Genomic DNA, 54,535 nt, shown 5'->3' with positions numbered 1-54,535 from the left:
ACTTCGCATTTTTTCATAGAAATGAGATTTCATGAAAAACTAATGAATTTTGGTATAGGAGCAGGTATAGCAAAGTTGTAGAGAATTTAATTCTGCATCTCATGGTATGAAAATATACAGGGCGTTGCATTAAAAAAAAATCGAGATTTTTCAATTTTTCAATTGGCAATTTTGACATGATATTTTGGTCACCCTGTATAACGCAGGCCAGTTTTTGGAGCATGATTCGGAAGAGTCATCCTTACTAAACATCTGATAAAAAAATGGGCTTAGTAGCTATTAGTATAACCTGTCAGTATCAGAAAATGTAAGCAGCCAATATCGACTAGAAAAACCTTTCAAGCGAGATATCTCAAAAACTGTGAATATTTTGATAGAACTATTCTACACAAAGTACCCTTTATTTTTGATGTAGAATCCGAAAAAAATATAAAAAATGTGTGTTTCCATTTTAAAAAACAAAATTGGTGTCTGTCCAGGAAAAGTGGAACACCCTGTATAGTTGAATATATTTTTAATTTGTACATTTCGAGAAATGTGGCAACACAGTAAAAAGAAAAATCCATATATTCCTCATTTTAACATAGATATTGGACTTTCCCGCACTAGTGGGACACGCTGTATATCAATGTATTGTGCTGAGCATTTAGTCCATTTGGAAATTTCATTAATTCCAATCGGCACGTATTTTATACCAACCTTTAGAATTTTTCTTCTTCCAAAGGGATTTGGTGAAAAAAATACTCTATCCAATGTTATGGAAGTGCCTCGTTATTTCATCAACTTTTTAAATAAACCTACTGGGCAAATATCTTCCTGTAAAATATTAGGCGTAATCTATTTACTGTCACATAATTTATTGTCACCCCCTTGTCTCGTTTTCGAAAATGGTGGATTATGCTTTATACGTCAAGTTTCTTTTCCATTATTTTCAATTTCATATACGAAATAACTGGTGGTTGCTTCTCCTCCACGCCAAGTTAATTAAAAAATGTGATATAATTTCTTTTGAAGTCGTTCCGGTTCATTTTCGTCATATAATCTGGCCCATGCCATTGCAAATACTTCACATTCATTAAGAACTAATGCCCTGGATTTTCTCTTTTCGGGTTGTGCTTGTAGGATTTTAAATTTAGCATTACGTGCAGCTCGTGATGAATTAAGCTGTACGTCGGTGAAATGGTTAAATACAATATTGAATACTTTATAATATTTACTTTGTAGCATTTAAGCGGTGGTGTTCCAAATTACCGCGTCGTTGTAGTATTTTCCGTCACATTTTCGCATATTAAAAGCCCAATATTGCAGTATTAGATACAATTTCTCGATAGACTCAAATTTATATCTTTTACAATCGCAAAAAGTAGAAAATTGTCGCCAGATTGTTAATTGAGTCGCAACTGCATTAGCAACCTCATAGGTATTAATAATATGACTAATTTCGTTGTTCATAGACTCACCGAATCGACTCATTGTTAGTGTTTAATAAATTGAATATGTTGTTGACAAAAACATCAAACTATTTAGTGATTTAACTTCATCAAATGTGAAGAGATTAATTGAAAAATTCAGAGACTGGATCAATTAGTGATCATAAACACTGTGGCCGTCTGTCAACAAGTCGTTCGCACAAAACATCTAAGCAGTTCGTGAGAGTGTTGCTGAGCCCAGAAGCGTCAATTCAGCACCGTGGTCAAGAATTGGACATTTTGAGAAGCTTTCTACAGCTTATCCTCACGAAAGATTTGCAATTAACTCAAGAACAGGATCCTACTGACCATGCAGAGTGAAGAGAATACCTTGAATAGATTATGGAATAACAAGTGTATGCTGATTTTTCGGACAAAATCATCTTCAGCGATGAGGCTCATTTTCAACATTAGGCCAGTCGTTATAGCTTTTTTTTGGGAAAAAAACACTATTAGAAGTTTCTCTGCGGAATATTGTTCAGAAACGTGTTATAAACAAAATATCAAAAAATCTACTCCAGACTAGTTGGGAAACTTTGTTAAAACAATGGTCAAAATTATGGAAAAGTGGTTTTTTGACTCGCGTAAAAAAACTGTTATTCATAGAAAAAAGGTTTATACAAAAAAGGTAGGTATTAAATAAACCTTTAAAATGAGACAAGTCCGATTAAATTCGGATAATTTGTTTATGCGCAAGAGCTCAAAAATGGTCGAAATTGTCCCCTTTTTTCAATTGCTAATAATTAATGCAATTTTCATCGCAGACACTTGTAATTCAGGAGTTATTTTACACCCTTAATAAGTGATAAAAATTTCAGCCCAAAAGCTTCATTAGCTTGGCGTTGGCGGAATTTGTTATCTAAGAAGATGCTATTTTCAATTCATTTTTCCCAAGCTCACAGGCGTTGTAGAGGTTTCAATCATTAGCTGTTTTTGTACCTAAATAGTTGTATTGACATATGCATTTACTGACAATTTAATTTTTCAAATTAAAAATAACTGAAAAAATGTTAATATTTATTAAATTGTTAAGTGCGCATGCTCCGCCTCGCTCTCCCCACTCGTTCGCTAGACCAAGTAATAGAACGCATCGCCGCTATCTTCTTTTTCGCAATTAAATAGTTGAATTCACCTTAATGTTAATGTAGGACATGCAAATATAGCTCTTAATGTATACTCTCTCCAAATTTCGGCTCTTAATATTAATAATTAAGGTCACTGCGATTAAATAAAAAAAAAAATTATCTCAACTTCTAATCAACTTACAACAACGATTTTTTTTTAAATTCGAAGAAAACTAAAGTATAGAGGTTACTATTTTATTTTATAATAATTACGTATCTTAACAATTTAATAAATATTAACATTTTTTCTGTCATTTTTAAACAAATTAAATTTGAAAAACTAAATTCTCAGTAAATGCATATGTCAATACAACTATTTAGGTACAAAATCATAAAAAATCCCGATTTACAACTGTCTACGATGAAAATTGCACTAATTATTAACAATTGAAAAAAACGGCCATTTTCGACCATTTTTGAGCTCTTGCGCATAAACAAATTATCCGAATTTAATCGGACTTGTCTCATTTTAAAGGTTTATTTAATACCTACCTTTTTTTGTATAAACCTCTTTTCGCTATGAATAATAGTTTTTTTACGCGAGTTAAAAAACCACTTTTCCATAACTTTGACCATTGTTTAAATAAAGTTTCCCAACTAGTCTCGAGTTGATTTTTTGATATTTTATTTATAACACATTTCCGAACAATATTCCGCAGAAAACTTCTAATAGTATTTTTTCCAGAAACAGGCTGTTCCATGTCTATAATGACTGGACTACATGATGGATTCGTTAATCGAGTGATTGGGATATGGTAGACGACATGTGGTTTCAACAAGACGATGCTACATGCCATATAGTCCGAGAAACAATTAATTAATATAATGCATCAGTCATTTCTTGGTCGTGTAATTTCCCGTTTTGGTGATCAGAATTGGCCACCCAGATCATGCGATTTAACGGTGTTTCATATGGATTTTTTGAAGTCCAAGATTTATACTAACAAGTCCATAACCACCCATTTCTCGAAGAAGGAAATTGAGCGCCTGTGTCAACGAAATTCGGTCGCATTTATGCAAAATGGTCATAGAAAATTCCGACAAGAGCCAACAAAGCCGTGAAGGCCATTTACCAGATATGCTACTCCATACATAACCCTATAGTGATAGTGTATACTTCATAAATCAATAAAAAATTTACAATTTTTAATTAAAAACCTGTGTTTTCTATCAAAATTACTTCTAGCGTGTTATACAGGGTGTCCCATAAGCACATGATCAAAAAGGTATTGGTAAGACTCATGTTTTGATGAAGCAACCGCGTCCAGCCGCCTTGGGCAAGTGGTAAATTGATTTTGAGTGTCTTGGTACAGGAATTATCACAACTTTTTTTTTTGGTCACTGGAATCAATTCATTTTTTTTATTGATGCATCAGTCCTTTTTCGAGATTTCCGTGCTCTTGGTAAAATCTTGTATTTACTACTTGCCCAAGGCGGATGGACGCGGTTGCTTCATCAAAACATGAGTCTTACTTAGGAATAAGTCCACGCAAGTTTCATTAAAATCCATAGTAACATTCTCCAGATATTACAAAAAACATGATTTTTTTTCAAGAACTTTGACAATCGATAGCAGAGGAGCCAGACATTTTTTCTTAGTGGAAGTTAGGTCAGATCGTCTTCTTTTGAGCAGTATTTTTTTGATCATGTGCTTATGGGACACCCTGTATGAGTTTGTTATTATAAATTTTGTAACTATTTAATTAGGTATGACAATTTTTATTTTGCGTTTGTCAGTTTTAATAAAACAAACATAACTTGTGGTAATAATTTTATTACATACATAAGATATGTTACAGTAATGTTACATGTTAATAAATAAACAATTTCATAAATTAATATAAATTTCAGATTCATCAAGATATTGCGCTTCCTTTAAATACCTAGTAATTTTTATTGGAATTGAAAAGAATCAGCGGAATTCTGAAACGTTCCCTAAAAGTACCACAAAATAACAAGAAATATAATTGTTTAACATTTAACCAACATTTTCAACAAATAATATAAATATATGTACACGGTAGATTCTTTGAAAGGGGTGAATATTTAAAACATTGGCTTGGGGGTAACTTAAAAGATGTTCTACTATGGTTATTGTACTAATTTCTGACTAGTAGTCTAGATGTAATTAATAGTGATTAATACTCAATAAAAATCATCACACAATAACATATGATTATTGGACAGATTTCCTCATATGACTGAACCGCCTTTCTCATTAATTCATTTCATTACTTTCAAAGTCAAACTGACTAAATGATATAATACAATATCACATAGTTAAGGAGTATTTAACAACTTCAGACTTATTTTAAATATACATATATTGCGTTTTTAATAATATTTGGTCATTATATTTGATTGTGCCTAAAACTTAAAAAGCTAACAAATGACTAGAAACAAACATAAAAAGGTACATATCAAATGATAATCCTGAATATTCTGAAAACCATAATGCCGTTTCACTTACCTGGTGAAAACAAAGTTCATATTTAAAAATCGGGTGATTAATCAAAATAAAAGTATAACACAAACAATCCTTATTTACCTAAGGGGAAAATACCCTTAAACTTCTCAACAATGTCGCTAAAACATTCGCTAAACATTCAGCTTGAGCAGCCAGATGTTCCTCAATGGCTTTCTGAGAACTTCTGTCTATATCTGAGGTTATAAGGTGTCGGAATGCAGCAGTAACATCATGGACTTTTAGAATCAGGTTCCTCGTCTGCAATGGTGCCGTTGTATGGTTTGTCAAGTCCTGGCATAGTTCTGTTAATCTCCTCAATATTGTCAGACAAATTGCTAAGTTTTCCGGTAGATCGGGAAGATTAGGATCAGACATGGCTATCACTAACATCTTACTGGATGTTACAAGTTGAAGGGACTGAGTAGTTAGCTCGTCTTTTGCCGCCTGAAACATAAATAACATACATAAATGTAAAGCAAAATATTCTTGTATTCAACCTACTTGAAACTTCTCCTCACTTATGAATCTACCTCCTCCATGAACCTGAGCGGCACTACACTGAGCGGCAACCTGATCCAATCTGACCAACAAACTGGCCATGGCTACATCAGTTTTCGCCAGTAGATTTTCTCTGTTGGAAGTACATCCATTTCGAATTTGACAGTTGCCAAACACTTGATGTACTTGCTCTCGGTGTGAATTCCTAAATCTGTCGTGGATGGGAGAAGATTCCGGCAGATTTTGAACGTATATAGGTGATCGTGATGTTGGAGATCTCTGTTGGTGATTGTTTGATAGATTGGGAGCACCGGGAGAATCGATTGTGACTGGAACAGCTGTTAGGTGAGCTCCCCTTCCTGTAAATGTATAATGGTGGCCACAAAATCAATGAAATTGAGAAAAACAATACTGACATAGAAAAAATATTTTTTGCCTACATACCTAAGTGAGGGGAAGTCGGTGTACTAACTGCAGTAGCGTGTTTCAGGGACAAACCATTGTCCCCATTTTCAGTTACTTCTAAATCGTTTGAAACATTTCGAGTCCTCTGAAGATGTGGAGAACCAATACTGGCCGTTCTTAAGTCAGGACACGGCTTACCCTGCTGTATATTTTTCTTCTGTCTGAGAACCTCTAAAGGAGGCACTGGAGGCAAAGGAGGCTTCTTGGGGGGTAAAAATAAATGAGCTGGTGCCTGGTGATTGTTTTCACCCCTTGGAGGTAGTTTCGGTGGATACTCAGTACTTGATGCAATGTGTGCATTTGATGTTAAGGATTGCGATCTTTGTCTTTCCTGAGCTACATTTTTGGGTGGTCTTTCTGGTGGTTTTTCATCAGAGCTTCTCCTCGGAAGTGGTTGAATATTCTCATCAATTTTCACAGATTTCTCAGTCTTATTTTTCGCACAACAGGAAAAAGCACCTTTGCGATCGACAGTCGCATATTCTATAATATTTGAATGTACACTACCATTGCTACTTCTTCGTCTAACTCCATTAGAATTTTTGTTAATATCACCATTACTTTCGATAGCCGTCGGCAGGCTCTCAGTACAACGTTCAGCTTCTGACATTACTAGATTTTCTAAACTACCGCGGCTAGGTGGTGGAGGAATAATATATGCCATTATTTCTTCTGGCGTCAGTTCTACAGCTGGAGTTACTTTTTGAGTTGGCGGATGTACTGTTACACTGGCTAGGAATTCTTCAAGGTCTTGGTCCTCATTTAATATATCTAAGGTGTAATATAAAACATGAAAACATAATTATTATTTACAATTAGTTTATAGTTTCTTACCTAATCTGTTCAGTTTATCTACAGAGTCCGCAAAAGACCTGGGTGGCACGTTTATAGGTGTTGGTAAGGCACAGTCTAATTCATCTGGCGTGCTTGGTGGTGGAATCATTGTTAAATCTATAATATCTGGGTCAAAAACGTAAATGTCATTAATGGAGTCCAAATCTGCAGACATATTTTCACCGTTGTTCTTAACATCTCGTAAATGTTGAAGATAAGCTTGGAAGTCTTGTTCCTTATCTGTATTATTATCAGGGCTGCGTAAACCAAAACTTATCCTATTATTTCTACTATCTTCAGTGATTTGTTTATGTTTTGGAGAATTTTGTGGAGTGTAGATGGAATCATTGTCGCTCTCCGAACAAGTAGTTTCTTGACGCAGTAATTCTATAGTTGCATTGCTAAAGGAATGCCGCCTTTCCGAATTATGACCTTTTGTCAAAAGCAACAAAGAATCGCTGTGTTTTAACTGTCCTGGTTCGTCAGAATCACTTTCTATATCTACACTCGTTTCTTGCCACTCTGATAATGCATTTAGCCTCTCTAAATTTTCCTGTTCGGTTAAATACTTTTCCGAATTTTCCACAAGTTGGTGCATTTCGTGAACGCGTCTTAAAACCTAAAAAATAACTATAAGTTTAAGCTTTCACCAAAAAAATATGTACGTACCTCATCATTTTTAGCCTCAATAATCCCATTTTCTAGGATCTCCATAGAAACGACACTCTGAAAGTCAATAGAATTATTATCGAAACTGTTAAACTGATGGTTCCTATTGGACAGTGAGCTATTCATATTACTATCTAAACTGTAGCCAAGCACTAAGGGTGGTTTTGATTGTCGCCCCACTGTATTGTATAAACCATTTGTTTTCTTGTTAATTCCCTTATACATCGGTTGCATCGCAAAGCAAACGTTTTTCATGGAGCTTGGATTAATGTAACTCCATTTCTCTGGTACCACTTTATGTTGTGACAAATACGGTGGCGCTAAATCTTCCATGGGAGGGGCCTCTTCCTGATCTACCGGTAAATTTTGACCTGTTTCAAGTTTAAAGTACCCCCTCAATACCAAAACCAATTCGCTCGCGTCACGTTCCTCTAAAGATATCGAAACAACTTTGTCATTCTGTAGTCGTATTAGCACCGTCCGACTAACTTCGTCCTCACTTCTGACTTCTATCCTACGCATGTCTTCGATATTCGCGATTGGCACCGGCTGAAACTGATAAATTATTTCGTGCATTTGATACAAGACAATTATTTATATTTACCACTGAACTCCTAGTGCCAGTTATTTGGCTAATTCCAAATTTCGGACTAACCAAGATAACCCGTTCCATAGTATCGCCTCGTGGTCCGGCAGAAAAACATTTAGCTCCATAGCTTGGTAGTTGACTTACTATATCTAGATAGTGCAGTTTTGCTTGCAGCGCAGTTAGTTGCTTGCCGGGACCTGCCATGCTGGCGTGTAGTTTCAGAAAGTGACCTACAAGTTTTCGAATTTCTTTCCTCTTCATAGTTTCCAAAAGAGAAGCCGGTACAAATCGTTCCAAACCAAATTCCCGCCTAAAATATATTACATTTATGCCCTGCAATTTGTAAAATATATCGCATGTCTTTAGGAAACCCTAATCGTTTCGTTATTTGAAGATTAATATAAGATTTATGTGATGCTCGCAGTGTAAGTGCTATATAATATTATAAGTAGATCAAACATGGATAAAACATGTCAGCAATGAAACGTCGCGTCATTAAAATTAAGACTAATGACCGTTTCCGGGAAAAAAACATTTGTAAGGAACTTTGTGAACTTCACAGCTTGCAAAATAAAAGACTACACTGTTTACATCTAAGCGTAATAATAAGAAAATATGACAATTTGTAATGTGTGAACGATACTCAATTGTAATCCATCTCTGTTGTTTTTATTGTTTTACAAACTGCTCTCTGGATACTTGTCGATCGGCAGTTGTAATTGAGGTATTGTGTTGTTTCCATAATTATTGTGTCAAGTGATTTTTAATTGTACCATTGGCAAATAGGTAACTTTTTGCGTTGTAGTTTGTTTACATGAAATTACATGTTATTAATTTACACAATTCTTTTGACGCAGGACCTATCTATGATAACCTATAATCAAGTTGACGTTTACCAGACGTTTGATCATTATTTGTTGCATGCACTGGCGGTGTTATTCCTAGTAGACCAGGCAAGTTAGACAATAAATCAGAAAATTTTTTCTGATGAACCAATCGAGTTGCGGTTTTCGGCATTGTCTTCGGAAAAATATCAGGAAAAAAGTCTATCTATTACACTTTGGGGCTGGATCGAAACTGCATTGTGGGTGCATAAACTGCATCTTGGAGTGCATCAATTTTTTCGAATTTTCTAAAAATGATAAAAATTGACTAAAAGTTGTAGAAATTTCTGTGCACAGGTTTTCGGGGTCGGAGATTCCGAATCTGACCCTGAAAAATATATCCGACGACCCTGACCCCCCCCCCCCAGGGGGGCAAGGGGGGCCTTCTGTAAAACACCGAATAGCTGAGCTCGGCCATCTTGGATCCGCCGTCTTGAATTTTGCATAATTGACCTCGGATCCGTGATCAGTGACCCCGAAAACCTCCGTAAACAAATTTGTCGCGAATTTTATTTTTTTTGAAAATTCGTGATGTCTGACCTTAATTAACCCGTTTTTTTTTGGTTAGAAATTGAGCCATCAATTCTGAACGCGGATTCACGTTCGACGGGGTGTTAACCATATAAATGAACATTTTAATATAGAAAAAAAAATGTATTTTTCCTAACACTTTCCATTTTTCTTAGCACTTTTTCGTGAATTTTTGCTATTTTTGACCTGTTTTTGAGGTTAGGAAATTCCTGTGATTGTGATAGCCCAGGGCGTCGGGCATACTTTTCTGTGTCAGAATCGTCCCCAAAAACCCCCGAGTGGGGATTTAGAAGGCAATTACTCAGCTATTCAATGTTTCACAGAAGGCCCCCCCTTGCCCCTCTGGGGGCCCCAGGGCCGTCGGACATATTTTTCAGGGTCAGATTCGGAATCTCCGACCCCGAAAACCCGTGCACAGAAATTTATACAACTTTAGTCAATTTTTACCATTTTTAGAAAATTCGAAAAAATTGATGCACTCCAAGATGCAATTTATGCTCCCGCAATGCAGTTTCGATCCAGCCCCAAAGTGTAATAGATAGACTTTTTTCCTGATATTTTTCCAAAGACAATGCCGAAAACCGCAACTCGATCGGCTCATCAGAAAAAAATTTCCTTATTCTGGATGATTTTGGTCTAACTTGCCTAGACTATAGCCCAGAACGAGGATCACAAAAATAAACTCCTTTGCAGGTAAAGGAGCAGCTACTAGATTTTACTGACGATAACAAGTGCAAAGAGAATTACCAATCAACAAACTAAGCATCAAATTATATTATGTCATGTCCAACGGGCGTAGAAGTTGGCAGAACAGAATTTCCTCATAGAATTCTGCATGAATTTTATTAACAAAACAAAGTCAGACTCACTCTACACACGACAAAATTTTTAATTTACAGAATCCCAATCGCTGATCTGACTATAATCCACAAAAGATTGTGCGGATTAACTTCTAAAAAGGTATGAAATGATTTGGTTGAACAATTTACAGGCTGGTTTTCCGGTGTCGTTGGTTTTTTTGTTTTTGTGAATAATTCATTTCTAGATTTCAGGTAGGTAGTTCTAATCCTTCATTTCGATTGGAATTATCACGATTCCTCTGGACTTTTTTTATCCTCGATATCTTTTGTAGGGGAAGAGAACGATTGATTAAATAAATAGCTATATTAATAGCTTCTACCAAAATAATTGGAGCACTTCATCATCGACCGATGGTTAAAAATTGGAAAACGACGTTTCCATTGTGGTGTTACTAAAGTCTGATTGTTTTCAAGTATAATACTCTGGATGCGTTCAGAATTTGATGTGAAATAGAAATATGCTTATTTTTCTAACATTGACTGGTTGTACTATGTATTTCTAAAATGTATTAGATTTGTTTGACACGTTTTTTCACGAATTTTGGGAATAGTAAATGACGTGGAAGGTCCGATACATCTTGTTCTAATGTGGTTGTTTCTCGTACTGATATAAGTAATCTAAAATTTCTTTAACTTGCGTTCTTTTTCTGTTTAACTCATTTTGGTTAACAACAAATTTCCAACAGCTTATCCATATTTTTTCCAGCATGCTCAAATGTATCATATTACTTATCTTTTTTTTAATAGAATAAAAACTTAAAAAAAACTGATCTTGATAGTAGTGCCGATGTTAGAGATACTTCAACATTCTCCTAGTTAATGCAAACCATTTTTCTCGTCTTTTCTGGACTAGGGATTGTTACAAAAAAAATTTTAGAGGGGTAATAGACATATTAGTACGTTTTGGTACAATAAACCACCTTATTGCTTCTCGCTTCAATAAACCATCCAACTTTACCGACTACTATACAGGGTGTCCCTAAATGATATTTCTAATGCTCCACCAGATCAAAATAAATAGATTTAAGTAAACTTAAAAATTCCGTTTGAGCGGTGAAGTTGTAATTTTGAATCCTTTTTTTTTAATTCAAAACGCCTTATGCGATTTTGCTAATATTTGGTAAGCCGACACCGTTCTGTAGAACAATAAACCCCACATCAAAATTATGAGTAATATCAATCCATTGGGGTAGAAGTTGAGTTTGTTAGTAATTACATATTCCATAATTCTACACCAATAGAAAAAAAGAATTTTAAGTGTAAAATTTAGATTAAGTAAACTATTTACTACAAAATAAGGTACTCTTTTATCATTGGCAGCAATTTTGGCACAAAAATTAAATTAGTACAAAATTATTTAGAATTGTTCATGATACTCTTTAAAATGAAAATAAGACTTTTTAAGACTTGGCGTATGGAATACTTTTTTTTATTAGCTTTTTTCGGCATACGGTTTTTTCACAAGTTTCCAGGTAGTTACCTTTACACAAATAATTGTGATTGTTGGTTGTCATAGTTTCAAGTAAATAAAACTTGTCACATTTAAGATACCTTAATTATTGTTCTATAGGGCGATGCCAACTTACCAAATTTCAGCAAAATCACATAAAGCGTTTAAAAAAAAACTATTTCAAAATTGCAACTTCAACTATGGTAAGTTTAGCTAAATCAACTTATTTTGAGCCGGACTGTATCTGGTAGAGCATTGTAAAGACTTTTTAGGAACACCCTTTATAATAAATATGGAACACAACAGTTGACGCGCTAACTAGCGAAGCATTCATCTAGTAACTGACGCCACGAACCCTAGCCTCGTGCACGGGTAGGTTTCGTAGCTTCGCATCGGTTGGAAAGTAAATAATTAGAACTGCCTTATTTTTTATTTTTATATTTGCAAAAATATTTTTTACATATTCAGTTCATTTTAATTCAATTAAAAAATAGCCGAAGCTGCCTATTGGATTAGTAAAATACGGACTTGTTAAGAATGTGCTGGGGGACATTTTGAACAATTTACTAATGGAATCTAGTTTTATGAGCAACGTTTTATTTGTTCTCCGCCATTCACGCCGCAACTTTAAGTGTAACCAGTTAATAACCACACACAACTTGTAACTAAATCAATCTAAAAAATCTCTTTTTTACTCGGATAAACTTAGGACCCATGTCGCATAAAACTTATGTGTTTATTTTCCGGTAATATTATGTTTTAAATTGACCATACAGCACTTACACTACAGATATCCTGCAGAAACGCAAAATTCACAATGTTCAATTCAAGTTTGACGAAAAATTACTAAAAAGAAATGATAAAAATTGTCGAGAAATTCAATTTCCTTAAAAATTTATCCAGGTGAAAAGAACTGGAAAGCCGGTAAATTCCTTCCAATGCTTATCTAATTAGATTATATAGTGACGCAATACTTACTCTACAGTTTTGACCGTCAGCTTCGCAGCTGGGATATTATTAACCAAGGCGTGCTGATAAATATGCAGGGCCGATAGGCGGAGTGCCGTCTCGTATTGAAGTTCAGGGGCGAACCTTTCTTGTATCACGTCATTGCAGCACTGGGTGTAAAGATAGTCTAAGGCGTGGAGATCTCTTTGAGCAAGTGCAGCTGCCGATGCGGGTACGAACGCCACCCTGAATAGACACCTCAGCTTGTGAGCACCCGGACGAGATGCTATCTGTAAATTAATTTCGTAAATGTCCCATTTCGCTCCGACACCAGATTTATCTCAGCTGTACACATCCTTGTATATATAAATTAAAATAGTGCTGGGGCAAATCACTTGGGCTGAAAATGTTCTCTACAATTTATCGGAAAACAAATTTACAACGTCTTCGCATAAAAAATAATGAGTTACTTAAACCGGCACACAAAAAACAAACGTGGTCTGTACCTTTGATTTGCCCCGGAAGGTTTTATGTATTTTGACGTGCTGAATCCGAATCTCAAGCCCGTTTAGCACAAACACCTCCTAAAACTTTAAGTATTTGGCAAAAAATAGTGAAAAATTGCCGAAAACCACGGTAGTGAGCGCAAAAAAATTTGAAAAACTGTTCTGAACATGATCAATTGGGTTTCTTATGTATTTCGATGTGCGGAATCCAAACCTGAAGTATTTGAAGCTACATCCCCCCAGATTTTGCAAAAATCGCAAAATAATAGCAACGTATCACTAGAAATTGCGAAAAATCGACAAAAATCACGTTAGTGTGCAAAAAAATTCGAAATTTTTTTTTCTGACCTTGATCAAGTGTGTTTCTTATGTATTTTGGCTGAATTCGTGTCTGAAGTCTATAAGCCCCCACAGATTATGCAAATGACTCACAAAAAATAGCCGAAAATGTCAAAAGAAACATATTAATGAGAGTCAGAAGAAAGAGGTTTCCTAGATTGGATCAAGTGTTCGATCAAATTCTACTAACTCCCATCGTCCTTGGTATCGATTCACCATTTCACCATTTCATTTCATCTTGATTTAATCTTTCTCCCGTTCTTCACTTTAGTTTCCAAGGTTTTGAGGAAAGTAGTCAAGGTGAGAGTGTATGAAGTGCAATTTATTCATCAAGCAACCTCACTGTTTGAAATTTTTCAACATCTCTTCAACCAAATTCTCGTAATCCCCACTCTTCTCATTTCCTAAAAAGTTTCGAGAGATATTCTTGAAACTTCGCCATGCTGCTTGTTCAGTGTCATTTATCTTTGTAATGAAATTTTCGTCGCGAAATAGAGTACGAATTTGAGGACCATCAAAAATACCTTCAATTTCACATCACTTATCGCTGAAAACTTTCTCTCCTAAATATTGGAAACAGTCACCGTCTCTGTCCAGAACTTTGACAAATTGCTTCATGATACCAAGCTTAATATGAAGAGTTGGTAGTAGAATTTTTTGAAGGCTCAATCAGTGGTGGATGATATTCCTTGTCCCTGGAATAAAACTCCGTTCTCGTTGGTCACTCTTTCTGAACGTAGTGATTTTTCCTATACCTGCTGTGCCATAAACATAAGAAGCAGGAATATTTTGTGAATGCTGATTGCTGGCCCAGGATCAGTGAGCTATTGGAAGTCGTAGCAATCTTCAGTAATAGTGCTTAATTGATGCTCAACAGACTTTAGATTCAAATTCGATTCGACAAAATTTATGAGAAGAACACTTGATCCAATCTAGAAAACCTCTTTCTAAATTTTCTCACTCCTATTAATATGATTTCTTGCCATTTTCAGCTATTTGCATTTTTTTTGCAAAATCTGTGGGGGGTACAGCTAATTGACTTCAGATTCGAAGTCAGCGTATCAAAATACAAAAAAATGTTTCGACGTGATTTTCGACGTGATTTTTGATGCTTTTTCGCTATTATATTGCGATTTTTGCAAAATCTGCGGAGGGGTGTAGTTTAAAAGACTTCAGATTTGGATTCAGCAGATCAAAATACATGAGAAACTCACTTGATCAAGTTGGGAACAAATTTTTTCGAATTTTTTGGGCCCACTAACCTATTTTCGGCGATTTTTCGTTATTTTTTGCCATTACTCAAAATTTTGGGGATATTTGAGCTAAATACATAAAGTCTATTGGGTCAAATCAAAGGTACAGACCACTTTTTGTGTGCCAGTGTAATTGTTTAAATTTAGTGGATGTCATATAACAGAAGACCAGTCTCTCTCTTTAGTTTCAGATTTACGTTCTCAGATTAAAAGGGATATTGATGTTGCACACAAAGAATATGTTATAAAAGAGGAATCGCATATTAAATCTTATACTGGTAATTTTTTATCTTTTTTACATAACTTAAAAAATATCTTTAGTATAATCAACTCAATGAATTATCATAATAATGTCATTAATGATACACATGGTATAGTAGATGTATTTACTCACTTTTTCAATCTGCGTTTATTCATTCACCTGTGTATGATGAATCTAAGCCGGATTTTACAAACAATGTGTAATCACTTCATATACCAGAGATTTAAGAGCAATATGTTAACAACTGGTCCTGACGGAATTCCAGCTTTTTCATTAAAAGACTGTGCACATATATTTGCTTTACTGCGTAGGGTTTTTTTTAAATTTATATTTTAAATCTGCCACTTTTTCTGATATTTGGACAAAGTCGAAAATATGTCCTATTTCCAAAAATGGAGATCGAATGAACATTGAAAATTATAGACAGAAAGTTATTCTATGTAACTTTGAAAACTATTTGAGATGGTTATTTATAATATCCTTTGCTTCCATTCAAATGCACATATATACTATTCACAACATGTTTTTATTTCTGGGAGATCAACAACATGTCTTGTTACTATCGAAAACGAATGTTGTATGTACAAATATATCGAAAGCCTCTGACAAGCTTGATCATGGGCTATTGTTACATAAATTATCTAAATTAGGATTAACATTAGATTTTCTTAAATTTTTTAAATCTTATTTCAGTAACAGAATTCTAAATGTTCAATATCGGAGCTATAAATCAATTGACGTGTTGGCGACACCTAGGGATTCCACAGGGATCGGTACTTGGACCTCTCTTATTTATTATATTTATAAATGATTTATTTAAAGACATTCAGACACATACCCTTTTGGATGCTGACGACATGAAGCTATTTGCATCTGCTGATACACTTCAAGATTGTTATCATTTACAAGAGTTGTCGAAAATAAATGTATGGTGCCAAAATAATAAGTTGCCATTAAATATCTTCAAGTGCAACGTTATGAGTTTTAAAAGAAAAAAAGTTGCTATTAAGTTTGACTATTTCGACGCAATTTAAAGATCTGGGTGTTATCTTTGATACAAAATTGACTTTTGTTCCCTATATTGAATATATTATATCTAACGCCTACAAGAATTTGAAGAACTTTTATTATGACGAATTCTATATATTTTAGGGATGTTTCTACCCTTACATTACTTTATAATGCATTTGTCAGGACAAAGTTAGAATATGCATCGGTTATCTGGAATCAGGAGGTTCATATTTCTAATTTGGAAAAAGTTCAGAGGAAATATCTTAGTTTTATGCTTTTTCATGAAATCTTTTATTGTTTCTCCTGACCTTTAATTTAATTCGCATACTCAGACAAGGACAGCTGTAGTTCAAATAAATAAATAAATAAACCAAACGAAAAATTTGAAATCTGTATATGAAATTATCAGGGAACGTTCAGAAATACTTCCCACAACTTTTAACTGAAAATTTTTTAATATGACTTGAACAGTTGTCTTTTTTGGGACACCTTATATAATTTACCAAATAATCTATTTATTTGCTTTTCCAGATATTTCCTCTCTCTATAACGAAATAATAATTGAAATAGTCACTGCAAGTGTAAAAAAATTCAGTAAACATAGAACATTAAAAATGTTGCAAGTTTGCTTCATATTTGAAAGTTTGCTTGTATCCTTCTTCTTAAGTAATTTTTGCACTTATAAAACCATTTCTTAAATAATGACTTATGGAATACCACTAATATATAATTTAAGACCCTTAAATAAATCGAGCCATGTTCAAAACTTGGGAGCCTTAGTCGTGCAGCAAATTTGTAATATTACTTTCCCAAATGTAATTATTTTTTTTGGTAAAATAAAATATTACTTTGAGGATTCATATTGAGCAATAGTCCAGGCTGTATCGTCGCTTCCGCTAGGAACATGATACGCATTGGATTTTTTTTTTTATAATCTTACTAAAAAAATGATTCTTGAAACATATCCGCATGTTGCATGTTCGTAATATACGATTTTTTCGCTCGAAAAGAGAGACGCAGTATACGGAGGCGGCCAAGAGCGACCGAAAAACGCGGCGCGCGCGCGCCTTATTAACAATAAAAAAATCGAGTCTTCAGAATAAAATATGCCGGCGTAACTCTTCGGATTTTTGTTAAGGGATGTTCAAAGATTATTTAAGAATTTTGGCAACGCTAAAAATTGCAATTTTTAATATATTGACGTTGAAAATGGTTAAAATCGCGTTTTTTCGAACAAAAAATCGTTAATATCTCAAAAACGGTAGATTTTAGAGAAAAGTTGCATCGGAACATTTTTGTTCAGGATACCCCAAAAAGCCTAAATTAATTTATTTCGAGCGAAAAAATCGAAAATTACGAATTTGTTTAAAAAAAATTGTTTAAACAATTTTTGACCATTAGTAACGTTTGGCAACATGCGGATATATTTCAAGGGTCATTTTTTTAATAAGAATATAAAAAAATCGAATGAGAATCATGTTCCTATCGGGAGCGACGATACAGCCTAGACTACAAATATTTGTTTAAGATATAAAATATTTTAGCACCAAAACTTCCCAAATTTTTTAAACTTCTGGGTATTCCATTAAAGATTTCAAATCTGCTTCTGCATAAATGAGAATGTATTTATAATTCACGTTAATATAAAATACTTGGTCTAATGGACACTTTATCATTGGTTGGACATTTTTATATTTAATCATAAATAAACGCTTTGAGAAGACTATACTGTTTACTGTTTATATCTGAAAAGCCGAAAATGTAAAAATACAAGATCCTACCCCAAAACAAATTCGATATTTTTTAAAAATTAAAATGACAGCCGTCTGAAGATTTATGGACCTATGTGTAATGTTTGAGAAGTAACTTCCTATTAACTCTTAACTTCAAAAATTTCACACTCAACTGAGTTGTTCAAATTAACTCACCCTCGCCAAGGTGTCCTGGGGATCCAGCAACGTCAGTTTGTTCCTCTTCAAGGACTTGATATGTTCCACCACGAGGCTGAAGTGTTCGGTGGCTTGCAAGCAGAGTTTAGTCTCGAGAGACGTGACGACGTCTTGCACGGTAGTCCATGCGTCATACTTGAAGGACTTCGTTTGGCCGTTCTCCAGGAACACTTTCAGCACGTTGGCCATAGGAGGGACGCACATGTCGCCCAACGAAAATGCGGACGGCTGCAAGAGAGCGGTCTGGTTAAGAGAGCCGTAAGTTCCATCGGATTCGACTTAAAAAGCATTATAATTAAATTCGATAAAATCATTATATACTAAAGAAAAACATGTAAATTTACATCAAAGGACCCCGCACAAACCATAAGGAAAATGGCTTTCGGTCAAAATGGCTGAAATTGAAATATGATATAGCTTTCACCTTCCTGAGCAAAAGTTGTCATGGGCCCAAAGCGATCCTATGAGTAGGTTTAAAGATATAGAGCTTTGAAGCCATTTTGACCGAAAGCCATTTTCCATAAGGTTTGTGCGGGGTCCTTTATACATTTGCAAAAAATTTACCAACCAAACTTGAAACAATGAAGTCAATGATTAACACAAAATTCCCCAAAAACAGGTGGTAATCCTAAAGACAGGTGACGGAGAATATATTACATTTCTTTACAAACATTGAACTTTAATATGCAAAATGTGCTTCATTTTTCGATAGAAAAAAATCATTTTTATATCCCATTCAAAAAGTATTTTGATTGAAGAAGGTTGATCTTTTAAAAACATAAGCTCCTTTGTAAATAATCCATTTTCATTCAGAGATAGGTAATAAGAATAATGTTAATAAAATACAAAAAGTTTCAGAGCTTTATTAATTTTTTTGTTCTAGGTAAATTATTTTTTTCTTACAATAATGGTAAGATTAATACAATTTTTTTTACTCAGCTAGCAAACAAATTTACTCTTCGTTTGATGTACTCAAAAACGCGTTCATTTGGTGTTACTTATAATGTTTATTTTATTTTCAATTGCTGTTTCCAACACTATGTGGAGTGAATTTTTTAAATACCTTATTTTGGATATAGTCAAACAGATACAAATCTAAAGGTGTGAGATCAGGACTTCGAGCAAGTCACAAACTCTTAGTAATCAATCTATTACCATAAAATTCCTGAAAATATCTTATAGTTTCGGCTGCAGTATGTGCTGTGGCTCCATCTTGTTGAAAATACCCATGCTACAGCTCATAGGCATACATCAATTTCAGGGTTTGTTGTAAAATGTTACGGTATCGTTCTCCATTTATTGCTTTTCGGAAAAAAATTGGGCTTATTATCCGTCTTCTTGAAGCTGCTACCCAGATACATATCTTCTGAGGATGTAACGATATTTCAATAGAATTATGCGGATATTCTGAAGCCCAACTTCTATAATTCTGACTATTTACATAACCAGATAAATATACCCATGCCTCATACGAATAAAACATCAGGTCTAAGAAATTATCGTCGTTTAAATATTCATTAAACCATCCACAATATCGTACTCGTAGTTTCTTGTTCCGGTATTTTTACACAAAACTACAAAAAATAAGAAAGTAACAAATGAAACATAACCTTAAAATATTCGTTTAACTTACGGAAAAAATGTCGAATTTTTTGGAGTTCTGAAAAGAACATTTTTTTTCTACACAGCAGACAAAAAATAATTTGTAGAAAAGCACATAAATACTGGTAATCACCGCTAAATTGTACAAACAATAGGCATAAAAGCATGAAAAATTACGAATGCCTCGGGATTGACATTTCAATCTAGGCTCTAGTTGATAATTTTTCTTCAAATTTACTGAGCGCTAAGACAAATCTGGTCACGTGGGACATTTATGAAGGCATTGTAGTTTTGCGTGTACCATTTTATTTTTTGTATATTTTCGTTTTATCATGTATTGTTTGCTTTCACGTTTACTGTCACATTTTGAAATGTATTAATCCTAATATTTCATGAGTTTTTACCATATTTCATTACTATATGAATATAAATGTGAATTTACAATTAATGTTTTGTTGTTCTGGCCCGACCAAGCAGATTAATGATCCTATATTACACCAGTTGCCGTACCGTGTGCAGAGGACTCTCCCACCCGACCATATGTTTAAATTCATTTGTCTTACGTACCTAAATTTAAGTATATCAGGCAAAAAATTAAATACAGAGGTAAGTAAATAATGTGATTATGTTGAAACAATATGACAAACACCTATGTTATTACCATATTGAAATTTGACTAATTTTTATATAATGGTGTCAGAATTATAGCTTAATATTTAAAACTTGTTTAACTTATTCTGTAGTTTACCCTGTATTTGGTTTGTGAAGCTAGTAGCCATCCCCTTGAAGCTGGAAAATTGATTTCACCGTAAAATACTAGTACCCTTAACGCAGGAACTAAGGATTAAGGCACATTCCTCATCGAGAGAAAAAGTCCTGACATTAGTGAAAAACATCATAATAAATTGAGGTAACCATTTGTCTAAAATAAGTTTATATTACTTACGCAATTATTGTTGTTAAAGAAGAAGAAGAAGTTGAGTTAATAAAGGTTTCATGCGGTTTTCGAGGATATTAGAATTTATTATTTATACATTTTTAAATACATAGTATGTAGATTTCACAAATAAAGTGTACTTGTAGGAATATATACCGATTTATTTAAAGCAGACAACAAAATTTTACCTGATAATATTGTTCTTTTGAAGATGAAGAAATATTTGGGGCATTTTTATGATTTTTTGAAGTTCTGTAATATTTTAGTATTGTTTAGTTAAGTTACTTATATGTGGCATTTCGCCACTTACGGAAAAAAAAAATTAAAAAGTTTAATGAAATAAACCCTTACACCAAAAGGATTAGTCAATGCTATTTTATTAGTTAGTTTTATTTTATTATTTTATAGTTATTTTTTTATGAAAATAGTTTAGCTCAACCAAAAATCTCACACTACTTTTTTTCAGTGTACAAGCAAATTTTAATTATTTTTTGTCCTTGTCAATCGGTATGTGGAAGGTCATATTTGCTGCACTAGTAAAATATAACTAGTATAATATAACAAGCCACGTGACTAGTAATTTTGTTCGAAACGGTAATTTTAATTCCTTCGCGTTGGCAATTAAATTACTGAAACAGTAAGATTAACATTATGTTAAAACGCAATATTCAACCAATCAGCGATCGGATTATCTTATAACGCAATGGTTTGTTACTGTTTATTGTAAACGAATTATTATGACCAATGACACTACATTGATATTTATGCATTTTTCAGTGGCGTCCGTCGTCCGTGTCTGTTTTCGTTTGAGTTCATCTGCTGTCATTGTTTCTTTTGTTTCAATATTAAAAAGTACATATTTCAAATCCATCAATAGTTTTCACAGCTAAACTTTTGACATTTCGTCGAATTACTGCTAAGTTATAACAGAAACAAAATTTTAAGGTTAATATTAGGTATATTTATTTCAGAACGCCTAATGCCGTTTACTCGAGAACAACACGTCTTTATTGTAATGGACCATTTTCGAAGCGGAATTCGAAATGAAGACTGGTCATGGACATACTCTTTACAATCCTGCATTGAACAATTTATGACAGAAATTCCAGATGCAAACATTGACTATCACACTTTCTTAAACTGGAAATGTGCTATTGTCAAAAGATTTGAAACCAAACACTGAATTTGCAAAGGAAAATCTGCGGGCAGACCAACTGTACTTACAGAAATATATAATATGTCATCTATAATATACAGCAACGAATAAATAATCAAAGTCCTACAAAGTTCATATCAAAGTTGTCTGCTCAAACAGGTATTTTTATGTTAAAATCGTGCAAATATTCTCAAATTTAGTTGCCTCTAAAATATTATAAAATTTTCATTTTAGAGCTTTCAGTTGGAACATGTCATAAAGCTTTAAAGAAACAACTGCATTTACACCTATACAAGGTAACTGTTGTGCAGGAATTACTCCCATGGACTATGGAAAACGATTACAATACTGTGAGTGGTATATAGAAAATATGAATAATAATTTGTTGAACTTGTCATTTTTCACTGACGAAGCATGGTTTCACATATCAGGTTATGTATTATTATTTTTATATATTTTTACTTTATTTTGTGTATTTGTTTTTTGTTATGTAGTATAATATATAATTTTTGTAATGTTTAATGATTAAATATTCGTTTGGGCGCCTTTTGTTGTGTAGAATGTAATTTGTGTGTATTGAAATTAATTTTTATTTGATGCAGGTTCTCAGAATAAAGTTAAGCAATAACAATGACAAATTTCATCGAATTATACTTTTCTTACCTTGGTTTTGCTTATCTCTCCTCCGGCAGCTTTATCTTGCATAAATAATATTTACAGTGTACACTTTATTACAGTGTAGATAGGAATGTTTAGTAATCAATGATACACTGTCCCTCAAAAACACTTATTAAGAATACTAGCATGAGTTCTTATCTCAGAGAAGCGGTTCAATATTGTTCAAATTTACTATCACTATAGATTTGAGTAGGAAGCAATGAATGAAGGCAAATTTTTAACGATTTAACAATGTGACATTTATTAACTATTGATCTTTAAATTCCGAACAATATTTTTAAAGAAACACAGAAACTAGATACGTTATGAACTTTTATATGAATAAATAACTGATAATATTTTCTTAACTCTACCTAATTTAATTTTGAAAATTAACCAATTAGTATTGTTTTAAATGTATTACGAAACATATTAACTTAAATTGAGAACACATAAACTTAACTAACCCTTATACTATGTAATGTTCAAAAATATGATTTTAATTTATATTCACTGATATTGTCTATGGTTTGAAATACAGTCTTTTATTTCACAAAATGTTTTTAATTCGAATTTGTAAACACTCTAATTTAGGTTTTGGAGAGTATGCTTAGGCAGCTAGACTTACATTTTCCATTATCTCAGCGTTGGAATGTCCAATATTCACTCTAACCTCGCTTTTAGTCGTGGATGGACAGCTGTTCTCGTCTCTTGTGGATGGTTTTTTGTGAGTTGGTTGCGTTCTGGTTTTCTACGATGTTATTTGGGGAGCTACAGGATAACATGCACCCCTAACCTGTATCTGGGACCAACTTGTTTACTTCGAAACGATGCTGTGTTGTTTTCCGTTAGAAGGTAAATTTTCTGATTTGTCCCTTTTTTATTGGTCACTTGTATCCATAAGATATTGTTATCTTACTGCGCACTTTCTCTCCAACATATTGCGATGTGATTTTATTTTTAATAAATTACGGCCTAATTTGTATTTTGTAACTGCGTAGTATTTATTACTTCTTAAAACTAGTTTACAAGAAATTTCTATATGGAATTCTGGATGACAATTTTTATAATAAACTTCTAGCCTATGTGTTTTTCTGATACCATAATATTTGAATTTTCTTTTGTACTAATTTATTTAACGTTTATTTAATTGTAAAATTGTTAAATTGGCATTTCTTGTGGCATTTTTTCTTGTGCTTTCATGCTTCCACTTCGATCCTAAAGTTTATCTTTTTGACATGCTTCTCTATTAAAATCTATTAGTTAAATTTTGAATGATAATATTATAATTTTGAAATGAAATAACTATGAAATGGGATTTTATTTTACTTTAAAAGTAATTTATGTCTTCATTATAGTCTACGTTATAATTTTATGGAATGGTGTTATACATTTTAAATTTTTCTCTCTACCATTACTCTGTGTCGTGTCTTGAAATACAGAGTGTTCATTTCAGTATATAACCAAAATTATAGAACCTGGGCTGCAGAAAATCCTCATATTTGTAGAAACCGGCTTACATCCCTTACAACTAGGCGTTTGGGTAGCGATGTCAAGAATATAACAGAACAATAACGGCAAAATATGTATGAAAATATGCACAGGAGAGTAAAGTGTGATAAAAACATTACATAATATGTTCAAAATGATGTCCTTCACTGTTTTTATCGCAAATAGATTACTTATTTATGAATTTGAATTTATTTATATTGAAACAAGGAGCAATGGTTTGTAAATTAATGTAACTTTTTCGTAATGCTGTTTTATCTATAATAAAAAGTAAATTGTCTATGTTTGTTTTCCTGTGTATTTAAATAAAAATATTAAACTGTTATAGGTTCACATCATGTTCTTCATGCTTTCATAGTAAAACATTTGCAATTTGTTCGTCAACAAGTGAAATTTTATAGTTTTCTCCTTTTAATAAAGTTAAAATCATTTCAGCGAAAAATCTAAAGTATGTCCCGGAAGTACCTAATACTAAATTATATACAGGGTGTCCAGAAATTATGCGTCAAGACTTCAGGAGGTGATTCCTCACAAAAAATTGGGGTCACAAAGTCTGGAGTATTTGCATCACATTTGGGACATAAATCTACAAGGGCACTAGTAATACATAGGAAAGACTTGGAAAAAATCAAATCACAAATAAAAAAGTTATCTTAGAAAAACTAAAAAAAATTTTTTTGACACCCTGTATCTCCGTTAATATTGAGTTTTAAAATTAAAATTGTTATAGGACTTTGTGACCCTAATTTTTGTGAGGAATCACCTCCTGAAGTCTTGACGCTTAATTTCCGGACACCCTGTATATTAAGTTTAATATCGATAGCTCATGTCAATCTATTTTGAAAATAATTTTATTTGATGACATATAACCCCTTCAACCACTTTACTGATGTATAATGATTTTCATTAGATATTACCAACCGTGAATTATTGGCTGCCTATGCTCGATGGTCACATAGCTTGTAAACATCATATGAACACAAAATGATTCCAGTCCATGTGCAAAATTGGTGTAGCAAGCAGCAAGTACCCAGTTGTATTTTATCTTGATAATTGAAGGAGGTAAGTAGCCAGCCGACAGCTATGAAAATTCATTCATTCATGTAGTACATTCGTATTCGTGCTAGTAGATTGTAGATTTCGCGAAATAACTTCGTCTGTTTCTAGACATCCGACGATGTACAAACCACTTTAATTTAATCTTCGAATGGATTACCAGGCATTGAATTGCAATTGAATAATGTAGCATTTAATCTGTCTGTAGGCTCTAGACGAAAACGTTAATTTACAGGATATAATACATCACTCCAGAATAACAATTTTACTGCGTAATCTTAACTAAGCAGTCTTTTGACAAAAATTGAACGACCCATGTTTATACCAGGTTACACAAAGTCTGGTTTTCTGCAAATTTTAAAGCATACTATACAAACGCGTTTTCTGTCACAACTGAGGAAATTATTAATGGATTAAGGGTTGTTATTTACTTCTCATTTTGTGCAAAACATCTGATTGTCACGATTATCATATATGTATATCACTGATAAAAAGTGTTGAAATTCACTTAGGATTTTTACATATTTGTGATGGTTTTTATACACAAAAAATGTAAATGAATGAATGACACATTTTAGTGTATATTTTCTTTTACATTGTACTTTTACATTTTAAAATGTATTATTCTTAATATCTACATTAGTGTTTTTACTATATTTGATGTAAATAATGCGCATCAAAGTGTGAACTTACACGATTTAGCTCAACCAATCAGATTAATCATGTGGTTTTACCGGGCGTGTATAGAGAACTGTGCTAGTTTTCCAGTAGGCATGTTTAGATTAATTAGTTTTTGGCGTAATAATACAGAAAACATAATAGCTAATTTTTTCGACCATTTTAAGATTTGAATATTTTTTCAGGGGGGGGGGCTCAAATCGAAAAAATGTATTGGAAATACCCCCCTGAAATTACTTTTTTAACCCCTTAAAGTATTTGCACATCATTATGAAACACCCTGTACATATAAGGTATGTATGTATGTATATTCTTAAATTTGACTATCCAAATTTAATAACAAACTAAGAAGTTATACCAAAAATCGATTTTCAGCTCTACTACAAAAGATTATAACTCGGGTGAGCCAGAAAAAAAATTATATAAACTTGTACTATTTTTACAAGCCCTACCCAACTTACAATTAGAAAGAAACTAAGAAATTTCCGACCTAACAAAAATACAAGACATTTTTTCAGAATTTTTTTTTTTATTTTTCAACACAGTCTCCGTGTGACTCTACACACTTCTCCCAGCGATGCTCCCATCACTGTAACCCGTCCAAATAGTACTCTGCGTTTTTCTCTGCAAAATAATTGTTCACGAAGGTGATTGCCTCTTCATTTGACGAAAATCTCTGTCCTCCGAGCGCAATTTTTAGATGAGGGAACAAAAAGAAGTCGCTTGGGGCTAGATCTGGTGAGTAAGGCGGATGGTCAAGCAGTTCAAACCGTAATTCGTGGATTTTCGCCATGGCAACCGCTGAGGTGTGAGACGGTGCGTTGTCTTGGTGAAACAGGATTTTCTTTTTCTGCAAATGTGGCCGTTTTTCCGCAAGTTCTGCCTTCAGCTTGTCAAGTAATGATGCGTAGTATGCTCCTGTAATGGTTTTTCCTTTTTGAAGATAATCGATTAAAATAACTCCATGACTATCCCAAAAAACAGTCGCCATCACTTTCCCAGCCGAAAAAACAGTTTTTGCTTTTTTTGGAGCCGGTTCCCCCTTTGCAGTCCACTGTTTGGACTGTATTTTTGTTTCGGGCGTATAATGGTGTATCCAAGTTTCATCTACATTAATTAATCGGCGCCAAAACTCGGACTTATTGCGCCTAAACTGCGCCAACAGAGTGTTGGAAATGTTCATTTGAACACGTTTTTGGTCTAACGTGAGCAAACGCGGCACTCAACGCGCGTACAACTTTCTCATGTTTAAATGTTGATTTAATATGTGACAAACATGTTCTTTTGACATGTTCATAACCTCTGCTATCTCTCTCACTTTAATTCGGCGGTCGACTAGCACCATTTGGTGAACTTTGGCGATGTTTTCGTCGGTAGTTGCAGTTTTTGGACGTCCCGTGCAGAGTCCCCATACACAGAATCCAACTCATCTTTGATTTGCGTAGGCGTATTGCCTTTCAAAAACAAATATTTAATGACAGCTCGATACTCGATTTTGTCCATTTTCATAAAAACACTCACATCAACTCACTCAAACGACTGTTACATAACAACTGCGCGTCCAAAATGGCTGAAACTTTGGTGAGTAACTGTCAACAGATGAACAACGAAATTCACTAGCTTTTATTTACGAGTGTTGCCATCTTCGTGTTGAGGTCGGAAACTTTTCAGACCACCCTCGTACATGTCTAGTATTTTATATAATTCACTCTTTTCGTTTTTAACTTTTTTAACTGTTTCTAAATTGAGAATTTTTAAGAGCACATATAAATGAAATTCACATAAATTATGCAGTCAATTGCTTAACAATGAGAATTATCCTTGCCTTTTTTTTTCGAAAAGTTAACAATTTGTAAAACGAAATTGCACACCGGTTAAATACACAAACTTAAATTCGTATCACGTTCGTTTCGTCGAATTTCCATCTCTATACGTAATTAAACGCTAATGGACCACATTAGACGTGCAAATTGGCGCTTCGAAATCCCCATTACATTTAATAGGTTGTTTGTTGTGCCAAAGGGCGGGAATTTAAAAATATGTCTTCAAACAGTGGCTCGTATACATTACATTATTCATTTTGTCAAGGACCGAAAGAATCGCGGTTTCAGGGGGAAATAAAGTATTATAAAAGTTGACACACAGTGCTCTCGGTGATGCAAAGTCTGGAAAGTCGATAATTCTTTCTAAGCCCGTGGTAGAAAAATATTTGAATAGCCCGAATGCAATTCGAGCGTTCATTAATCACAGTTGACTCATAAAATTCATATAAAATCGGGATTTAACTGCATTTGTAGAACTTTTGTTGAAAACAGTATTTGAATTAGGTGAAATGAAAATATTTTCTTATTACTTACTACTTTATTACATTTTATAAAGATATAAATCCCTCGCCGATTTTAAAGATAAAAGTTAATTAAATTGTCTCAATTTTTTTGTTAAAGTAACTGATAAATTTAATTATAAAATAATTGAATTTTAATATTAAAATGTAGATTTTTAATTAAATTTCTAATGTATTTTTTGTTTTATTCAGGAAATTTCGAAGTATGTATATTTAGAGTTGCTGATTTATTATTACTCTTTACTATAACGAAAAAATTAAAAATACGAAAAATTAAACTGAAGGGTGTATTTTCGTTTCAGGGAAAAACAATAAGATTAATACTGTATATGTAATATGTATACAGTATAAGTATAGTACATACATGATGTTTTTTAACTAGAAATTTTCTGCTTTTATGAAGAAAACACAGATCACTGAGCAGACCTGCCTAAAAAGATTTTCGTAATTATTTATTATCACTGCTTTAATTCACATGAGATATCACTCCTATTTTCATAATAGAATCATTTACTTTGGTGAAAATCCATACAATATGTTCCAGAAATGTTAAGCTGAAATTTTTTGTGTATCGAAATTATAGAACCAATTATTGTGCTTTTACCTTTATGGTTTCTATATAAACGTTGTACTAATGCAGAGACCAGTAATTTTTTTTTTGGAACAGTAATTTTATTTCCTTCATGTTGTCAATTAAATTTCGGTAAAAGATAAAGATTATAGTACGCGAAGCACATAGGCTCAATCTATCGCGCTGACTTCCACTATGCCATTCAAATGGCTACTACGGTGGAAGCGACCTGCTAAAATTTGCCAGGTACTTTATTGCACGAATGTCGCCTACAGAGGGTGAAACACAATGTAAGTCGTCAGTGCCGCGAAAAACAACTACTCCGAGGGCTATTTGCCCCTACCGGCATTGAATTACATTCGCGACACCCAGTACAGATAAAGATTATATTAAAATTTTGTTCCATCGATTGTGATTAGTGTAACTTTTCACGAAATTATTTTCAACCTATCAGCAATGGCATTACCTCGAGAGTAGACGTAACGGTTTGTCATTGTTTATTGTAAACAAATCATTAATATTGGTGACGCTAAGATTTAGGGATTCGTGCAATGTTATTGGCTAAGCTCGGTGGTCACGTGGCTTGTAAACATTTATGAAGGCTCTGTTCATCTAGTACCTACGTGATCATATATTGTGTACTTCTTTTTGTACATAAAATGACAAATAAAGTGACGAAATAAGTGCTGCAGGTTTTAATAAAATTTTGAAAAAAAAAATTAAAAATATAGGAAATTACCCTATTCAGTGCATGCTGTTAGAGGCGGGCCTTTTCATAAGAGTTTAGTGTGACAATACTTATTTATGCTTAAAAATTTGGGCAAGCAATTTAGAATATTTTGAGATGTGACGTTATGTTTAATGAACTAAATTTTCATAAAAATGTAACAATTAAATACATAAATAGGCATTAATGTATTTCATTTATATTCTATTTGCAGGAGTGACCATGTTGAGAAAATTCTCAATATACATATATAATGAAGGTTGGTTACATAAAATTATCGTTATTAAAAAATTAAACATGGGCGCGTAAAGAAGCAATACCATATCTTTTACTCTAATGAGTTTTGTTTTATTTTTTAATATTTGCACCAAATTATAATACTTGATTATTCAATGAACGAGTTTAACTCATTCACACTAATAAAAGCATTATTAAGTACTAGCCAATAGAAAAATTAAATGTCCATGTATTTTACTAATCATCTGAATCACCATATTATAGGCATCTACCTTTGACAATTTGATGAACTATCCAAATGAATTGGCACCTATATTGAATATGCAAGTTTTTGCTTTAAATTATCGTCATTTTTAATAACAATTTATTTATTTTTGTAAACTGATATAAATAATACGTATTATTTAATGAAGTAAACAAAACAAAAAACAACAACAAGTATATGTATACCTACATATAAGACTGAAGAGAAAATAAACCGAAAAAAATTGGTATAGTATTCCCTAAATGCGTTTATTAATCCTCTTAATTAATCTTAGTCCCCTTAAATTAATACCCAAATGAGAAAATACCAAGAAACATTAATTATTATGTAAAAAAAGGTCACAAAAAAAACATAAATTGGAAAAGCCAGTCACTGTCGTCACTTTCCTTGAAGAAGTCATGGTAGAAATATTGAACCTGTTTTAAAGATATCTAAGTTGAAAAAATATGTTTATATGCAATATTTTTTAACTTAGAAAACGAGCACTTTAAGACATGCCTAAAGGTATAGGAGGTTTCCTTGAAATTTAATGACAAATTACCTTGTTCAGTTATTCAGTTCAGTAATTTTTATTTGAATTCATTTTTAACTAGGCTAATAACGAAAACGCAGTACCAAATAAACCACGCTTACATTTTTATTGACACAGATTTACAAATTTTAAATAAACAGCCACCAGTCCATTTAGAAACCGGGAAGTAATTGGATAAAACACATACAAATTTCGCTTCATTAAATTCAGGCCAACAGCGTCGACAGGACAAAATAAAAAACGTGCATAAATCCCAAAAAATACACAAAAAGCCGCGGTCCGCCCGAAACACGGCCTAGCTTTTAATAAATACGTGGCAACGCTAATCTACTTACTGGAAAAAGGGGCGCCCCATTCACGCACACACTCTCAGCGAATCTGACCCTAGATGGTTTGCTTTTAAGTCTCGCCCTCTTGCTGGCCGACAGCAGGGTTGATTTTCTAGCGCCCTGCTGTTCCGCCGGCTGGCACACCACCAAATTCACAGTCTTCGAACAGGCTCGCACCAAGGAAATCACGTGCTCCCTGGGCGCCGACTTGACGTCTTCGCCGTTCACAGACAGGATTTGGTCACCGGGCAGCAACTGAAAATACAAAAAAAAATGATTATACTTAGTTGAAACGTCACATACCAATCATTTTTATTCAGAACAGGACCGTCGTTGTGTGTTTAAAACTGATTTTCACTTAGCGGATAAAACAGCAATAAAATCTCGATTTCAACTAAACTGACACTTTTTAAAAACAGTTCTTAAATTCTTTTTACAAATTCGAGTTGCAGGCGACTGTTTATGTTTTGTTTTCGAAATCCTGTTCGAAGGGTTTCCACGTTTTTGTGAACAGTATCGACTTATTGGAAATGTTAAGTCTGTTCTTTTTATTATTTTAATAAGATGTAGACCGACACTGGTCGATCGTTTTTACTTGACTTTAACATAATTATACAGCTGCCTGAATGCAACTGTTTTTCAGAAAAATTCTTATTATACGGTAAATAAGAGTCCTATGAATGAGTTCTTAACTTTTCGGCTATTAAATACTATCTCACCTACTATTGGTGATTGCGTGATAATTTATTGAACGCAGTATGAACCACGCACAAGCAAAAATTGAATAGTCGTCATAATTTAGAATGGTTTAAAATTAGTTGCCTAAATGTTTTGAAAAATCTGTCATATGGTTTATGCAGACGGAGCACCACCACGTTTTACTTTAAGACTGGCGTTTTATAGACAAGAAATCGCACTTTTAATAAGAAAATGATAGAACAAGTAGATCCATCCAGGAAGCGATTTGGCGTAATGCTACATTTGAGCAACTTGGAAGATCACGAAGAACATGTAAACATCAGAAAATGTATCTCTCCTATTTTATCCAGCAAATTTGTAATGCATGTGCTAATAGTTTCCTAAAAGCATTCTGCGGGGTGTGACTATGTTTGTGTACGAGATTTTTGTGTACGTTCAACAGGTGTGCAAAATTTAGGAAACGTAAGATAAACATACTAGGTAAAAGTATGTTTTTTTCTTCCTTATTTTGAATGTATTGTCAGTTGTCTTATACCCTGAAGAAAGGGTATAAGAAAACTATAACTGGTACACTGAAGAAATATTGTTTCTCACTTGCTTAGATTTTCTAAAATGCTGGACAAAAAATTTCCCATATAATCGGCCTCCTTAAACATCATAACCATTTGAATGAGCATTTTCAAAGTAGATGGATCTGTGGAGCAAAGGAAACTCCCGAGCGTTGGCCACTCCGCTCACCGAATCTAACACCGTTGGATTATTTTCTATGCGGAACTTTATAATCTACATCTGCAAACACCGAGGAAAAGTTGTGGAAATGAATACAACATGGTGCCCATATTTTTTGGACACGTGCAGATATCATGAAAAGAGTTCAATTCAAAGTTCATCGACGAATTAACTTTTATGTCCAAGGAAACGGGGGTCATTTTGAACGTCTACTTTAAGTAAACTGAATTAACTTATCCCAGTTTTTCTTTTTCGTAATATCCGAAAAACGGTTGTTTTAAAGAAAACGTTGTAGAATAAGAATTCTTTATTAATAACAGGGTAGAAAGAAGTTATAGTTTTTGTAGTAACTGTAAGGACAAATACAATACAAATCAATTAAAAAACAATAAGATATCTGTATAGGCATTTTCCTGCGATTAAAACCGGTGGACTGTAGATTTCCGCTTAAGCTACTAAGCACCATTGTTGGTACTGCCAATACAAAAACATAATAAAACGTGACAGAATTGCCCAAAATAGATACAATACAAGATATAATAATTTCCTCATTTTGAGATTATTTTGATAAATTCTAATAAAGTATAACAAACTAAGAATTGTTGTATTATTGACTTTAAATATTTCATATTTTGATTTTATATAGGTAAACTTTCATTTACGGAAACCATCCTTATAATGAGAAGGAAACTACCACCAGAAATTAATAAGTTACTTTTTTTACTTTCTTTAAATAATGTTTTATACAGTCTGTTAATTGAAATAAAGTACTTGAAGTGATTGACTTATCGCTAGTATTTTTATACAATTTTCATCTTTCATTTCCGGGTCATTTAATTAACGTACATAACAGGTAAATATTTCAAAGTGAGCAAGAACTTTGTCGCCACGAGTAAATAGTGTTCTACCAGTTCAAAGTTACACGGTTTGCATACTTCACTGGCAAACTCTAATTAGGAACGTCACAAAGTAATTACCGTTGTTAAGAGTTTCTCTAGTTTATCTTTTAGCTATTAGGAGGGTAACCTCGAGGTGAGGCAAAGTTTGACGGAAGTGGAAAATGAGACAGATTAAAGGTTATTTTAATATTTATTTATAAGATTTAGGACACTGTAATTTAGGCCTTAAGTTTGATTAATTTTTAATGAATATTTATTTGTAATTAATTTGTTATAAATAATTCTACTTATATGTTCATGTGCAAGCTACTTGAAATCGTGTTAAGAAGGAAATATCAAATTTAAAATAATAATTCATGATTTTTTTAATAGAAAACTTGTTGAGCACTACACTGATAAAAATTGTGGAAAATCACATAGGCTATTTTACATATTTGTAATGGTTTTTATAAACGAAAAATGTAAATGAATTGATATCCTGTGTAATTTTACATAATTTTAACATAATTTATCTGTTGTAAACGGGAGATCAACTATGCAATATTGTCGGTGTTAGGTACCCATATATCTTAAACCTAACTTTTATACAGGGTGTGGCGTGTATAATCTATAAAAATTAAACTACAGCTTCCTAACGATATTTGTAATAGAAACGACTTATACGAAGCATTTTTGCGTTTTTTTTTTTTCGTAAATTAAAGTTCAATTATGGATCAAAATATTTTCTGTGGAACGGTCCTGTCCGTGCGCTGTACGATGAGTTGCGTGCTGTTGACCAGCCGCGTAAACAAGTTGTCGTTGAAAGATAGAAAGATACTTCTCAATTTTTGGGAAATTTTTCAATGCAAAAGTACAAACTAAGAAAAATAGATATTTAGATATAACCAGCCACGTAAACAAGTCGTCATTGAAAGATAGAAAGATACTTCTCAATTTTTGGGAAATTTTTCAATGCAAAAGTACAAACTAAGAAAAATAGATATTTACCGTAAGCATCGGTAGTTGCCAACTGCGTGCACTAAACAAACTCCATTAAGATATGGAACAAAATGAAATAAAACTTGCCATTTCTAGAGTTGAATTTGATCCCCATTAGCGCGGGTACAGGCATGGCACCGAGGCACCCAATTTTGGCGAACATTTTCCCAAATTCCAGGTATTCCCCTAATTGTGTCAGCAGCTTCAAGTATACGGTTCAGCAATTCTTCCACCGGAGCAATTGTATTGTAAACCAATGATTTCAAGTGACTCCAAAGTCCATTGGAGTCTGATCGGGTGACCGAGGTGGCCACGGCACAGGACGAAAGCGTTCAATCCATTGCTGAGGAAACATTTAATTCAAAAGTGTCGAGTACTGTGTGGAGAAGAGAAGAGAACTTGTAATGCCACATCGTCCAATAATTCAGGCAACCGGTTCTCCAAAAAGTCAGCATATGTTGGTCCATTTAGTCGTCCTTCAAAGAAATAGGGACCCACAAGTACATTGCCTATTATGCCAGCCCAAACATTTACAGAGAACCGATGTTGAAAATGAGTTACTCTAATCGCGTGAGGATTTTCATTGGCCCATATCATCACGGGTAAATGTCGCCTCATCTGTTACACAAACGTAAGCAGGAAAGTCTACTTGATTGACACATTACCGTAAAAACCATTTGTAAAACCCACTCGTTGATCACAATCCGGAGGTAAAATCTGTTGAACTGGTTGAAGATGATAGGTGTGAACAGCTGGCGCCTTAACATGCGCTGTACGGTACGAGATGAGGTTCCTAATTGTTGGGTCTTTGTCAAGGTTTTCCAACACTGTATCTTCAACATTAAGGTTCATTTGCTGATCACGTCCTTCTCCTCGAGGAATAACACTTCCCGTATCTCGCGGCCGTTGAACGCACCGTAGGATTGTATTTTTTGCACATGGAGGTGACGTTGTGGCCATCGTTCCCGTTACAACATAGGTGTCGCCGCGAGCGCATATTCTCCGGCTGCACCATACACTAACACCATATCGACACGTTCGGAAATAGTAAATGCATTGTTTTCTCAGTTCATTGTAAAACTAGTTTGTGCACAAACCAAAAAATTAAGCAAAGTAAGAAAAAATAATCTCGTTTTTAATGTAATCGGCACGCTATTCTTATTTTTTACTTCTTTATAAAAATTACACTGTCACTATCGTGGAATTATAAAATAAAAACTTGTGTCTGGAATCTTTCACTTTTTGACACTGATGGGTCGATGGACGATGCTTAATATTTAATCATTAAGTGAATAATGAATTCAATACAAATATAAAATCAGTTGACTGCACAAATTTTTTGACAATGTAACCTAACCTTCTTTTAGTATTACTAGTATTAGATTATACTGACTTTAATTATAAGGTTGCATCTTGGGTCGCATAAAATCATTTCCAAAGTTTTTAATAAATAATACAGGGTCGGCCTTCATTTTCGTTGAATAAATGGACTTGAATTTACAAAAAAATATGCGAAGATTGAACTTTTTCGTATATGACTTTCCTATAACAAATATCATCAGGAAGCTGTAGTTCAATTTTTATAGATTATACACGCCACACGCTGTATGAAACAGGAAGGAAAAGGTTAAACAAATAAATATTTTTTGAGAAGATATGTCAAAACATTCAATGTTGCAAGTTGCGGTAAAGTCAATGCACGTGATAATCATTTTGCATTAGTGGGAAATGTTTTATTTTATTCAAAGAAAATTTGTAAAAAATCAAAATGGAAAGATTGTGACAGCATTAGCTTGACAGATCGAGTAGTTTATTAACAGGTTCACTTTTAAAATAGTGCAATATTAGACTTTATAATAAATAAGTATTTAACTCGATGAAATTAATTTTTAGGGTTTTCTTTATGTTAAAATTAAAATTTGCTTTACGGTTACATGGATATTTTAATTTTAATTTATTTTTAAAAATAATTACTATTTCTACTAAAATTGAAGTGCATTAAAATTAAATTTTTGACAAACTCAAAATTTACTCGTACGCGCCTGCATAAATGATTACGTTTCATGTGGACATCGATTGTCAAAATGTATATGTGGGTGAATGGTCACTGGATTCATTTATATCTCAAATTCTACCCAAAGTTACAGTCGGTACGATATTTGTTGAGATAGAATTCCAAGAAGACCGCTGCGTCACTTTCTTGGAATTAACCGCATTCACAACCGAGGTAGAAAGACATTGGCGGAAAATTTCAAGGCACGCCCCTACCGCGGTAAATTGTTATAGTAGTTCCGATAACAGAACTTATTGGCTTATTCTTTTCTTGCAGTTCTCAACAAATATCGTACGGACTGTAAAATATAAGTACATATTTAAGGTTCAGCCTGTAAACTTATTTTATCCAATTTTGATAAACAAAATTTTGTGAATTTGAACGATACTTTGTTTGAATTATTCAATGAATAACTAGTTGTTTTTTATAAAACAATAAACAATTTTTAATTTTCATTTTTATAAGAATGTATGAAAATAATGTTTCTTGAAATATAATTAATACTTCACTCAATTCCCTATCTAGTTTTTGCAATAAAAAGTCAGAGTTGTTCTGCTTTAGTACACAGAGTGTACATTTACATTACTTGAGGCTGCTTATCCTATTTTCAGCACGTTACATTATAATTTGTTCAAATTTTCCAATAAACGAATTACTTTCTAATTTATGGACATGATATTATTCCTCATAAATTAATTTATCAATAAATAAATAAATACCTACAATAATTAATCAATTAAATTAATTTTAGCTGAATAACGAAACGGTAAAATAATCTGTTTCTGGTTTCATAAAACAAAATAAATCAAACCCTCTTATATCGATTGCCTGCAAAAAGAAGACGGAGATACAAACCACGCTCGAGCTAGTTCATTATTTAGAACTCGATGATATTGGAAATATATCTATAATTCTCTCACCATCTGGTTACATAATTATTATTAATTCCGTTTATATTTAGAACCTTGGAGGTGGCATTTCTCGATCAAATTAATTGATTATATAGTTTAATAGTCTCAACACATAATTAGTTGTAATGGCTGTTTTCCACTAAACGAACAGTTGAGTTTATGTCCTGTTTGAGTTTTCTAGAACCTGAAAAACAAAAACAAAACTGAAACAAAACCAAAACTCTTGTTTCCATCAAGCGGGCTACACTTTGTTCGAGTTTTGTTTTTGTTTTCGGTCCTTTTTCACTGGTTGTCGCGAGGAAGTCAGAACACATTTTTCCAATAACCAACCAACATATTTAGAGAAGATTTTTTTATTCTTAGTTATGGCTGGTTTATACTGAAGTCCTTGGAAAAAAAGTGTCTACAGAGTTTCCCACCTCGAACTCCATCGATGGATATCTGGGAAACCACTTTAAGGGTTTTTTTTGAAATTGTGATGGTGTGATACGGATCGTGGGGCCCACCAAGTTAAAATATTTTCAAGGTCATTGTACTTTCGGTTATACCGGAAGTCGATACTAACTTTCTTATTTTAAATGGAACCCCCTGTATATTATTGCATTTTTGGAAACATCATCCATTTTTAAGTTGAAAACATATAGCACACTCCATACTTAGGATTGACCGTTTCCGAGATATTTCGATTTTTAAACAAAAATTGACAGATGCAGACTATCAGCAAAATTTAGTTTTCCCGGTTTATTTTTTGTGCAAATCGGACATTTGGTAGAGGAAGACCTACTTTATCGAATTTGACATGAAAATTTTCCAGTTTTTATACTGGGTGGTCAAAAAAATTTATCGAATATGAAGTTCAGAATAAGTATGTGGAAAACTCGAAATTTTTAAATGGAACCGCCTAATTTTTTGCAATTATATACAGGGGGTTCCATTCAAAATAAGAATGTTAGTATCAACTTCCGGTATAACCGGAAATACGATGACCTTGAAAATATTTTAGCTTGGTAGACTCCACAGTTCGTATCACATCATCACAATTTCGAAAAAAAATCCTTCGAGCGGTTTTCCAGATATCCATCGATGGAGTTCGTGGTATATGTACGGTTAAAGTGTTTACTTGGTTACCTAGTCAAGTAAACACTTTAACCGTACACATATATATTTTTTAATAGCTATAATTCATTAATGATTAAAATATTGTTTTTGGGAAGAAGAAAACGCCAACATAGATATTGGGTTGGATCACTTAAATAGAAAACACAACACGACCGTTTCCACTAAACAGACTTGAGTTTCAAAACACGTCGAAACCTTTTGATGTGACCGCTTTCGAGCGGGACCCGAAAAACAAAAACACGCCAGTCTTCAAAATGTTTGCGAAAAGTTACAGTTTTGTTTTATTCGACACAAGTTTGTGTTTTGTTTTTATTTTGTCCGTTTAGTGAAAAACCGCCTTTTTGTAGCGGGACCCGAAAAACAAAACTCCAACTGTTGCAAACACGTCAGTCTTCAAAAAGTTTGCGAAAAGTTACAGTTCTGTTTTATTCGACACAAGATTGTTTTTGTTTTTGTTTTGTCCGTTTAGTGGAAAACCGCCTTAAGGTGGATTATTTGTCTGTATTTTCTGTGTATTATTATTTCTGTACATAATGTTCTGTCTTATTATCAAAAGAAAAACAAGACATTCAGACTATTAATAGGTGCATTACTTTAACATCCACTATTTATCAAGACCTAACTTCCACTTAAAAATAAATCGCCGAATCTCCAGAGAAATCATATGTGATACTAACCTTATCAACACTGGGTCCTCCTTCAGTTACAAATCTAACAATGACGGGTTTTTCGGAACCTGCCACAAATCCGAAGCCTAAGACTGGTGACCTTTCCAGAGTGACCGCCCTTGGTTCAGGCCTAGGAGCTGGTTCTAGATTTTTTATTACTGGAGTCTCGTACGTTGTTGTTTTGTTGACATGGCTGAAACAATTTAGAGAAATATGTAATTTCCTCTATAATTTGTAAGAAAAACTAAAAATAAATTATTAAGTTCATCATTTTCCAAAGGTTGCTACTTTTCAAATGGTATTTTAAAGTCTTCAGAATATAAACCTTATGAAATGAGGTGTCCACTCCATCACTAGATCAGCATTTTGGGATTGTGGGAAAAAGATAAACTTATATTTATGACAAAATAAAAATAATTTAATAACTAATGTAATTTCGAGCCAAACCAGAATAGGTTTCATAACAAAAAACTAATTCTTTAGTAATGACAACTTTTTAAAGGAACTTTCAGAGTCAACAGAGTCTCACTTTGTTGTAGATGTAGTCAGATTTTACAACGATTACTGTAATTCTTACTGTAATCAAATGCGTGAACATTAAATACCAGCGATCATTTTACTCGCTTACAAGATGCGGGTTTAGAAGGAACTGCTACGAAAATACTGTCGTTAAGTTCTTTAATAAAAATCCATAATAATAGGGCGAATCAAATATAAACGAAACTCAGTTTTACTTTAAAACTCTTGTAAAACAAGATTCTGTAAGTCTGTTGCACGATAACTAATTAACACCTGTTCTTAATAAAAATTGGAGAAATTGAAAAATTGTGCACACCAGTAAAGAAAAATTTTGAAATTCGGGTGAAAAAATATTTCGTATAAAATAATGCATATAGATGTGTGTTCTTATTATGTATTAATGACTATTGTCCATAAATCTTAAACCATAGTTCCTCAAAATCTGAAAAATTTTCTGAATAATTTGGCAATGTCCCAATCTAATAAAGTAATAAAGTAATTAATCGCCAAGATATTAATTATGTCAAATGCAAAAATATAGTGTTTTATTAAAAAAAAGACATTATGACCATCATGCTTTCATACATCATTCGGTGGTTTCAAAATATTTTTTATTTTTTTCTCTCACCTTCATTTTAATATTTTTTATCTCGAATGCCTATGTCGGAGTACCTACTATGGCACATTAAAGTACCTAAATTTGATTAGCCCCATATATTATTATCGCATTTGATACTTCTGGATGTTCAATTAGTTATATTTTTAAAATATATTGTTTATATTTTTTTATTTGAAAAATATAAATACAGGGTGTACCAAAATGAATATCGGGGATTTAAAGCTTTGTAGAAGTTATTACGGTTAACTTACAATTACAAAATATACATCAAATGAACGAGCAACTCAAACACTTTCCTCAATTACACGAAGCTGAACCAGAGAACTTTATTTGACAGCAAGATGGTGCGCCCCCTCATTGGCATGCCTTCGTACGCGATTGGTTAAACAACGTTGTTCCCGACAGGTGGATTGGTCGCAAGGGGCCAGATGACAGAGCTTGTTTCGCATGGCCTCCAGGTTCACCAGATCTGACGCCATGCGATCGGATGTATGTGCCTCCGCTACCCAGTTGACCTAAACGACCTACGACATAGGATTGAAGCTGCAGTTGCGTCAATTACTCCAGACACACTGAGCAAGGTTTGGGACGAACTCGGCTATCGACTCGATGTGTGCCGTGTGACGGAGGGTGCTCACATTGAACACTTGTAGGACAAACTGTTTGAGTTGCTCGTTCATTTGATGTATAATTTGTAATAAAACCCCGATATTCATTTTGGTACGCCCTGTATATTACATATTTTCTGAATAGTTTTGTCTAGATACGAATTTTTAATTCATTTAAAGTACATTGTTTTTTTGGGTTGTTGTGCCGTGAATTATGTCCCTGGCCACGGCCAGTTACAAAAGATTGCACTTTCTTAGCCTTAGCTATGAATATTTGGCCTACCCTTGTTGTTCTCGAGCTACACTCTGGGGGGGGGGCGGACTATCAGAATGCCTGGACCAACCCTAATGTTCATTTCGGTTCTGGTAGTTAGTTCTAAGGCCACTACAGTAGCAGCCTAAAACCAACAATAAGAACCGAAATAACATTATGGCGGGCCTAGGGGTTATGATAATGGGTTCACCTCCGCAGAGGCTAGCCCGAGAATAAGAAGGGAAAGTAAAAAACCACACTGCGCTTTCCGTAGAGCATTCTTTTTACCTCTTTATGCTCTGGACTTATTGATTACTACTTATTTCCACGAAGCAAATCAATAGTTTTGGAGCAACAAAATATTTTAAAAAAAGCAACTATTCTGCGGATTAAATTTCTGACCATCATTGAATTACATCCACAATATCCTTTAGGCAGCTAAATCATTCGTGAGAATCGTCAGACAGAGTCCAGTTTCAAACTTATTAGTCCTCATCATAGGTAAAACTTCAGATGAACGGTCTATTTGGATGTATATCTACCGATATAGTTACCTACTGAACTGTTTTGATATAATTAAGATATAATATAATTTGTAGGTTACACCCACACTCAATAAAATGTGTCAAAATTGTATGATGGATCGTGAAAAATATCATAAAAATATCAAAATATCATGAAAATTCCAAAGGTGCTATAAACAATGCAGGAACCATTGGACCAAATGTGTGCAAGTAGAAAATTATTTAAAAAAACGTATTTATTATTAGCCCTTGTACTTTTTCTTTATTTCGAAGGTGTTAATCACATTCAATTTTTTTTTTAATTTATCAAATGAAGTTAATGCATTTTGAAGCCCAAAATCTAGATATACAAAAAATATTTTACCTCTTAGATAAGACATTTAACAGATGACATTGTGTGAAACAAATACTCTGAGAGCTACATGCCTCGACTAGCACCGAATTATATCAATTATTGTCTAGATATATTGTCAACACTTTTAACAATGCCATTTAAATTTTAATTTTTAATTTTTTTCTAAATGTTCTGTTAATATTTATTATCCTCAAAATGCTGAAATAATTGAGATCTATATATCATGGCTACATTTCCGTGTTGGTCTTTATCATACATGATGTCAGAACAACTACAAAATATATTTCTTTGAATGATTTTATTATTTAATGATTTTCAATTAACATCTTGATTTTTGGTATCAAAGAACTTGATTTGATAACATTTGAATGGATGTGCTGAATTGGCTTAACACCTTTAAGACGAAGGAAACTACTTTGAAAAGTTTTTATAGAAGTTTGTTACTCATTTACTTTATTGTCGAACTTCGTATTTATATTTTTTATATAAAAAAAATTGTCATTTGCAGTAGGGAACCCTGTACACGTATATTGGGTGATTCGCTCCTACATTTGGTTAGGTGAAAGCCAGCTTCATTTTTCTGCAAAACTCAATCCATTTTAACAAATACCTATTGACCGTAGCACGAATCCACTGCCACATAAAGCACGTAGACCTTTTATCAAACTCCCCTCATTTTTCTAACTCCATCCGCGCCACTCTATTGTATCCTTCGTATATAAATGCTAGGTAATTCCAATGCAACAACAAACCACAACGGCTCGTTTTTAACCTAAAAATATAGACCGGAACCCCCAATATGCTCTTTCGCCTCTGCTCTAAATGAAAAGCGCTCTATTTTTGTCTCCGCGACCGAAACAAAAAAGGGACGGGGTTTAGTTGCGTTATAAATTGTCCAGCCCTTTCCGTAAACACGACTGTAAATCACTGGTGTTTATCATCTTGATCAAATTCGCAGATTAATAACTGGGAACGAACGGTTCGCTCGGGATGATTGTTGTATACCGCACTGTAAAATGGGTCAATCGGTACCCTAAATTTACTACGTAAATTAGATTGTTTTCGGCTTTTGCCAAATATGCCGATCCTGTACGTGTATGTTGAATTGAACTTTACTAACTTATCATATTCGTTAAATAAATAATCACGTTACGTTATATTCGTTCATTTAAGAGATGTTTTATTTTATTATATTATGGTTCAATTTTTTATATTCTATGAATACTAAAGTTTGACATTTGTGTACGAAGCCAGTGGCGTTACTCAGAAATTTAAAAGTATTTTATCTATGTTAAATATACGTATTAGTTTAGTTTTACTTGGTGGCACGTAAATTGAGGATCTTAGCATATATAATATACATTTTCGGGTAAATATTGGCAGAAACTTTTTTCCACTTTGTTTTACTTTTTTGCCAGCACTACCTGTTGTTAAATTTGTAATATCTACTCAATGCACGTTTATAATCTTTCCGATCTCAATTGAAGAGCAAAGAGCTAGGCGGTATGTACCAGGTTCGGTCGCTACACGCAACTCGGCATTGAAGTATGTATTTGAAAAATTTATTCCCATATTTATTTAGCCATACCCATATACAGGTCTGGTTGCCCAGTTGAAGAATGGGCGCGCGGGCTAACGACGAACAAACACAGCCGCACTGGGCGACCGGTCATACATTTCAGTTGTCGACAAATTGCGGAAGGTGTTATAGATCATTGCGTAAAGAGGAAGCGAAAACAAAAATTTAAGAATATTGATGACATGACGAGAGACGTAATTCGGCGGACAATTTATAATGTATATAAAGAAAATTGGGGACATAAATAATAATTAACATATGTTGTTGGCCAAATGAACATTATAATAGAAATTTTCTACACATTGTATATAATTATATATATTATTTTTTTACCTTTAGCAGAAAACTTTTTTATGGACGCCTATGAAACTCATTAAATTTTATTGCTAGATTATGTTCAACTGACTTCGGAAAGACTACACCTGAATTATTAAAATGGCTTCTATAGTGGTCTCCGTCAAACACATTTATAAATAAAAATTCAACAGAACTATACTAAAATATGTCCATATCATTATTGTTCCTATCTCTAGTTATGTGTACACACTATCCACAGGGTTTTTTCACACTAAAATGAGGTTAAATAATAAACATATCCAATATGGTAGCTGTAAGAGTAATTATCTTTATGCATTCGACTTTTACACTGTTAAACATCCTCAAAAAAAGTCGTTTTACAAACACATTTTATTATTCGCAGCGTATCAAACAAATATTGAATAAACGTATTATTTTGATAAACATATCTCCAACAAGACATTTTGACTTTAGATGAGTTGATGAACAAAACGAACCACGGTCCGTGATGCTAACCTCGTTGCCCTATTTGCGTATCGAAGTATCGAACTCTAATGATCACCTTAGAGAATAGGGTACTTCCTTAAATGAATGATAATAATGTCTTTATTTTTGAAAATTGTACAAAACAAAATACAATTTCGCCTACATAAGGTGAAGTCTAGCCTATGGATACGGTACTTGATGATGACACTCTACTGCAAACGTAAAATAAAAAATGTCTTTAAATATGAATACCCAAACAATTTCTATAGTATTTTACACTGCGATTTAGATGGCAGTGGCAAGAACAGCCAATAATAGCGGCTTGTGATACACTCACAGACGTATTATTATCCCATTGTTTTGTATCTCTTTTTGCACAAAATGTTAGAAAATAAAATATGCAATGTAATGGATGTTAGGTAAATGAATCAGGCAAAAAATAAGGACCTAATAGTACCTGTTTTGTCCTTTTCTATAGGACGCACTAATTGCCACTTGTCATTAGAATAAATATAGCTTAAACTTTTTTGTTTTTCATATCATATCGGTCGATAGCCGCACGGTTTAAGGCGTCAGTACTTAAATCGATGTGTCGATCTGCCCGGGTTTCGAATCCCGCGGCCGGTAGACCGTAGATTAGCTATGCTTGTACGGAGGATTGGCACCCTCTGTGCAGGTATGGTAGGGTGGAAGAATGTTGGCTTGGGTCAATGTGAGAGATTGACACCGGTTGGCATTTGACCACCCCCCTAATTAATGAGGTTTTCCAGGTTTCCCTCATTCCTGCACTGAATGGTGGTTAGGGCCTACCAACATAAGTCGTTCCTGGGCGCAAATGCGGCCTACGTAATAATAATATGCCGCCTCCTCTCCCGCACAAGTCTCCGACTTCTGGGCTAATTCTCGCAGTTAGAATGAGGAGTAGAAATATTATTATTATTATATAGTAAATGAAACAGAGGACATCATTTTGAAAACATAACTTTTTATTTAGTATGACAAAATTAACGAAAAATTAACAATGGTAATTGAAAAATTTGGCAATGTTAGGTTAAAAGTATAATTTTTTTAAATTATACTTTAACATAAAAAAATATATAAACTAACTCAACGCAAAATTCCATTTATCTTCCATAGAGATGAACCAGTTGGTAGGGGACAATTGGAGGTCTAATTTAAATTTTCGTAATTAATTTACATCTACACCTTTCTTGCAACCAATGGCCCTATATAAGATTTTGGTCATTTTATAATCTTCCAAGTTGCTGACGCATTAGTTTTCGTGAACACCATGGTTCCTATGCTTATCTAATATCCATCCATCAAACTGGATGTGAGATGCATGGTTGTATTGCTAGCAAAAAAATGTTGAACCATTTTTCTGGTTAAAAACTCTATTGGATAAACTGCATCATCAGTTGTCTACCAATTTGATGCATACGGTCGGCATACATTTATGGTTAATTTTCTTATTTAATTTTTTCGAAAACAGAAGCATTTAGACCATCAGTTGCTTAATAAAAGTTGCTCATTTTCGTGCCCTCTATCACCTTTTTCAAGAAACATCTTGTATATATTTTGCAATGTTTACGTAAATAATAACGACTGTACCTGCACGTATTAAGATTCAGTCTCATGTCTTTATGATTTTATTAGAAATAAAAATACAAAAGTAACAAGATTCAAAGTCNGGAGGTCTAATTTAAATTTTCGTAATTAATTTACATCTACACCTTTCCTGCAACCAATGGCCCTATATAAAGTTTTGGTCGTTCTATAATCTAAGCTTCTGACGCATTAGTTTTCTTGAACACCAAGGTTCCTATGCTTATCTAATATCCATCCATCAAAATGGATAGGGGATGCATGGTTTTATTGCTAGCAAAATAATGCGATGTTGAACCATTTTCCTGATTAAAAACTGTTGGATAAACTGCATCATCCAGTTGTCTACCAATTTGATTTTATTTTAGGCCGGGGTTACTTCAGCTTTCAGTGTATTTAGTTTATAAAGAAACACAATAGCATATGATCTTAAATTCAGTGATGTATGGAGTACATAAATATTTAAAAACATTTTGAACACTTCCTTGTATACAAGATGTTTCTGAAATAAGTGCGATCCTTGAAAAGTGTGACAGAGAGCACGCGAAGGTATAAACAAATTTCAAGCCGTGCCTGGTGTGGCAGCCAGCTGTACCTTTGATATCGAAGTTGCCGCGCGCTATAGTTCGAAAGTGCTGATGGTGGTTTTGACGGTTTAAATTTTGTGTTCGAAAATGCTGAAAATTATTCAAATCTCGTTTAAAAGTAACATAAAAATAAATACTTATCAAAATTGTTTCCATGTGCTAATAAACATGCTTCCAAACGACGGTCAAAATTCTGTCACCAAAAACACCACACCACACATTCACTGAAAACCGCTGCTGAAACCGAGATCTCTGTACAACATGAGGTTTTGCATCACACCAATAAACATTTTATACGCCGGTTAAGTAATACTGCAACATACAATGCACGTGCACAAGATGCATAGGGTCGGCATACATTTATGGTTAATTTTCTTAATTAATTTTTTCGAAAACAGAAGCATTTAGACCATCAGTTGCTTAATAAAAGTTGCTCATTTTCGTGCCCTCTATCACCTTTTTCAAGAAACACCTTGTATATATTTTGCAATGTTTATGTACATAATAACGACTGTACCTGCACGTATTAAGATTCAGTCTCATGTCTTTATGATTTTATTAGAAATAAAAATACAAAATAATAAGATTCAAAATGTCTACCTCATTCCTACCTCACATTGAATAAAACAAGAGCCGGGAATTGGGGTGTTAAATTATATACTTCCTCAAGAAACAACACTAAAAAATTTTAGATGTTCTACAGCATCTACGAATTTGTAAATAATAACCTTAATAAAATGAGTCGTTTTTATATTTTGTGTATAGTTATCTAGTTGTCATATATTAAATTATTNGTGTACAAAAGAAATCCGTAAGTACGCCTGGCAACATTACCAAAGTCTTGTTTATATGTTGCTACGATACGCTTAGGTATGCGGGCCGCTGTATTTGATTCTTCCTAAAATTCTGCTGGTGGTGTACTCTACCGGCAATTCGGAAATTTAAAACTGCTGGCCTATTCCAGGAGCGGTCTGTGGCGATAGCTATTTTGTCTGTGGTTGGACCTACCTACTCATACTAATAGAGGAAAATTTACCTCATTGTCAATCGGGTGTGGACAGAAATTGATACATTATTGATGAAATTGAGTGAAAATACGTTCAATTTTTCTTACAGTGCATTTTAAATTTATTTAAACGTCGAAAACATTACTTGGAAATAAAAGTACAATAATTGTTTTAAAGTAAAGTCTCAAAATTAGATCAAACTAATCAAACCGATTAATTTTGTTTACATACTTAATTGCCAAGAAGTATTATTAGCTTAAAAGCTTATAAATGAATGTATGAAACGAGAATTCATCCGAACATTTAAAAGTATTTAAAAAGTAAAACTTATTTTTGTGAAACAACAAAAGATTAGCTCGGGTCTGACTTTTCCCTAAAGAATTCCCCTTTAATCCAAATTATGCCATAAACTTAATGAATCATTCGTGAGAGTTTCCCAGCAAAACTCAAAGATTTAATAGCGTTTACTTCAGTAATTTGGGAGTCGGCAATAAAAACAACTTTAAAACTGCCAACTTCCCATTCCGCCGTTACAGTGTGTCAGACTTTTACAAATACCGCTCGTCCTCAAACCACTTTTAAAATGCATCTCGCGATTTCTCAAGGCGATGCATTAATCTTGTGCACAAATTGCAATTTCCCGAGCAGTATTAGCCAAATCAATCTTGTAAGAGTAACAGATTTCATAAAACTTAAAATAATTTAACTTATCTTGAACGAACGACGAGCAACTCGTTATGCTTAGTATATTTTAGAATAATAATTTCTAGTGAATACTGTTACACCCAAAATTTTGAATTGCATTACAAGAATACATTTTTAGTCCAGTCGGTATCTATTTTAAAAGTAGGTTGTATGGATGTTTCATATAGTAACGCTAATTTTTGTTGGAAATAGTTCTAAATATTTTGTAAAATGATAATTGCGATATGCGCCCGCTGGAAAAGTTGTGCATAATTGTTAGCGCAAGAAAATGTAAAAAAAAATTAAAAAGGCGCATTTTGCTCCCTTTTTTCGTGTATAACTCGGAAAATATTGACATTAGAGAAAATAGTCAAAGGACAAAATGTTTCGTTTTGAGATTTTCTTCAAAATAAAAGTGGTCCGATTTTTTTTTTTATACATTATTGTTGCTGCAATACAGTATAGGCCGAAAATATATTCTTGAAAAAAGATGTTGTTTTCATGAATTTATTTCGGATCTTGACTTTAGAGCAGCCACATAAAAAGTATGGTTCTGAGTACTTCATGATATAGCAGTACTGCACAAATTTTTTCATCGAAATCGGCAGGGTATTTTTTGCACAATTCGATTGTTAATTAAGAAAATACTTACAGAATTATACTTATTTTTCAAGTCTTTCTCACGGTAAAACCAATGATTATTTTGAGCTCCCAATTTTTATACATACATTTTGGAGTCTCACCTATCAATCCCCATTCAAAAATTTTCGATTTTATCCATTTTAGCAACAATTAGAATTTTTTCTAAATTTCTTCGAAAAAATACTTATAAACATTTAGAGCTTAAGCTACCATATTTGCGTATTCTTCAAATATAATTATATGATCAAATAGAGGAAGGATTGACGAACAAAATCCACTTTTGATCTTGTGGATACGATAAATCGTCATCGAGATATGAAAGCTCAAAGTTGAAGTAAGTTTACGGCAAAACAACGTACTGTACAATAACAATCAAAGTGATTTTGATTGAAGCAAAGGCTTTATAACTATGAAAATTTGTTTAAATCGGAAATATATTTTAACTGTTCTGATGAAAAAAAGATTGATACATTTCACAGGAATCGAGCAGAGAGTCAAAGAGTGTGAAGTGGGGGGACTATGCGAGCGGTGCAGCATAATTAAAAAAAAATTCTACATTTTCTTACGCTAACAATTATGCACAACTTTTTCAGCGGGCGCATATCGCAATTATCATTTTACATAATATTTAGAACTATTTCCTACTAAAATTAACGTTACTATATAAATCATCCATCCCGGAATAGATACAGACTGGACTATTTTATTAAATTATTATTAAAATGTGCTAATTTTTAAAAGTATTGCCGGAATAGAAGTTTTAATAAAGTCATATTTAAATAAAAACAAAGTTAGTACATATTTACATTTTGGCTTTTACATATTTAACTTTAAATCTGTTCTGCGATAGAAAATTTCGAATGCAGAGCTTGTTTAATATATGCAATAAATCACTTAGAAGTCTATGAACTTTAAGTTAAACAAAATTCAAATTCTTCTCTTGAATATCGACTCTGAGTTAAAGTTGAAGGGTGGAATATTTTATCAAATTCAGGCGACATTTTTACGATAAATATAGGAAGAATTCGTTTCCATAGTTGGAAGAGTCATATAACATAAAAAAAGAAGGAAAAGAGCTCATATTATGAATATGTCCTAAAAAGCGATATAAGGGAGCTATCTCTGTTCAATTTTTACTTAGAACTGTTTTTCATGAACTAGATTAAAATTAGAGAAAGCTGCCACTTTCAAATAATAGCTTTTATTTTCAGTAATTCATGTACCAAAATATATATCCATATCTAAAGCGATTCCAGAAATACAAAGCAAAAACCCATTCTTAGTGCTATCACGGATACTATGTATATTTCTATTGACAAGTAAAATTTAACCATTTTGATGCAATTTGTCTCATAATAATACGCAATACATAATATAAAATTGCATGTGTTATAATTTAAAGATAAGTAGGTAATTTTTTTTTATATTATAGACATGTAAATTTAAAATGCATATCGATTTCTTAAAATATATGATAAAGAACATAGTAATTCAGTATTTCTAATTGTAAGTGTAAAACTCATAAAACGAGCACCAAGATTTAATGGATTTTACCTATTTCTGCTCTAGTCTGTTTGAATAAAGAAAAACAAAGGTTCGAGTGGAGTTTCTCCTAAGAACTTAAATGGGTTTCTAGAGCTCATACTCTTAATCCATTATAATCAGTTAATATTTTATTACCCTTGTACCTATACACTTTAAAATTTTATTATAGCGATTAAGTTTGATGTCACAGATGTAGTTTAACTTCATTGGATATAATTAAATGTGTGTATATTGTTAAGATAATTTAATACTTAACTGAATATTAAACTAAATATCAATCAAATTTAAATTGAATTTCGTTAAAAATTATAATTAATTGTTTAATTATTAGGAAATTAGGAATTTTTAGATTTGTAATTTTTTCATAAGAACTTGTTTTCGTAAAAATGTTCCTGCATGCACTAAAACTCTTTTTAGATAACTAAACATTCAAACTATCTTAATGTTGTTTAAAAGCCTCGTTTTTTTACCAAATAATAAAATTTTATAGCGACTACTGTTAACTTATTCTTTTGCATTTACTTTCTTCATTTTTCAAGCACTCTATTTAAAACAAAAATTTATGGTAACTGAATTTCTAAATTTATGGTGATATAACCAAAATTAATTTTTGTGCGTTTGAATTTATTAAACATTGAAACAAAAATCAATACTTTATACAGGGTGATATCCAATATATTGCATTAAATCTAAAAATTGTTTCTATTCAAAAATAATGATACAAGTTCTTTTGATACTTTTTGGAAAATTCGATATTAACGGAGTCTCATAACAAAGTTATTTTAGTAGATTTTATCATAATTTTTTTTTCGCTTTCTCTTTAAAATTTAGTATATCTGTTTCTGGTATTAACAAACTACATACGTGAATGAAAATCATCAATCAGAAAATCAGTCAGAACTTATGTGTGCGTTTTTTCTTTAATTAAGCCCTTTAAGCTCTTTAAAGAAGCTTCTTGTGGAAAATCAGTAACACTCACGGTTTCCAGAAAAAAAATTGATTTAATATTCTAGGGCACTCTTATCTTAAAAACGGATAAAATTGAGGTGTTTTGCAATAAAAGCAGAATTTGAAATAAAAGAAATCTACAGAGCTTCGTAAATGATTACAAGCCACGTCGCCAGTAATTTTGTTTGAAACAGTAATTTTATTTCCTTCACGTTGGCAACTAAATTTCGGTAAAATTGAAATAATAAGATCAATATTACATTAAAGCAAAATATTCTGTTTCACCAACTGTGATTGGTGTAATTTTTCACGAGATAGTATTCAACTAATCAGCGATCGCATTATCTCAGGCGTAAACGTAACGGTTTGTCAGTGTTCATTGCAAACGAATCATTAATATTGGTGACGCCAAGATTTAGGGAATTTTCGTTACTAGGACCAGTCCTGCAATGTTGGTTGCCTAAGCTCAGCAGTCACGTGGCTTGTAAACATTTATGAAGGCTCTATATATTTTATGCAACTGTAGGCACTAATATCTATCTAATTATTTTAAATAATTTATAAAAATTGAAATATTTAAAAATAATTCACATAGAAAAGAAAATATAGTTCCAAGTGCCTATTACAAAGCATTAAACGAATTTTTAATCGGAAACGATTATTCTTTTCGTAAGATCTTTTAAATGATTTGATTTTATGAAAAAACTACAAACAAATGAGTTTTGATCAATAAAAGCAACTTGAGACCTATAGGGTTTTTGAATAATAATATTTTTTTGTTCGTAAATATAGTTTGCAACCCATAATAACCACACCAAATAACAAAGAAATCGTTTAATTCAAATTTTTGTAAGAATTGTTTTACTTGTTTGACCTAAAACAACTTGTGTTTTCGCAGAAGAAAATCTGGAATCATACAAAGATTTTACTCATATAAACACTTTTCCAAAATGTTTACTTTACGCAATACTTTTCTTTCTTCAGTTTGAGGACACATAGCATCCAACTCGCTTGTGTTTATTTAAGCTTTCTTCATGTTTTTACTGAAACTTTTATCCGTTGAGCATCGGAATCTCTCCAGATATCTTAGTAACTACAATGTAGTTGTTTGTAATGTCCTCGAGCATTGTTGTACAAAACATTTGTGTTTTTATTTGGCTTCCCGATTCATTAATATGGATAGGAAAGCTACAAAAAGTGGTTTAAAAGTTTAAATATCAAAACTTTTCGTTAAAACTGTTTCATAAAATCAAAATTTAAAAATATCATTATTAAGGAAATAATGGAAACGGAAAAAACAATATTTTAAAATCCGTTAAAAATTTGAACATTCCAGGGGGGAAATATATTAGTCCAAAAATTGATCCTCCTCCTCCCTCCTTGTAGGTAGGATAGGGGGTAACTTTGATATCTTAAATAGGAACCCCTATTTTTTTTTAATTTGAATTCTGCGGCTGAAAGTACGTAGGATTTGTCTGAATATTTTTTTTCGATTCATGTCGCTATAATCGATTCATGATAGATGGTGCTGTAATCGACCATGAGAACCTATGGATAATCATTTTCACAGTAACTAAATCTATTAAAGGTTCCTCACCTTACGTTGGCCAATATTTCTGGGGTTATTAATTATTTATTTGGTATTAAACTAAGAAGAATATGTCATAGTAAACTTCAAATACTTACTTGATATAATAAGTTCTTCCTGAGTCATCTAGCGCTCTTTCCCAACCATAAGGCAAAGCGTCCTCCCCAGTTTTCCAAGCTTCCACTGGAGGTAACCAACCTGCTGTCCGAGTAACATGGCTGTAACAAAATAAATAGTAATTAGATTTGCTCTAAAAAATATTCAGTAATATTACATATTCTTTACACACCGACAGGTTAATCATATTTTGATGCAAAATAATATACCACAACAATAATTACCAAGACTCCATGCAGTAGAAAAATTACTAGGTTAATCAAATTAATGTATATAATGAATTTCTTTACTATCGAGTTATATTTATTATATTATTATATTTATTATATTTATTTATATTTAATTATATTTTTATAGTTTCCAAAACTTTTGTTACTCTTGTTAGTTTTCAAACAAAACACGAATAACTATTAATAGACTAGGCGGTATCTGTTTTGATTTGGGTGAATCGTATATCCACGGAGATTTTTGGCTTTTTGGCTTTCAAATATCACTAGAAATGAATTTCTCTTTCTATGCGCATAAAAAAAAACGTGGGCTTAACTTTTGGCGGCACAATATGTTAAAAAAATTCGAAAAAATCGCAAATATGGGATTAAAAAACAATACTTTTTAGGGAATTTTTTTGGGGTATTTAAATTGGATATAGGACTTTTATACTTGGCTCAAGAAAACTTCATGTTATGTAGAATCTTCACACCAAATTTCATCAAAATCGGTTCGATAGATTTTGCATAATAATTTTGCAATCCAATTTTGAAAAAAAATTTGCAAATTTTCAAAATTTTGCACAGCAAATACCAAGGCCCTTAGATACCTACTTGAAAATTTAATCACATATAGAAGGGCTCTCAAGCTTTCAAACTTTTTTTTTGAAAAACTTGAATCCATCAATTAGGAGAGCTCTGGCGCTTTTTTAAACATTGGTCGAATTTTTGTCCTTATAAACAATTAGAATAATTTTGTGAATATTCAATCAAATCAAATTTTTTAAACTTGGCTTTAAAAGTTCTTGGAAAGACGCTTCTTTTAAAAAAAAACACATCGATTGATCAATTAGTTACGTAGTTATAGCCGATCAAAGTTAACCGTCATTTACACTAAATGTCTGGGACATCCGGACTAATTTTTCGAAAAATACCTTTGGTATTCCGTGTACTTACCAGGTCTAAGATTACAATACTTTTCTTCATTGGCAACCTACTTTAAAACGTGTTTAAAGTTATTTATATAAGCGAGAAATTCAAGAAAATCGTACGGGTGGTGGTGGTGGGGGAAGCAGAGAGCGCAGCCGCTTTGGTCTGCTCGAAATTGAAACCGCCATACGCTAAAAAATTTTTAATATCTCACCTTCTAGAGGTCCGATTTTGATGATTTTTTTTTTAATTTTAGCGTATTTTCAAATGCCTATCGTTAATAATTATTGGTGTTTCAACAGTCCGATAATTATTTATCTTTAAACTTCCTTTACTTATCAACTTTATTTTTCTATTGTATCAAAGGTAAGTGCATAAACTTATATACTGTTTATCAAAGATCAAAAACAAATTTATTTAAATATTCTAAAATTGTTTAAACAACAATTATTTTCAAAATATGTCGAAAATTAGTAATAAATTAATTAATTAATTATTAATTTAATCATCATTTCTTTTGTGATTAAAGTATAATTCAAATATTATTTATTGTTTAAAATATAAGCAAATGAGAAATTAACTCATTATATTACTAATTTTCGTCATATTTTGAAAATAATTGTTGTTTAAACAATTTCAGAATATTTAAATAAATTTGTTTTTGATCTTTGA

General features: G+C 32.8%; 1 protein-coding gene across 1 annotated transcript; it reads right to left on the bottom strand.

Moving 5' to 3' along the window:
- Window positions 1–4,368: 4,368 nt before the first annotated feature.
- On the bottom strand, window positions 4,369–52,962 carry LOC108913553 (FERM and PDZ domain-containing protein 4). The gene is given in 12 exon segments (XM_018719121.1): window positions 4,369–5,504; window positions 5,562–5,917; window positions 6,003–6,794; window positions 6,858–7,476; window positions 7,527–8,079; window positions 8,081–8,425; window positions 12,819–13,078; window positions 18,088–18,336; window positions 30,715–30,963; window positions 38,774–38,957; window positions 52,709–52,828; window positions 52,952–52,962. Coding segments are annotated over 12 exon segments (4,101 nt in total). The 3' UTR covers window positions 4,369–5,141.
- Between the last annotated feature and the right edge of the window lie 1,573 nt (window positions 52,963–54,535).

This window comes from Anoplophora glabripennis, unplaced genomic scaffold (genome assembly GCF_000390285.2).
Source record: "Anoplophora glabripennis isolate ALB-LARVAE unplaced genomic scaffold, Agla_2.0 scaffold34, whole genome shotgun sequence".
Taxonomy (NCBI): domain Eukaryota; kingdom Metazoa; phylum Arthropoda; class Insecta; order Coleoptera; family Cerambycidae; genus Anoplophora; species Anoplophora glabripennis.
The sequence above is the reverse complement of the archived record's forward strand: the minus strand, read 5'-3'. Positions and strand labels throughout refer to the sequence as shown.